This window comes from Panthera leo, chromosome A2 (genome assembly GCF_018350215.1).
Source record: "Panthera leo isolate Ple1 chromosome A2, P.leo_Ple1_pat1.1, whole genome shotgun sequence".
NCBI lineage: Eukaryota > Metazoa > Chordata > Mammalia > Carnivora > Felidae > Panthera > Panthera leo.
The window spans coordinates 161308562-161379648 of NC_056680.1; the positions used below are offsets into that span (position 1 = coordinate 161308562).

At 43.2% G+C, this 71087-nt stretch overlaps 3 protein-coding genes and 1 pseudogene across 5 annotated transcripts; 2 read left to right on the plus strand and 2 right to left on the minus strand.

Moving 5' to 3' along the window:
- Positions 1 to 829: 829 nt before the first annotated feature.
- LOC122212999 (GTPase IMAP family member 1-like) lies at positions 830 to 5851 on the minus strand. 3 transcript variants are annotated; one of them, XM_042927060.1, is made up of 4 exons: positions 5763 to 5851; positions 5338 to 5581; positions 3183 to 3231; positions 830 to 1941 (listed from the first exon to the last, which is right to left on the minus strand). In XM_042927060.1, the coding sequence occupies exons 3-4, from the start codon at positions 3223 to 3225 to the stop codon at positions 1070 to 1072; spliced, it is 915 nt and encodes a 304-aa protein (XP_042782994.1). In that variant the 5' UTR covers positions 3226 to 3231; positions 5338 to 5581; positions 5763 to 5851; the 3' UTR covers positions 830 to 1069. The 3 variants fall into 3 exon arrangements, with proteins under 3 accessions (XP_042782994.1, XP_042782996.1, XP_042782995.1); XM_042927062.1 differs by lacking the exon at positions 5338 to 5581; XM_042927061.1 differs by lacking the exon at positions 5763 to 5851 and having other exon boundaries at positions 5338 to 5694.
- LOC122213242 (GTPase IMAP family member 7-like) lies at positions 5376 to 35679 on the plus strand. The gene is made up of 6 exons (XM_042927366.1): positions 5376 to 5478; positions 9397 to 9513; positions 10490 to 10597; positions 24515 to 25370; positions 32724 to 32897; positions 35526 to 35679. Exons 1-6 carry the CDS (start codon positions 5376 to 5378, stop codon positions 35677 to 35679), a joined length of 1512 nt encoding a protein of 503 aa, XP_042783300.1.
- Positions 35680 to 39688: 4009 nt separating this feature from the next.
- Positions 39689 to 40701, plus strand: LOC122212996 (annotated as a pseudogene).
- Positions 40702 to 60998: 20297 nt separating this feature from the next.
- GIMAP6 (GTPase, IMAP family member 6) lies at positions 60999 to 68324 on the minus strand. Its single transcript, XM_042927041.1, has 3 exons — positions 68048 to 68324; positions 65524 to 65608; positions 60999 to 62913 (listed from the first exon to the last, which is right to left on the minus strand). The coding sequence occupies exons 1-3, from the start codon at positions 68219 to 68221 to the stop codon at positions 62132 to 62134; spliced, it is 1041 nt and encodes a 346-aa protein (XP_042782975.1). The 5' UTR covers positions 68222 to 68324; the 3' UTR covers positions 60999 to 62131.
- Between the last annotated feature and the right edge of the window lie 2763 nt (positions 68325 to 71087).

The window sequence follows — 71087 nt, forward strand, 5'->3', positions numbered from 1 at the left end:
TGGACAAATTCCTAAGCACTACACACTTCCAAAACTCAAACCTGGAAGAAATAAAGAGTTTGATCAGTTATCAAAAATCTCCCAACAAATAAGAGTCCTGTACCACATGGTTTCCCTGGGGAATTCTACCAGACATTTAAAGCAGAGATAATACCTATCCTTCTCAAGCTGTTCCAAAAAATAGAAGGGAAGGAAAACTTCTAGACTCATCCTATGAAGCCAGCATTACTTTGATTCCTAAACAGGACAGATACCCAGCAAAAAAAAGAGAACTACAGGCCAATATCCCTGATGAATATGGATGCAAAACTTCTCAGTAAGATACTAGCAAATCCAATTCAACAGAATATAAAAAGAATTATTTACCATGATCAAGTGGGATTCATTCCTGGGCTACAGGGCTGGTGCAACATATGCAAATCAATCAGTGTGACACATTACATTAATAAAAGAAAAGAAAAGGACCATGTGATCCTGTCAATCAATGCAGAAAAACCATTTCACAGAATTCAGCATCCTTTCTTAAAAAAAAAACCCTGGAGAAAGTTGGGATAGAATAAACATACTTAAACACCATAAAGGCCATTTATGAAAAGCCCACAGCTAATATCATCCTCAATGGGGAAAAACTGAGAGCTTTCCCGTTGTTTTTTTTTAATAGCAACTCAAGCGAACTAAGGCAGTGTCTACGTTTTGATAAATGCTCACACACGCACAAAAATGTTTGTTTCCCTTTGCCATGAATCCACTTTCTATATAAAACACTACCAGTCAATGCGCTATTTTTTCAAGAAGGAAAAATACATCCAAACTACTAAAATGAATTAAGGACATTTGAAAGTTCACCACATTTATTTGAATAGTGTACATATAATCAAAAGTGACATTTGAATGCTAAAAGTGAACTTGAGCCTTTGCAAAGTCGATACAGTGTCCAAGGCGTCCTGAGTCATTAAGACTCCCAGTCTGAAACTCCAGGTTTCCTTTGAAATTGGGTTTAAGTTCCCCTCAGCGCCTTGACCCAGCCCCTTTACCCTCCAGGCTCCCCGCATTTGGAAGGGCAGCTCCTTCAATCTGGGCCTGGAGCCCCCCGCTGGAGAAGCAGCAGGACAAGTAACAGTGCGCCCCCCAGCAGCAGGAGCGCCAGCGGCCACCCACGCTTCGCGGCCTCCAGCCAGCGCCGCCCCCGCCCCCACTGCCGACCCCACCCCCGCCCCAGACCGCGGGCCGCCAGCCGCGCGGCCACCAGGCGGAGCGTGTCCTCGGGACGCGCGTGGCGCCGGGCCCACGCCAGGCCGTACACGTCGTCGGTGAAGGGCGCGCCGTCGTGCTCCAGCGCCAGCCGCTCCACCAGCGCCAGCAGCTCGCCCACCTGCGCATCGCGCTCGGCGCCCGCCGCCCGGTTGTCCAGGGCGCACACGCGGCCGCCGCACTCGGCCACCAGGGCCCGCAGCGCGCGGTTGTCGGTGGCGCGCACGTAGTCGTGCAGCGAGCCCCCCTCCAGGTCCTCCCGGCGCGTGAAGACGAGCACGGCGCGCGCCAGGACGCCGGCGCCGAACAGCTCGCGGACGCCGCGCGCCGCCTCCTCGTCCTGGGCGGTGAAGCGGCCCAGCTGCGTGACCAGCAGCAGCGCGTGCGGCCCGGGCGCCGAGAGCAGGTAGCAGTTGGCCCGCTCGGTGCAGTCCGGGTCCGCGTGCCGGCCTTGGGCGGTGAAGAGGTCGGGGGTGTCGGTGACCTCCACGCGCCACCCGGCCCAGCTCCGGCTCCCCAGGGCGCAGCTTCTGGTCACCGGGGTGGCCGCGAGCCTGGACGGGAAGAGCCTGTGGCCCAGGATGCTGTTGCCCGTGGCGCTCTTGCCCACTCCGGTCCTGCCGGCCAGGATGAGCCTGAGCCTGCGCTCCTGCGCGAGCGGCTGCTGCTGGTCGTCCGGGTCCTGGGAACCTGTGAGGACAGAGTAGGCGTGGGCCGCCGGCCTGAGACCTCGCGTCCCGCTCCACCGGGGCTCCGGGGTGCCTCCTGAGGGAGGAGGGCAAGGATGCCTCCCGCTTCTGCTTGTCCAACAGGCCTTTCCCAGGCGCTCTGGTTAGAGCTTGTGCGACTCCGGGGGCATCTTTAGCCACCTTTCTTCCATCTTTGGCTCCAGTGCGTGCACCTGCCCCCCAGTCCATGCTCCGGCACCGGGTGCACACTGCTCTGGAGGGTCCCCCTCGACGGTCGCAGGCCATGACTTCAGCTGACATTGCCTCTGGTCGTCCGCACTTTGCAGAGCTGCTCCGTGCTCGACGACTTCCCAGGCCTCTGCCAGACTTCTCCCAGGGGCCATCCCAGCGAGGAGATGCGGGAGGGCACAGAAGGCCTGGGAGTGAAGGGCTGTCTGGAGTCCCAGACACCCCGGGTTGGAATCACAGCCCCGCATGTGCCAGCTGTGGAAGCTTGGGCGAGTTTAGACTAAGCGTTCAACGTCTTCTGCATATTGGGAGGGGTGACAGAGAGTTGTGTCTCCCAGGGTTGCTCAGAGCATTAGGTGACAGGATCTCTTTCTTTCTTCCCTTCCTCCACTTCCCCTCCTCCTCCCTCTTCTCTCTAGTAAACCTGCTTCCAGTAAGACACAGTTAACCCTCCATCCTTGTTCACTGACACAGTCTACCTGGTAAACTGTGTTCCCTCCAGTCCATGATCTCAACCCTCCACATCTTCCGTGGGGATCGGAGTAGATGTATTATCCTCATTGTACCCTTTGGACCCAAGGCACAGTCTGGTCAAGGCACTTAATATCCTACAGTAGGTCAGGAGCAGAGGTCCAGCAAAAATGCAAAGCTGGGACTCTAGCTGTTTCACCCCAGCATGGGGACATGTCTGGGATTTGTCTCTGTTCCGTCTTTTTTTTTTTTTTTAATGTTTATTTATTTTTGAGAGAGACAGAGACAGAATGCGAGTGGGTTGGGACAGAGAGAGAGGGAGACGAATCTGAAACAGGCTCCAGGCTCTGAGCTGTCAGCACAGAGCCCAACGTGGGGCTGGAACTCATGAGCTGCGAGATCATGACCTGAGCTGGAGTCAGACGCTCAACCGACTGAGCCACCCAGGTGCCCCTATGTGTCTGTTCAGTCTTGAGTTAGCCCATGGCCTTGTGACCCAGAGCTGACGCCTAGGGGCAAGTACACACTGAGATCAGTTCTTACCATAGGCATTTTCTTCATCTCTCGCCATCTTGCGTCCTCCCATGCCCACCTGAAAGAGTTCCAAACACAACCTGTTAGTTCCTTCATTCCTTCAATCATTCATTTGTTTATCGAATAGGTATAACTACCTAAGGTGGCTCAGGCAAGGTCCAAAGAGCTGGTGACATCCCAATGAAAGGTCATGCTTCCTGCCCTGCGCTGAACATCAATCAGAATTTGGGGAAGAAGCCTGGAAGGACCTGGTTGGTATTGGAACCAAACCGTGAGAACCTTTGGTGAGCCTCATTGGTTGAAAATTGGGAAAGATACCTATCTCCCATGCTGATCTGAAGAACCTGTGTTCTGCTCTCCGAAGACCAAAGAATTCGGCTTGTGTCATTTGTGTAAATATGACCTGTGTGCTGGAGAGATGGGACACTCCCTTCCGGCTCCTGGTGTTCCTGCCCCGAATCTGAGGCCTCTCAAACTAAGCGATGACCCCAAGTCCGGCAGGATTTACTACAGATAGCCACTCAGTGATGCAGTCTGCTTGATCTCACGAGGACCTGGTCACAAGGGCGCAGCTCTGCTCTGTCTGCTTCTCCAGCCCTGTGTCTCACTCACTCCCCTTCTGGGTCAGCTGCTCCGCAGAGGACAGGTTTCAGGGCCTTTCCAGCCCACCTGTGCGCTCACCCCCATGACCACTCCTTCTCTCCCACGTTTCTGTCTGAGTCCTGTCTGTGCTCCGCCATCCATTTCAAATGCTACCTCTTCATGGCAACACCTGGCTAATGCAGGTGACCGTGCTGTGTCCCATGGGCAACACACAAGGACAAGCAAAGGGAAGGGTTGATTGATAACTTGTCTCTGACCAGTTAGATGACAGGTTTGTCTTCTGCGTAGCGCCCCTTTCAGCTCCCCAAAGCCCTTGGTAAAGTTGATCCCACAGGCCTCAGGTGAGTAGTGATCTTGTGTGTAAAAATTAGCAAACTCCCATAACTGACTGCACAGCAGAACTGAAGAAACAGCCAGAAGATTCAGTGCAAAGAACAAGAATTTAGCTAAAGCAAGAAGTCCTTATCGATGAGGGAACTGACCAAGTGTGCTCTAGGAAATCCACTGGACTCCTGGCCCCTATGGGACTTCCCAAAGGTTTGCGATGGTTTGGGATGGGATTTGAAAAATTCTTCCAGAGTTTCTGAGAGCTGACATCTGGGGTTTAGAGCTTGGAGTCATTGACTGATGTAGAACATGGAGACTCCTAGCATGTTAAATGCGATTGGATATCATGTAGTCCCCTGCTTCCTGAACCTGCTGTCTTTGGGAAGTATCTATGGGAGTCTTTAAAATATATATTTGACATTTTGTTTCATAGATGTGTAGTTTAATAAGAAAAAAGGGGGTGACTTTGTGGCTCAGTCTGTTAAGTATCTGACTCTTAATTTGGGTTCAGCTCATGATCTCATGGTTTGTGGGTTTGAGTCCTTCATCAGGCTCTGTGCTGATAGCACAGAGCCTGCTTCGGATTCTCTCTCCTTCTTCTTCATGTGTGCCTCCCCTGCTCACATGTCTGTCTCAAAAACAAACAAACAAACAAATAAATAAATAATAAATAAACGTTAAAAAAACGGTATCTCTCATCCCTCTTCCTGAGGGATTTTTTTTATAAAAAAATTTATTTTACTGTTTACTTATTTTTTTGAGAGATGGTGAGACAGAGCAAGAGCAGGGGAGGGTCAGAGAGAGAGATGGAGACGAAGAATCCAAAGCATGCTCCAGGCATTGAACTGACAGCACAGAATCCATCCCAGGGCTCAAAGCTTAATGGACCAAGCCACCGAGGCACCCTCCTCAACCCCCTGAGTGATTCTAATGCATTGGGTCCCTGCTTTGAGTTTCTGAGCCATTCATCCTGTCTAAGCCCTTCCTTTATAGCCAGTGTGTGGGGATGAAGAGGGCTCCATCGCACAGAACCCTGGGCAGCTTGGGCGGGGGAAGGGATGTGCAAGGACACACAAGCACGTGTACTGCAGAGGTCTGAAGACCATGTTCATAATTGTTGCTGACTCCTGCAAGTCCCTGGGGGTGCACAGGGCTGAGGAGGTGGAAGGTGTGAGTGGGGTTCGGCTCACAGACACGATTTCCACTCTGCGATGTGTTCTGAGGTTAGACTCACTTGTTTGTCCTCAGAAATGTCTCTCTCCTTGGCTGCACATGCCCTCAGAGGGAGTGTCTGCAGCCTTCTCCAGCGTGCTCAGCCCTGGCAGTGCTTCTAGCAAACACCTTTCTGACCCGGCGAGGAGCGGGGCAGGACAAAGTACGTAGTCCCAAGTAAAAGTGTGCGCACTCCACGGCTGGAGAAGATGCTTACCATTTCTTCTTCCCTTGCTTGTTCTGAAACTCAGAGCTCCCTGAAAAGCCTGCAAGGGTGAAGTTATTCTTTCTAGATCCCGCTCCCCTTCCTGGGAGGTAGTAGAATGCAGGCGCCCACTCAGTGAGCTGCAACCAGGCCCTGAACTCCTTAGAGCCCCCCTGACCCCCCCCCACTTCATCCACTCCCCCCTGCCCCAGGTGGCTCCCTTCCTTCCCCTGTGTGCTCACCTTCAAGCCGAAGTGGTGACAGGCTCTGCTGTTGGCTGCAGAAACCCGGGACCTGGTGCTGTGCCTTGGCTTGTGAGTACAGAGGCTGTTCTTGCCAGCACAGCACAGGGAGGAAGTCTCAGAGCCCAGGGAGGGAGGGCCCAGTGGTGCCGATTTAAAGGGACAGGACATGGGCCAGGTGGGCCAGCGAGTGGTGCCTTTGCATTGTTTCCACTGAGCAACCCACCCCCTGCTTGGCACTGTGCTGATCCTTTCTGAAGGTCACTGTGGCAGCACATCTTGTTCCCGGGAGGGGTGTAACCTCAGTGAAGGGCAGTTTAGATTTCTGAGGCCTGTTCTCAGTTTTGGCCTCTGCCCAGTACTCTTATGTCCAGTTGCCTTTTGCTTTTTGGGTGTTTTCCTAGAAAATGGCCTCTTGAGAGTCTCCTTCCCCAGGAATCAGGGAGGAATCCTTGACTGGACATCAGTGTGGACAAGGCCGCCAATGTGGTCCTCTGCCATCTCCTCATTCCTAAAGAAAAAGAGGTCTTTTCAGCTATTAAAGATCAGACAGCAGGAAGAGGATGGAATTCATAGGAGACTTAGTCTAGCCTCAAGTTGGTATCTCTGACCCAAGTGTCTGTTTCTCCTCTCAGGAGGTCATGAGAGAGTAAAATAGCCAGACAATTTGTGGAGAGAAGGCTACAACAGCGTATGGTGCTATGTGCCCTGGACCTGGTTTGTTCTGGAATCAACTCTGCGATCTTGCCTAACTCACTTACAGTTTCTGGAGTCACCTCTCCCCGTGTGTAGTGAGGACTTTCACTTAACCTGAACCTAATGCTCTGGGGCCTGATTTTTAGCCAGTCTTGCCAGTTCATTCTCTCTAGTGAAGATACCTAACCCATGGCCCTCCACCTTATCCCCCCACACCCTATCCAGCTTTATGGAGATATAATTGAAGTGTAACACTGTAATTTTAAGGGTGCAATGTGTTGATTTGATACACTTCCATATTGCAAAATAATTGCCAGCACAGTATTATTAGCTAACGCCTGCATCACATCACATATTTACCATTACTCTTTTTTTGCGTGAGAACATTTAAGATCATCTACTCTCTTAGTAACACTTAAGATATGATACAGTGGTATGACCCATAATCACTGGGCTGTACATTAGATCCCCAGAACGTATTCATCTTATAACTGGAACTTTATACTCTTTGACCAATGTCTCCCCATCCCCCCATCCCCCAGTCCCTGGTCACCACCGTTCTACTCTCCATTTCTATCAGTTTGGCTTTTTAAAATTCCACATAAAAGTGATATCATACAGTATTTTTTTTCTCTGTTCGACCTGTTTCACTTACGATAATGCCCTCAAGTTCGACCCTGTTGTTGCAAATGACAAGATATTCCTCTTTCTTTTCACAGAACAATATATATATACCTACAGATGAACCCTTAGGTTTCTTCGACATCTTGGCTATTGTGAGCAATGCTGCAGGGAGCTTGTGAGTGCAGATCTTTCTTTGAGATCTTGGTTGCATTTCTTTTGGATAAATACCCAGAAGTGGGATTGCTGGATCAAATGTAATTCTACCTATAATTTTTGGAGGACCGCCCATACTGTTTTCCACAGTGGCTGCACCAATTTGCGTCCCATGCACAGAGCACAGGGCTTCCCTTTTCTCCACATCCTCCCTAACGCTTGTAATCTCTTATCTTCTTGATGATAGCCATTCTCACAGGTGTGAGGTGATACCTCATTGTGGTTTTGATTTGCGTTTCCCCTGATGATGGTGATACTGAGCACATCTTCATGCATCTATGTGCCACTTGTATGTCCTTTTTGGGAAAATGGCTGTTTAGTTCCTCTGTCCTTTTTAAATAAATTGCTCAGGTTTTGCTATTAATTTTATGAGTTCTTTATGTATTTTGGGTATTAACCCTTTTTCAAATATATGATTTGCAAATACTTTCTACCATTCATTGGGCTGCCTTTTTGTATTGTTGAAGGTTTCCTTTGCGAGGCAGAAGCGTATTAGTTGGGTGTAATGTCACTTGTTCATTTTATCTGTCGCTGCCTTTGCTTTTGTGGTCAAATCCACAAAATTATTGCCAAGACTGATGTAAAGGAGCATACCCCCTGTTATACTCTAGGATTTCAAGTCTCTTAGATTTATTGGGGCTCATTTTATGGCCTATTGGTCATATTTAGGAGAACGTTCTCTGTGTACCTGAACAGAATGCATAATCTACTTCGTTGGGTAAAGTGCTGTAATGTTAGGTCTAGTTGGTTTATCTGTGGGTCACATCTTCTGTTTCTGTTTTGACCTTCTGATTAGCTGTGGTACGCGTTGGTCAACGTGGACATTGAAGTCTACAGCTTGTTGTTGAATTGTCTATTTCTCCTTGACACCTGTAATTTTTTGCTTCCTGTGTTTTGGGGCTCAATTGTGAAGTTCATGTGTGTTTGTAATTATTACATCTTCAAATTCACTGAATCTTTGTTCTAGCCATTCAAATCTATCGTTGAGCCCCACTAGTAAAATTTTCATTTCACTCATACTTTTCGCTGCAGAATTTCTATATTGGTGTTTAAAAAAGCAATTTTTGTATTCTTATGGACACACAGACAGCAGCAAATCAAGGCCTAGAAAGGCAGAAAGGGAATCAGTATCCAGATTCACTACACCATGTTCCCTAGAATACCCAGTTTTGAACAAGAACTGTAAGATGTACAACGAAACAGAAAGGTGTGACCCATATACTGGAAAAACTCAGGCCACAGGAATTGCCTGGCAGAGGCCCTGGATATTGGATTCAAAGATAGGGCTTCCAAAGAGCAGTTCTAAGCATGTTGAAAGAACTGAAGGAAATCAGTGTGAAAACTCCCACCACTGGTACCATACTGGATGAAAGGCTGAGAGATTTGTCCCTGTGATCAGAGATAAGACAAGGATATCTGCTCTGGTCGCTTCACTGCAACTTTGTGCAGGGGGTTTGCGTGTTTGGCTGGACTTTCCTGGTGAAGTCTGCTTCCCCTGCAGGGTGAAACCTCTGGTGTCTCTCCTCTGGAGGTGCAGCCAGGGCCTGCACAGTCCCGGGAGGTGACAGTTGTCTTAGCCCCACTCTGCGTCTTTCCGTAACCACTCTGCCTGTCCGCACTATACCCGGTGGTTAAACCTACTGACAGCCAGCTGATTCCTCCCAAGGTTCTGCTCTCTTGCTGGAAGGCTGAGGGGACAGGGAGCCACACCTTTGGCCGCGCCTCCCAGAATGCAGTTTCCTTCCAGAGGAGCCAAGTGTGAGTTGGAAGTGAGGAAGCAGCTTATGGTCAAGTGTCACAGACTCACTGTTCTTACTACTATTTAGTAGACTTTTTTTTTTTTAAATAGGTCTGTCTTCGTTTGCTGAATGATCTCAGAACAACATTAAGAGACTTTAATATATTTTTGAAAATATATACGTTGCATCACTTATGGCTGTCCCACCAGTACTAGGTCTGTAGGGTTCCTCCAGGGCATATGGAAGCCTGTCCTAGTTTTGGGTCAAAGTCTGGCCACATTGCCAACTCTCCCCTTCTTCCTTCCTGCTGGCTGCCTGGAGTTTGCCTCGTTTTGCCTTCCCCTTGTGGTGTCTTATTATAGTTAAACGAAACAGCGTCAAAAGGGAGCCAGGCAGCAGTTACCACCGTGCTACCAACAGCCGTCTTTATACGGAGTCCCGCTGTCCTACTAACTGCAGTTATGGTGAACTTGCAGAGGGTGAGAGAGACGCTGGCCTCTCCCTGTATTTCCAAAGAGTCATTTATATTCTTTCACAGCTTGGACATGAGTCATTTCAGTGCAACTTTCACGTTCTATATCTTCCTGATAAATAAATAATAGTCAAAATAATAAGGCTGCTCGGCTGTTTGTTTGCTATTTATGTTTTGAGCGAAAAATTTTTTAAAACTTGGGGGGACCTGGGGGCTCATTTGGTTGAACATCCAACTCATGGTTTCACCTCAGAACAATGATCTCACGGTTCTTGAATCAAGCCTGCGTCAGGCTCTGTGCTGGCATGGAGTGTGCTTGGGATACTCTCTCTCCCTCTTTGTCTCTCCCCTCCTCACTCTCTCGCTCTCTCAAAATTAATAAATAAACTTTAATCAATCAATCAATCAATCATTCAATGAACAAACAAACAGTAGAAAAATTGGTCAAAATTTTGGAAGATAGCAGCATCCGTGTGCACCTGTTCTAATAAAGAGCAGAACTGACTTGTTCAGCCCACGTCAGGGTCAAAAGATCTAGCTGCTGTGCTTGCTTTGAACGGGCCCTGGTTGGAGATTCCCAGGAAGACATCCACCTCATCCTCAGGCCAGCACTAGCCTGGGGAGAGATGGGAAAAGCTACCTGTGCAGAGGCCAGTGAGACCTCCATGGTGGGGTTCCTCCTTGGCCCCGCCTTCCTGCCCCAGTCCCTTTTGAGCACAAGAGCAGCCACAAATGAGAAGACATGAACCTGTGACCTTGCCTCTGTGGCCTGATGAGGAAGACAGACTCGGGAGAAGTGAGGCAGGAAATTGCTGGGGCTGAAGTAAGATGTATGTTTTTCTGTGCATGAGTGAATTTACGAGAAATCACCCTGTTACCCATTTCTTGAAAATGCAAGGGACTGTGGGAAACAATAACAGAAAAAACTGTGCTGTGATATGGTGCCATAAATATAACAGTCTTTCCTTTATCCCTCGTTAAAGATTTACTTACCGTGTTTATCATTTGTAATAAAGCACTCAAGACACTCCACAAAGATGTGAGTGAAGCAGTAAAAGATGTCAAGTTGAAACCAAAAGAAAGAAATGACGGTAACAGCAGAAACCATGCCAACTTTGTTGTAAATCCCAGAGAGGGCAGATCACTGAATGCTGTCAGCTGGTCCTGGCAGCCTGTGAGTTCTTTCCCTGACCCCCATTCTCCCAAGCCGCCTCTTCCACCATTGATACCGAGGAATGGCTAAGAATCCAGGGGCCATCCAAGCAAAGGCTGTGGGGTTTGGAGGTGTGGGACTGGAAAGTCTAGGCAGATGAGTGAGGAAGGATGCTGTGTGTGTGGAGAGTAGCAGAGAACTTGGGTTAAAACATGCCTGTGCCTTTGCTTCTTGTGTTCATGGCTGTTGGTGCTGGCTGGTAAATAAAGGTGATGTCCATAACCATCTGTAAGTGTCCATTACTCTGATGGCCCAGGGACACCAAAGCCCTGGGAAAGAAGGTCCATACTCGTATTCACACCTGGGTCCTCCAGCCGGGAGTCTTGGGACTGGGCCCTCCTCAGGGTCTCCCTTTGGGGGCCACAGGCCCCTGTTCCACCTGGAGATTTATACCTACAGCCAACCAACACCTGAGAAGTTGTGTGGGTAAGTGGGCCCAGGCTCATGAATCATGCCGGGGGGGGAGGGGCGCAGAGTCTTGGGATTCGTCCTCACTGGGAGAGGCCCAGATAGTCTCGCATGATGCTGTTCTGTAGGAGGCATTGACTGAGACAATCTGGGACTTCTTATACATAAAGATACTGGGGCACATGGGGATTGCGGTTTTGTGGGGTCTGTTTGTGTTTGGGTTTTCTCCAAGCCATAGATCTTGATCGAGGCAGAATCAGGCCCACACACTTTTCCTCTGACTGATTTTCATATATTAAGGAGACATTTTTGCTGATTAAGACAAAATAGTCCTTTTGTACGGTGTTGGTATTCTGTAAGAGTGAGGAATTGATTCTTGCTGCTGGGACTGGGGTCTGCTTTTACCTGTGACCCCCCAGCTCGTGGCGCCCTGACAGTCTGCCTGTTTGCCTTAAGAGTTCAGTAGGCCTTAACCGCACTCCCAGGCCTTAAATTCCTGGTGTCTCTTTAAAAGAAACAATTGTTAGTTTTTGTTTTGGTGTTGTATAATTGTTTCCAAAAAGAAAATTCTTTAGAGGACTGAAATCTAAATTCTGAGAAAGCCCCAAGCTCTCTCTCATCAGGGAGACCTGGGGTCTATCTGGGCCAGAAATGTGGCGGGAATGAGGAAGAACGTAGTGTAGAAGATTTGCCCACTCACACTGTGCCACAGAAGGGGAGACCTTTGGGTTTCTCAGAGGATGGGACAAGAAAGCAGGTAGGGGCAAGGTGGAGGGGACATACTGGATGCCTAGCACTGCACGACATGTCGTCCAAACTCCAGTTGAAACAGCTGAGACATGGATTGTGTGGTAGCTCCTGGAGTCCAAAGTCAAGATGCCAGCAGAGGCGTGTGCTCTCTGAAGCCTCAAGGGGAGGACCTGCTTGCTTCTTCCTGGGCTCTAATGGCAGCTGGCCATCTTGGTGCTTCTTGGCTGGCAGATAGGCCACCACTCTCCTTCCTCACGCATTTCATTAGAAGCAGCAAGGAGAAACCAGGCCGCACCTTCCACACTGTTCTTGGAATTCTCCTCAGCTAAATATTCAAGTTCATCACTTACATGGTCTACTCTCCACCCAGCAGCCCACCTCAGTTTAGCCCATCTCCCTGCCGCCTGCCATTTTATAGCAAGTGCCATCGTCCCTCCAATGTCCAGCAGCGTGGTCCCCACCTCTCTCTGGGACCTCACCAGAAAGTGACCTTGATGTTCATCCTACCACCGACATCCTCTAAGGGCAATCTAGGCCTTTTTTTATCATGTACCTCAGAATTCTTCGAGCCCCCATGCATTACTCAATTTCGAAACGACTCCTACATTTTAGGTAATTACCAGAGCAGGACCCTACTTCTTGGCCTTAAAAGATATTAGTTCCCCCAGGAGCTGCTGTAACAAATGACCACAAACTGTTGCTTAAAGAGCAGAAACTTACTGTCTCATTGTTATGGCTACTGTCTCACTGGCACAGGCTACAAGTGCCAAACCAAGACGTTCCCAGGGCCACACTCTCCATGAAGTCTCTGGGGAAGGATTCTTCTTCTTACTGCATCTTAGCTTCTGGTGCTGGCTGTCCTGCTTTGTTCTTTGCCTTCTAGGTGCTTCACTCCAATCTCTGCCTCTTTTGTCACTTGGTGTTCTCTGTGTGTATCTGTGTGTAAACTTCCCTCACTCTGAATGAAACGATTCCAGGCATTGGAGTAGGGCTCAACCTTAACTTCATGACATGACATCACAGAGACCGTGCTCCAAAGAAGGTCACATTCTCAGGTACCAGGGGTTAGCCCATCTTTAGAAGGACACAATTCAACCTACAATATGGGAAGAGAGGGACAGTGTGTGCAGTGTGAGGGTACAGTACCCCTGATCTCTTCCTCTCCAGTCCTCGTTGCAGTTACGAGGTTAAGCCCATTGGGATAGTTTTCTTAGGTCTCTGCTTCTTGGAAATCTTCTACTGCCTAGGGCTTAGAATCCACATTCCTTGGCCTGGTATTCAACAGTCATTATAATCAGTTTCAACTCCTCTTCCAAGAATGAGATTCTTCTAGATATCATTGTTCCCGTTAATATCCGTTTTACACTTTTGTAAGGAACGAAGGTGATAATGATATAGAGGTCAGTGCCTGGGACACAGTAGGCCCTCAGTAAAGGCTGGTAATGATTCCTGCACTCCAAATTGTTAGCTGTTCTCTGCCTGTGTCCAGTGTTATTTCCACCTCCAAGGCTTGGATCATGCTATTTCTCCCTCTCTTTCTTATCTGAGTGCAGTTTTCAAAAAAAGCAAACTCATGACTCCTGGGCAAGTATAAACCTATCAAAGATTTTGCTCAACTCATGGCTTAACTAGAGCACCAGTATGATTCTATAATTGGTTCAAAGTTCCTTTGAGTGGCTTAATCATTTAAGCGTCTGACTCTTGATCTCAGCTCAGGTCTTGACCTTAGGGTCTTCAGTTTGGGCTCCATGCTGGGTGTGAAACCTAGTTAAAAACACACAAAGAAGCAAAGAATAAAACAAAAAACTCAAACAAACAGAAACACAAAGTTCATTTGAAATCAAGGGTTGATATGTTCAAGAGAGTACTAAAATGTAATTTTTGAGTTCTATATTTCACCAGACAGAAAATTCGCTGAGTATCTCCAAGGCAGAGATGTGCAAAAATTCTCTCTGTCCTTAAAGTGTTTTAAAATATCACAGCGGATCATCAAGCACAGCACCACACAGAATAGAACACTCCAGTAATCTCTCTTGCCTATTTCTAAAATTTGGATCATTTTCATAGCGTTCTCTACTTTGTGATCATAAACAGCCTCCAACAAGTATTGTTGATCCTAGAAGATTGTTTTTACTATGCATGGCCTGATTATTTATACAGATGCAGCAAGAATCTTAATTAACTGGAAAAGCCTCCTTGAGTTTGCTCAGGAAATCTAGAGCCTCATCATATTAAGCAACTATCAATTCCAAAGGATAAGCTTCCTTTGGAAATTTTCAAAATGAATTTTGAATCAGACTTTTCAAATCCCCGCCATTCTTCTATCCTAGGAGTGGGAAACCAAGACCCAAACACTTTCTCTCGTAAACTTTGCATGCTGTACCCATAAATCTCAGGGATTTTCCCTCTTCATGAGGTCTCCAAAATTTGCCTGGGTTTCTGGACTACCTGGGAGTGGACTTCCTTACTACAAGAGATTGGGATCCTGGAAGCCAGACATCATATTAGTTTTCTTATGAAGGTTTTGGAGACATTAGCTCCACATGTAACAACAACAATTGCTCCTTAGCAGTGGTCTGGTGGTCTTTGATTAAACAACAATCACTCTCAGATATCACACTGTACATATGGCCTTGCTGCAGAATCAATTTTTCCAATGGTATCTTTGGAAACAAGAGGACAGATTTTTATTAAACCTATGCAAATGTTTCTATCAACATGAAAGTGAATGAAACTCAGTAGAAGCATTTGTTTCTCAATTTTGAGGGTAGGTGAAGATGAGGTAATGTTTAAAAATGGTTGTTGTGGGTTTACAAATACACAGTCTACTAATTCGTTTAAGGAGAAAGAAATAAGGTTTCCTCAAATAGCCATACAAGTAGAACATCAAACAGAATGCCATCAATATTCCAAACAAATAACCACAATTGGACATCTTGAATCCCTTCATTCAGTCCTATGTCATTACTTCTCACTCTGCTGGATCTTGAGTCAGTCGTCTGATTTCGTGAGGTACATATGCTTCCAGCCTGAGAGTCCCAGTAGTCCTGGCTTAGCTCACTGGCACAGTCTGATCATTGAGTCAGTACTGCCATCTTGGAAACCTGCTCTGAAGAGTCTCTTTGAGGCAACAGTAGTTCAGAGCACATCCTACAGTTTTTCCCCTGAAGCTCCAAGACTGTGACCCTGTGGTGAAGACACAAATTCTGAGTGGTCACTTTTGGCAGATCTTCGGAGAAGCCTTAGGAGGAAGCAGAGACCTATTTGAGAACAGGACTTAATGGTTGTGGTTCATAACCAAATATAACATCGTGGAAGACAGTAAAAGGCTCTTTGGGGGGCATGGTCTTTATTTCATGAGGGTTTGGTCAATGTTTCCTTTGAGGGATTCAGCCCCAAGTGCACTGTCACACCTAACACCTATATCTCTTTTGTGACAAGGCAGCCATTAGCCTGCAAGAGGCAGCTCTTCTTGCACATCCGTGGAGCCAGAAGACAATTTCATTGAAGACATGTGAGTGCAGGGGTATAGATAATCCAGATCCCTTATCCTGGTAGACAGGCTGTGGAGGTGCTGAGTCATCCTTTTCATGAGTGCCCTTTGTGGGTGGAGTGAGTGGGGAGAAACCAGGAAACCTTGAGTGATATCCAACAATTCACTTAAAGGATATTGTTACAAAGTAGAAGCGACTAGTTTTTTTGGGGCAACAAAAGAGAAGGCTCCAGAATCCCTAACCCCCAACATGATGGTATTTGGGGATAAGGTAAGTGGGTTTCCATGAGTTCATGAATCTGGGGCCCTCTTGACGGGATTAGTGCCCTTGTAAGAAGAGATAGCAGAGAGTTGCTTCCTCGCTCCATCATGTATGGACACAGTGAGACTGTGTCATCCGCAAATCAGGAAGTGAGCCCTCCCCAGAGAAACAAGTTGGCTGGCACATTGGGATTGGGCTGCCCAGTATCCAGAACTGTGAGAGATTAATTCCTGTTGTTCCTGCTCCCAGGCTGTGGTATTATGGCGGTCCACCCTGACTAAGACAGCATCTATGATGTGTAGATGAGCCTCAGGATGGTAATATGAGACTAGCATTGAGGGTTGTATTATTACTACTAACTACTACCTGTTGATCACTATGATCTGAGAACCACTTCATGTGTACAACTTTGTCTGGTTGCACAGTGACCTTCTGAAGTAAGTACTCCATTTTAATGATAAGGAAAGTGAGTTGCAGAGAGGTTAACTTACCCAAATGTGGCAGGTTGAATGGTGGCCCCAGAAAGATGTCCACACCCTAATCCCCAGAGCCTGTGAATGTTACCTTATTCCATAAGGATTTTGCAGATGTTATTAAGTTAATGATTTTGAGACGAGATAATTCTGAATTATCTGAGTGGGCCCAAGATGTAATCAGAAATGTCCTTCTAAGGAGGAGGTACAAAGGCATTGTGATGAAGGCAGCAGAGATTGGTGTGATGTGGCCACAAGCCCAGGAGTGCAGGCAGATTCTGGAAGATGAAAGAGGCAAGCAATGGATGTCTCCTAGAGCCTCCAGAAAGAACCAGCTTTTCAGAGACTTTGATTTTATGTCCATAAGACTAATTTCATATTCTTGTCTTCCAGTATTGTTGGAGATTAATTTTATATTGTTTTAGGCTACTAAAGTTTTGATAGCTTGTTATGGCAACAATAGAAAACTGATTCACCAGGTTATAGAGATGATATGTAGAAGAACCAGGACAATGTAGGGAACCATTCTTTTTCATCTCCTGTTATTATCTCTGCAATGTTTTAATAAGTTGAGCTTTGAGGCCATCTAGATCTAAGCAGCAGAAAATTCCCTGATTCCCACAAGAAGACTCCTGTAGAATTTAAAGAATGTCTTTTAATGACCCCACAACTTTTGCAAATTCATTATATCCACATTGCTTTGTGTGTGTGAGATTGAAATAATAAAAGGAAAACATAAAAAAAGGAAGTGGAAGGAAGCCCTCAATGATGAGGAGCGTGGCTAAGTGAGCAATACAGATATGGGGCAAGACTACTTTTATCAAATATCTTCTAGAAGGAGATCACTCGTAACTTAGGGCTCAGCATGGGACTGATAAGAGCCACATGCTCCTCTTTAACCAATGATCGCAAGGCTGTTACCATTTGAGACCCACATCTGATTTCCTGTGGCATCCATGAATTCTGTGTCAACTACTCTCCCGTTCCCACTAGGGAACTTACCAGCATACCTGAGGATAATACCTGGAGAAGCAATTAGCTGATCAGGAAAGCATCCAAGGTGGCTCTGGCTGGACACGTTTCACTCAAGGAATATATAGATTGAAATGAAACTAGGCAATGGTAGAGATATTTTGAGTAGGACATAGTGTTCTGGCTCCCCTCTAGACTTCTATGTATGGAGCTTCATCAAGACCAACTTCATGGGTATGTAAAGGACCCTATGCCCAGAAAGGTTTAACGCTCTATTGATGTCATCTTGAAATTCTTAAATTGTGTGTGTGTGTGTGTGTGTGTGTGTGTATGTGTGTTTGTTTGATTCTCTTTGACAAAGGGCCTGGCATTTTTATTTTGTGCCAGACCTTGAAAATTATATAGCTGGTCCTGGTCTGTGTCTTTATTGCAAGTTGGAAAACAGTTACCTGGGGCCCTCCAAGTCATTAACACCAACAAGTGGTCCAATGATATTGACAAATAATATACTCATTAACACAGTAATTTCAAAATGTAGCTACTTCCTTACATTGGTTGCCACCCCATTATACATTACTTCCTGCCACATTTAGTCTTCTTTTTTTTTATTTTAATCCTTTTCTTTTTTATTTTTTAATATATGAAATTTACTGTCAAATTGGTTTCCATACAACACCCAGTGCTCATCCCAAAAGGTGCCCTCCTCAATACCCATCACCCACCCTGCCCTCCTTCCCACCCCCCATCAACCCTCAGTTTGTTCTCAGTTTTTAACAGTCTCTTATGTTTTGGCTCTCTCCAACTTTAACCTCTTTTTTTTTTTTTTCCTTCCCCTCCCCCATGGGTTTCTGTTACGTTTCTCAGGATCCACATAAGAGTGAAACCATATGGTATCTGTCTTTCTCTGTATGGCTTATTTCACTTAGCATCACACTCTCCAGTTCCATCCACGTTGCTACAAAAGGCCATATTTCATTCTTTCTCATTGCCACGTAGTATTCCATTGTGTATATAAACCACAATTTCTTTATCCATTCATCAGTTGATGGACATTTAGGCTCTTTCCATAATTTGGCTATTGTTGAGAGTGCTGCTATAAGCATTGGGGTACAAGTGCCCCTATGCATCAGTACTCCTGTATCCCTCGGATAAATTCCCAGCAGTGCTATTGCTGGGTCATAGGGTAGGTCTATTTTGAATTTTCTGAGGAACCTCCACACTGCTTTCCAGAGCGGCTGCACCAATTTGCATTCCCACCAACAGTGCAAGAGGGTTCCTGTTTCTCCACATCCTCTCCAGCATCTATAGTCTCCTGATTTCTTCATTTTGGCCACTCTGACTGGCGTGAGGTGATATCTGAGTGTGGTTTTGATTTGTATTTCCCTGATAAGGAGCGACATTGAACATCTTTTCATGTGCCTGTTGGCCATCCGGATGTCTTCTTTAGACAAGTGTCTATTCATGTTTTCTGCCCATTTCTTCACTGGGTTATTTGTTTTTCGGGTGTGGAGTTTGATGAGCTCTTTATAGATTTTGGATACTAGCCCTTTGTCCGATATGTCATTTGCAAATATCTTTTCCCATTCCGTTGGTTGCCTTTTAGTTTTGTTGGTTGTTTCCTTTGCTGTGCAGAAGCTTTTTATCTTCATAAGGTCCCAGTAATTCACTTTTGCTTTTAATTCCCTTGCCTTTGGGGATGTGCCGAGTAAGAGATTGCTACGGCTGAGGTCAGAGAGGTCTTTTCCTGCTTTCTCCTGTAAGGTTTTGATGGTTTCCTGTCTCACATTCAGGTCCTTTATCCATTTTGAGTTTATTTTTGTGAATGGTGTGAGAAAGTGGTCTAGTTTCAACCTTCTGCATGTTGCCGTCCAGTTCTCCCAGCACCATTTGTTAAAGAGACTGTCTTTTTTCCATTGGATGTTCTTTCCTGCTTTGTCAAAGATTAGTTGGCCATACGTTTGTGGGTCTAGTTCTAGGGTTTCTATTCTATCCCATTGGTCTATGTGTCTGTTTTTATGCCAATACCATGCTGTCTTGATGATTACAGCTTTGTAGTAGAGGCTAAAGTCTGGGATTGTGATGCCTCCTGCTTTGCTCTTCTTCTTCAAAATTACTTTGGCTATTCGGGGCCTTTTGTGGCTTCATATGAATTTTAGGATTGCTTGTTCTAGTTTCCAGAAGAATGCTGGTGCAATTTTGATTGGGATTGCATTGAATGTGTAGATAGCTTTGGGTAGTATTGACATTTTGACAATATTTATTCTTCCAATTCATGAGCAGGGAATGTCTTTCCATTTCTTTATATCTTCTTCAATTACCTGCATAAGCTTTCTATAGTTTTCAGCATACAGATCTTTTACATCTTTGGTTAGATTTATTCCTAGGTATTTTATGCTTCTTGGTGCAATTGTGAATGGGATCAGTTTCTTTATTTGTCTTTCTGTTGCTTCATTGTTAGTGTATAAGAATGCAACTGATTTCTGTACATTGATTTTGTTTCCTGCAACTTTGCTGAATTCATGTATCAGTTCTAGCAGACCTTTGGTGGAGTCTATCGGATTTTCCATGTATAATATCATGTCATCTGCAAAAAGCGAAAGCTTGACTTCATCTTTGCCAATTTTGATGCCTTTGATTTCCTTTTGTTGTCTGATTGCTGATGCTAGAACTTCCAGCACTATGTTAAACAACAGCTGTGAGAGTGGGCATCCCTGTCGTGTTCCTGATCTCAGGGGAAAAGCTCTCAGTTTTTCCCCGTTGAGGATGATGTTAGCTGTGGGCTTTTCATAAATGGCTTTTATGATCTTTAAGTATGTTCCTTCTATCCCGACTTTCTCAAGGGTTTTTATTAAGAAAGGTGCTGGATTTTGTCAAAGGCCTTTTCTGCATCGATTGACAGGATCATATGGTTCTTCTCTTTTTTTTTGTTAATGTGATGTATCACGTTGATCGATTTGCGAATGTTGAACCAGCCCTGCATCCCAGGAATGAATCCCACTTGATCATGGTGGATAATTCTTTTTATATGCTGTTGAATTCTATTTGCTAGTATCTTATTGAGAATTTTTGCATCCATATTCATGAGGGATATTGGCCTGTAGTTCTCTTTTTTTACTGGGTCTCTGTCTGGTTTAGGAATCAAAGTAATACTGGCTTCATAGAATGAGTCTGGAAGTTTTCCTTCCCTTTCTATTTCTTGGAATAGCTTGAGAAGGATAGGTATTATCTCTGCTTTAAACGTCTGGTAGAACTCCCCTGGGAAGCCATCTGGTCCTGGACTTTTATTTGTTGGGAGATTTTTGATAACCGATTCAATTTCGTCGCTGGTTATGGGTCTGTTCAAGCTTTCTATTTCCTCCTGATTGAGTTTTGGAAGAGTGTGGGTGTTTAGGAATTTGTCCATTTCTTCCAGGTTGTACAATTTGTTGGCATATAATTTTTCATAGTATTCCCTGATAATTGTTTGTATCTCTGAGGGATTGGTTGTAATAATCCATTTTCATTCATGATTTTATCTATTTGGGTCATCTCCCTTTTCTTTTTGAGAAGCCTGGCTAGAGGTTATCAATTTTGTTTATTTTTTCAAAAAACCAACTCTTGGTTTCGTTGATCTGCTCTACAGTTTTTTTAGATTCTATATTGTTTATTTCTGCTCTGATCTTTATTATTTCTCTTCTTCTACTGGGTTTAGGCTGCCTTTGGTGCTCTGCTTCTATTTCCTTTAGGTGTGCTGTTAGATTTTGTATTTGGGATTTTTCTTATTTCTTGAGATAGGCCTGGATTGCAATGTATTTTCCTCTCAGGACTGCCTTCGCTGCATCCCAAAGCGTTTGGATTGTTGTATTTTCATTTTCGTTTGTTTCCATATATTTTTTAATTTCTTCTCTAATTGCCTGGTTGACCCATTCATTCGTTAGTAGGGTGTTCTTTAACCTCCACGCTTTTGGAGGTTTTCCAGACTTTTTCCTGTGGTTGATTTCAAGCTTCATAGCATTGTGGTCTGAAAGTATGCATGGTATAATTTCAATTCTTGTAAACTTATGAAGGGCTGTTTTGTGACCCAGTATATGATCTATCTTGGAGAATGTTCCATGTGCACTCGAGAAGAAAGTATATTCTGTTGCTTTGGGATGCAGAGTTTTAATATATCTGTCAAGTCCATATGATCCAATGTATCATTCAGGGCTCTTGTTTCTTTATTGACTGTGTGTCTAGATGATCTATCCATTTCTGTAAGTGGGGTGTTAAAGTCCCCTGCAATGACCACATTCTTATCAACAAGGTTGCTTATGTTTATGAGTAATTGTTTTATATATCTGGGGGCTCCGGTATTCGGCACATAGACATTTATAATTGTTAGCTCTTCCTGATGGATAGACCCTGTAATTATTATATAATGCCCTTCTTCATCTCTTGTTACAACCTTTAATTTAAAGTCTAGTTTGTCTGATATAAGTATGGCTACTCCAGCTTTCTTTTGGCTTCCAGTAGCATGATAAATAGTTCTCCATCCCCTCACTCTCAATCTAAAGGTGTCCTCAGATCTAAAATGAGTCTCTTGTAGACAGCAAATAGATGGGTCTTGTTTTTTTATCCATTCTGATACCCTATGTCTTTTGGTTGGCGCATTTAGTCCATTTACATTCAGTGTTATTATAGAAAGATACGGGTTTAGAGTCATTGTGATGTCTGTATGTTTTATGCTTGTAGTGATGTCTCTGGTACTTTGTCTCACAGGATCCCCCTTAGGATCTCTTGTAGGGCTGGTTTAGTGGTGACGAATTCCTTCAGTTTTTGTTTGTTTGGGAAGACCTTTATCTCTCTTTCTATTCTAAATGACAGACTTGCTGGATAAAGGATTCTCGGCTGCATATTTTTTCTGTTTAGCACACTGAAGATATCGTGCCAAGCCTTTCTGGCCTGCCAAGTTTCAAAGGAGAGATCAGTCACGAGTCTTATAGGTCTCCCTTTCTATGTGAGGGCACGTTTATCCCTTGCTGCTTTCAGAATTTTCTCTTTATCCTTGTATTTTGCCAGTTTCACTATGATATGTCGTGCAGAAGATCGATTCAAGTTACATCTGAAGGGAGTTCTCTGTGCCTCTTGGATTTCAATGCCTTTTTCCTTCCCCAGTTCAGGGAAGTTCTCAGCTATAATTTCTTCAAGTACCCCTTCAGCACCTTTCCCTCTCTCTTCCTCCTCTGGGATACCAATTATGCGTATATTATTTCTTTTTACTGTATCACTTAGTTCTCTAATTTTTCCCTCATACTCCTGGATTTTTTTATCTCTCTTTCTCTCAGCTTCCTCTTTTTCCATAACTTTATCTTCTAGTTCACCTATTCTCTTCTCTGCCTCTTCAATCCGAGCTGTCGTCGTTTCCATTTTGTTTTGCATTTTGTTTAAAGCGCTTTTCAGCTCCTCGTGACTGTTCCTTAGTCCCTTGATCTCTGTGGCAAGAGATTCTCTGCTGTCCTCTATACTGTTTTCAAGCCCAGCGATTAATTTTATGACTATTATTCTAAATTCACTTTCTGTTATATTATTTAAATCCTTTTTGATCAGTTCATTAGCTGTTGTTATTTCCTGGAGATTCTTCTGAGGGGAATTCTTCCGTTTGGTCATTTTGGATAGTCCCTGGAGTGGTGGGGACCTGCAGGGCGCTTCCCCTGTGCTGTGGTGTATAACTGGAGTTGGTGGGCGGGGCTGCAGTCCGACCTGATGTCTGCCCCCAGCCCACCGCTGGGGCCACAGTCAAACTGGTGTGTGCCTTCTCTTCCCCTCTCCTAGGGGCGGGATTCACTGTGGGGTGGCGTGGCCGTCTGGGCTACTTGCACACTGCCAGGCTTGTGGTGCTGGGGATCTGGCGTATTAGCTGGGGTGGGTAGGCAAGGTGCACGGGGGCAGGAGGGGCAGGCTTAGCTCGCTTCTCCTTAGGTGATCCACTTCAGGAGGGGCCCTGTGGCAGCGGGAGGGAGTCAGATCCACTGCCGGAGGTTTGGCTCCGCAGAAGCACAGAGTTGGGTGTTTGCGCGGAGCGAGCAAGTTCCCTGGCAGGAACTGGTTCTCTTTGGGATTTTGGCTGGGGGATGGGTGAGGGAGATGGCGCTGGCGAGCGCCTTTGTTCCCTGCCAAGCTGAGCTCTGCCGTCTGGGGGCTCAGCAGCTCTCCCTCCCTTTGTCCTCCAGCTTTCCCACTTTCTGAGCAGAGCTGTTAACTTATGACCTCCCAGACGCTAAGTCATGCTTGCTGTCGGAACACAGTCCGTCCGGCCCCTCCGCTTTTGCCAGCCAGACTCGGGGGCTCTGCTTGGCCGGAGAGCCGCCCCTCCGCCCCGGCTCCCTCCCGCCAGTCCGTGGAGCGCGCACCGCCTCGCCGCCCTTCCTACCCTCTTCCGTGGGCCTCTCGTCTGCGCTTGGCTCTGGAGACTCCATTCTGCTAATCCTCTGGCGGTTTTCTGGGTTCTTTAGGCAGGTGTAGGTGGAATCTAAGTGATCAGCAGGACGCGCAGTGAGCCCAGCGTCCTCCTACACCGCCATCTTCCCTCTCTCCCTCCCAATTTGGTCTATTTCTGAATTGTCCGTTTTTGTTTTCTGATCTGTCTCTGATCACACACACTTCATACTGCCTTAATTATTGGGGCTAAAATATTTTACTATGTTAGAGCTGGTCCTCCCTCATTGTTCTTCTCTTTTTTGACTCTACAGGCTAATTTTCTTTCTTCATTTATCCAAATGAACTTAATAGTCAACTATTTTAGCTGCAGAGAAAAAAAGGGTGACAAATTTTTTAAAATTTATATTTCTATATAAACATGTTAAAGAAGTATCTATTAAAACAGTGTGGAATTTGGGGAAATGTCTGTTCTGCATCAAGGTATTTTTCTTCTTAAATCTACTAACGAGGATATGTTGTTACAATCCATTTTCTCATATTGAACTACCCTAGTATTTCTGAAATAAATCACACGTAATTGTGGGGTATTACATTTTAGTGTCTGACAATTTATTTGGGATTTTGGCATTAGTTTTCACAAATGAGACATGTCTGTAGTTTTATTTATTGGTGAATTCTTTGTTAACCTTTGGGATCAATATCACACTTGTGTCATAGAAAGAATTGGAAAGGTTTCCTTCTGTTTTAAGCCATCAGGAATAGTTTAAGAAAGGTTAAGTGAGATCCCCATGAATCCATCTGGACCTGGTACTCTTTTGTAGGGGAACTCTTTACTTTGTTTTTCCATGGTGATTGAATTGTCTCATCTTTCTGTCTTTATGGGACCAACAAGGATAGTAGACTACTGCAGGATTTCAGGGAGGAACACATAGGTCATAAGAGCGAGGTGATGGTTTCCATTTACCTTCTTTGACTCTTTTTCTTCTCCTTCCTTTGCTTTACACCACAGAGACTCCTGGTAGTGACATGGCAGACCCTCAGGACAAACTCTGAGGATTGTACTAGTGGGGAAAACTGGAAGTGGGAAGAGCGCAACGGCCAACACCATCCTGGGGAGTAGAGACTTTGAGTCTAGAGTTGCTCCCCGTGCTGTCATCTCCAGGTGTCAAAAAGCATCCAAGGAATGGAAGGGGAGGAAACTTCTTGTTGTTGACACCTCAGGGCTCTTTGACACCAAGGAGACCCTGAATACCACGTGCAGGGAAATCAGCCAGTGTGTCCTCTACTCTTATCCTGGGCCCCACGCCATCATCTTGGTCCTCCCAGTGGGCCGCTACACATTTGAAGAGCAGAAGACCGTGGCATTGATCAAGTATGTCTTTGGGGAGCCAGCCTTGAGGCACTTGATCATGTTGTTCACTCGCAAAGATAACTTGGAGGAGCAGAGCCTGAGGCACGTCTTAGCAGATGCAGATGTGAAGCTAAGAAACATCATCAGCGAGTGTGGGAACCGTTACTGTGCCTTCAACAACAGAGCCTCAGAGGCCGAGAAGGAAGCTCAAGTGCAGGAGCTGGTGGAGCTGATAGAGGAGATGGTGCAGAGCAACGGAGGGGCTTACTTTACCGATGCCATTTACGAGGACACAGAGAAGAGGCTGAAGCAACGGGAAGAAGACCTGAAGAAGATCTACATCGATCAATTAAATAATGAAATTAAACTAGTAGAAAAGGAATATGCTCATAAATCACAGGAAGAACGGGAGGAAAAAATAAAACGGCTAAAGATGAAGTATGCTGAACAAATAAAAAATATCAGGGTAGAAGCTGAGATGGGATTATTTAGAGATGGTTCAAATGGGATTATAAGGATGCTTTCACAAATATGGCATATGTTTTGGTAGTAAAGACCATTTCATTTTTTCTTCTGAATTTACTATGATTTGCCATAGTGGTAGATTGTAGTTTCCATAGATAGCTGTGACAGTAGCTTCTACTTATTCTTCCTATAACCTGACCCTGTTACTCCTGCCACTGACTTGCAGGGCCTGTGTCCTCTACCTTGAACTGAGCAGATGTGGGACTGTTTCAATTAATAGCAGATGGTTGAAGCAACACCTTGTGACTCTAAGGTTACATATGGGCAATGCTTCCTTGCCCTGTTGGGGTTCTTGCCCTTGGAACTTGACTGTCATGTTGTGAGGAAGCCCAGGCTGTCTCTTGAGAGGCCCCCATGCAGAGGGCCTGAAGTCACTGGCCCACTTCCCAGCTCACCTTTCATTTATGACTCAGACCAACTTGCCCGCCATGCAAGTGAGGCAACACAGAAGCGGGCCCTCCGGCTGCCCCGCCATCTCAGACGAAGTTGCAGAAAGCAAAGATGATCCATTCCCGCTGAGTCCTGCCCAAATTGCAGCTTTATGAGAACAAATAAATGATGGTTTTTGTTTTTAACCACTGAGCTTCAGAATGGTTTGTTATGCAGCGAGAACTAACCAGAATGAAAGGGCTTCCCAGCTCTCAGTCCCCACCGCCCCCCCTTGCCACCTGTCCCTCTTCACACAAAGTTGGCATAATCAGGCAATGGCATATAGAGTTCAAAGACTCAGGAAAATTCAAATCAGAAATCCTGCACATGTTAAGTGTCTGAACCACTGGTCACATGCGTCGTTGCACCGCATGGCCACAAGTAGTATGTTAGGGAGGTATCGGGTTTCTCTGGAAAGATTGTTCTGTGGTTCATGAAGATCTGAAAGTCACAGGATTCTCTTATTGTGTTTCTCTCACATCTTTTTTAGGGACCATCCTAACTTAAAATGTCTCCACTTGTATCTGAAAAATCCCATCTGGGCCACATAGTCTTCATTTGCCTCTGCAGAATCACACTTCACCCAGCTCTTTGCCCCCTGAGGCTGATCTAGTTGCACTACATCGGTGGGATCTCTTGCTCTCTGACTTCTGCCTGGCTGGCCAAAGGGAAGTCCAAGTCAGAGGCCCTGTGGAAGTAGAAAAGCAAGCCTGGGGTGTCCATTCCCCCACCTCTCCCTCTGCAGGGCCATCTCTGACTAACTGCAACCCTACGCCAAAGCTCACAGCTCCTCCCTTGGTGGCCTTTCTACCCAACTCTTCTTCTGCATTCCAGTCTTTCTTCACCCCTTCAGGTGGGACTCAATTTTCTTATCGATACTATCAATGTCACTGTGGTTTCCAAATTCCCTGTGTCCACAGTGTGTAAGAGGCCCCTTCTCTAAACTTTCTCCAAGTACCTAATGAGAGCAGACTTTCTTTTTCCTGTGAGAATCTGATTGAAAAATCTTATGGTACCTAGTTCTCTTTCAGAGCATCTTTATTGTTGTTGATGGTTTTTCATTCCCTCTAGTGCTTGTTTTCTGACACCAGAAAAATCTCTCCTTACCCTTCCATGCTGTGACATTTGCAGTAAGTAGATGAAAGGTTCTGTCTTGCTAAAATAATAGAGAAACTTCAAAGTTAGATGGGTGACTCTCAGTCACTCACAAGGATTGCAGCCATCCCAAATCCAAATTATTAGAATTTTTATTTGTCCTTTGTTTTGTCTGTGAACATGACTGAGAGTATTGTTTTTTGGGTGTTGAGGTTGGTAAGTTTTTTATAGATTTTGGATACTAACCCTTTATTTGATATGTCACTTTTAAATATCTTCTCCCATTGCATTGGTTGCCTTTTTGTTTTGTTGATTGTTTCCTTTGCAGTGCAGAAGGTTTTTATCTTGATGAGGTCCCAAGAGTTCATTTTTTCTTTTATTTCCCTTGCCTTCGGAGACGGGTCGAGCAAGAAATTGCTGGGGCTCAGGTCAAAGAGGTTATGGCCTGTTTTCTCCTCTAGGGTTTTAATGGTTTTCTCTCTAAGATGTAGGTCTTTCATCAATTTGAGTTTAATTTTGTGTATGGTGTAAGAAAGTAGTCTGTTGCTTCATTATTGGTATATAGAAAGGCAACTGATTTCTGTACATTGGTTTTGTATCCTGTGACTATGCTGAATTCATGTATCAGTTCTAGCAGCTTTTTGGTGGAGTCTTTCAGGTTTTCCATGTAAAGTATCATGTCATCTGCGGAAAGTGAAAGTTTGACTTCTTCGCCAATTTGGATGCCTTTTATTTCATATTGTTTTCTGTTTGCTGAGGTTAAGACTTCCAACATGATGTTAAACAACAGCCATGAGAGTGGACATCCTTGCCATGTTCCTGATGTTGGGGGAAAGCTCTTACTTTGTTTCCACGAGGATGGTATTAGCTGTGGGCTTTTAATATATGGCTCTTATGAAGTTAAGGTAGGCTCCTTCTATCCCAACTTTCTTGAGGGCTTTTATTAAGAAAGGATGCTATATTTTGTCAAATGCTTTTTCTGCATCTATTGACAGGATCATATGGTTCTTATCCTTTCTTCTATCACATTAATTGATTTGAGAATATTGAACCAGCCATGCAGCCCAGAAATGAATCGCACTTAAACGTGGTGAATACATCTTTCGAGATGCTGTGGAATTTGATCTGCTAATATTTTGTTGGGAATTTTTGCATTTATGTTAATCAGGGATATTGGTCTGTAATTCTCTTTTTTAGTGGGCTCTCGGTCTAGTTTGGGAATCAAGGTAATGGTGGCTTCACAGAATGAGTCCGGAAGCTTTCTTCCATGTCTATTTTTTGGAACAGCTTGAGAAGGATAAGTATTAACTCTGTTTTAAATGTCTGGTAGAATTCCCCTAGGAAGCCATGTGGCCCAGGACTCTTATCTGTTGTTAGATTTTTGATAACTGATTCAATTTTTTCACTGGTTATGGGTGTGTTCAAATTTTCTTTCTTCCTGTTTGAGTTTTGGTAGCATGTGGGTGTCTAGAAATTTGTCCATTTCCTCCAGGTTGTCCAGTTTGTTGGCATGTAATTTTTCATAGTATTCCCTGAAAATTGTATTTCTGTGATGTTGGTTGTGATCTGTCCACTTTTATTTGTGATTTTTATCTATTTGGGTCCTCTCTCTTTTCTTTTCGAGAAGCCCGACTAGGGGTTTATCAATCTTGTTTGTTTTTTCCAGAAAAGAAAAAAACTAGCTATTAGATTCATTGATCTGTTCTACTGTATTTTTTTTGGCGGGGGGGGGGGGTTCTATATTTTTTATTTCTGCTCTAATCTTTATTATTTCTCTTCTTCTGCTGTTCTGCTGGGTTTGGGGTTTCTTTGCTGTTCTGCTTCTACTTCCTTTAGGTGTGCTATTAGATTTTGTATTTGGGATTTTTCTTATTTCTTGAGATAGGCCTAGATTGCAATGTATTTTCCTCCTAGAACTGCCTTTGATGCATCCCAAAGGATTCAGACTGTCATGTTTTCATTTTCACTTGCTTCCATATACGTTTTAATTTCTTCTTTAATTGCCTGGTTGACCCATTCATTCATTAGTAGGATGTTCTTTAACCTCCATGCATTTGGAGGCTTTCCAAATTTTTTCTTGTGGTTGACTTCAAGTTTCATAGCATTGTTGTCTGAAAATATGCACGGAATTATCTCGGTTCCTTTATTTTTGTTGAAGGCTGTTTTGTGACCTAGGATGTGATCTATTTTGGAGAATGTTCCATGTGCACTCGAAAAGAATTCTGCTGCTTTTGGATGAAAAGTTCTGGATATATCTGTCAAGTCCATCTGGTCCACTGTATCATAAAAAGCCATTATTTCTTCATTGATTTTTTTTGCCCAGACGATCTGTCCATTGTTGTAAGTGGAGAATTAAAGTTTCCTCCAATTACAGTATTTCTATCGATAAGATCACTTATGTTTGTGATGAACTGATTTATGTATTTGGGTGCAATCAAGTTGGGAGCATAAACATTTACAATTGTTAGCTCTTCTTGATGTATAGACTCTGTAATTATGATATATTGCCCTTCTTCAGGTCTTGTTACAGCATTTAGATTAAAATCTAGTTCGTGTGACAGAAGTATGGCTACCCCAGCTTTCTTTTGACTTCCAGTAGTATGATAGATGGTTCTCCATCCCTTCACTTTCAATCTGAATGTGTCCTCAGGTCTAAAATGGACCTCTTGTAGACAGCATATAGATGGATCTTGTTTTTTTTTTTTTTTTTTTTTTTATCCATTCTGATATGTTATGTGTTTGATTGGGGCATTTAGTCCATTTACCTTTAGAGTGATTATTGAAAGATATGGATTTAGTGTCATTGTGTTACCTGTAGGTTTCATGCTTGTGGTGATGTCTCTGGTCCTTTGTAGTCTTTTCAGCATTCCACTCACAGAGTCCCCCTAAGGATCTCTTGCAGAACTTGTTTAGTGTTCATGAATTCCTTCAGGTTTTGTTTGTCTGAGATAACCTTTATCTTTCCTTCTATCCTGAATGACAGCTTTGCTGGTTAAAGGATTCTTGGCTGCATATTTTTCCTATTCAGCACATTGAATATTTCCTGCCACTCCCTTCTTGCCTGCCAAGTTTCAGTGGATAAGTCTACTACCCTTATGTGTCTACTCTTGTAGGTTAAGGCCTGTTTGTCCCTGGATGCTATCAGAATTTTCTCCTTATGTTTGTATTTTGCCAGTTTCACTATGATATTCTGTGGAGAAGATCTATTCTTGTTAAATCTGAAAGGAGTTCTCTTTGTCTCCTGGATTTGGATGTCCATTTCCTTCCCCAGATAAGGGAAGTTCACAGCAATAATTTGTTCAAGTAAACCTTCTTCCCTTTTTCTCTCTCTTTTCTTCTTCTTCTTCTGGAAATCTTATGATATGGATATTATTACGTTTCATTGAATCTCCTCGTTCTCTATTTCTCCCCTCAGGGTCTAGTATGTTCTTATCTCTCTTTTTCCTGGCTTCATCATTTTCCATAATTTTGTCTTCTATTTCACTTAATCTACCCTTTCCCTCCTTCATCCTAGCTGTCACTGCATCTAGTTTATTTTGCACCTCATTTACAGCATTTCTTAATTCGTTGTGACTATTTCTTAGTTCCTTGATCTCTGTGGCAGTAGATTCTCTTCTGTCTTCTATGCTTCTTTCAAGCCCAGTAATATGACCATTATTCTAAATTCTTGCTCAGTTATGTTGCTTATATCTGTTTTGAGCAATTCTCTAGCTGTCATTTCCTCCTGGAATTTCTTTTGAGGAGAATTCTTCCTTTTCATCATTTTGCCTAGTTTTCTGTCCCTTATGTGTTTTAATAGCTTCTTATGGGTCTTGCTCCTGTGAGGACGATTATATTAAAACAGGGGGTCATAATGTTGTCCAGGGCCTGGCCCTTCAAGAGGTATTTCTGGAGTGTGTTTTGTGCTCTTTGCTGTTGAGACTCTGATTACTTTATCTCCGTATTCCTAGTGGTGGTTTGGACCTTCCACCAGGAGTGCTTTGATTTGTTTGTTGAAGTATCCCTGGAAAAAAAATTTTTAATGGGGGTGGTGGTGGTGGAAGAGCCTTATCCCAAACAAAGAGAGAAATGACAGGGGAAGGGAAAAGGAAAAGAAAAAAAAAACTGACCAGAGATCAGGGAAACTTTATGGCTTAGTCTAGAGAGAGAGAGAGAGAGAGAGAGAGAGAGAGAGGAAAATAAAGGAGATACAGAAGAGGCATAAAGAGAATAGATTAAAAATATCTGCTTAAACAAACCAACTACCAGAATAACTAGCGTAGAGAAGGGAAGAAATAAGAGGAAGAAGAAGAAGAAGAAAGATGAAAGAAGAAGAAGAAGAAGAAGAAGAAGAAGCAGAAATATATATGTATATATATACATAAAATAAAAATTGACCAAGAATCAAATCAGAGAATGCAAAACTACTGGACCAATATCTGATGGTGCCTTGTAACCAGTGCCTGTGCTGGTCTGGAGGAGGGACTGTCTGGTTCAGTCAGTGTTGAGTCTTGCTCTGTTAGACACACAGTTACCAGGTGCAGAGGGGCATGCTTTGGTGTGAGCAGGTCCTCCTCCACTGTGGATCCATTGTCCGTTCCCTGAAGCCCCACATTGTCGGTGATGGGGAGTAAAATGGTGACACCCCAGTCTCTCCTCCCCAGACAGGCATCCTAGACCACTCTGTTCAGGTCGTCCTCACAGTGCCAAAGGAGCACGAGTGGGCAGTCTGAAATCATGCATCTCTGGCCCATCACATTGTCCCCATGCGCCCCTGGAGATGTTTCTGTCACTCTGTAGCCTGGATTCCTGGAATTTCAAGCCTTCTCGCCTCAATACTTCTGTGTTTGAGGGACGAGGGAACTTCAGATTCCCTTACTTCTCTGCCATGTTAACTCCTTCTGAAAATTTTTTCAAGTGTTTATTTATTTGCGTGAGAGAGAGAGCATGAGCAGAGTCGGGGCAGAGATAGAGGGAGACACAGAATCTGAAGCAGTCTCCAGGCTCCAAACCGTCAGCACACCGCCCAACATGGGGCTCAAACCCATGGACCTCGAGATCATGACTTGAGCTGAAGTCAGACGCTCAGCTGACTGAGTCACCCAGGCGCCCCACCCCTCAGTGAAATTGAGAGTGTGATTATTACACTAGATGATTTGAGTACATGAATGTGACCAATAGTGATTGGAAAGGTTTTTTGTTTAAGGCAGAACCTGTGTAAGGTTTCCTTCAGGTGGCACGGATGGAGCCATTTTAAAGGGCCGATGGGAGGAAAGAATAAGTGTCTTCTCTCCCTGTCCTTGTGACATCCTTCTTATTTAATCACATAGTTGCACACAGGAGGACTTTGATGGAGAGGAGATTCCAGTAGAGAAGAACCCCAAGATCTTGCTGATCCTAATTCCTGTAACTGAGGTGTGTGTTTCCTATGAGTGTATCACTGGGAATCCAGGTGACAGGCACTTTGCTCATGCAGAGAACTGACAGGAAGTTCCCACATCCCACCATGGAGGGACATTTATGTGAAATCATAGAGAATCTGGAGATTCAGAGAGGTGGAGAAGGGCTTCCAATATCTCAGGTGGGTCAGGGTCCCTCTGGGCCCTGGGCCTTACTTATTCAAGGTCAATCAGACCCAAGACTTGACCAGCTAAAAATCTGTGCCAAGGAGTGTCCACATCCTTGTGTCCGAGGAGAGGACAGGCGGTCAAGAGCACAGCAGCGAATGCACATGATCTTTACATCTGTGTGGGTGACTTTGCCGGCAAGCTTGTGGTGTGGCTGGGGCTAAATTTCTGAGTACACTTGGAGACCACAACTTGGCCTTTTGAGAGTGAATTTCATTTTTGAAAGTCTCAATCTGGTAAATAGGGTGAGTGACCAAAGCATGCTAGTGTTTGGAAGCAAAAAGAAGCTACACTTTAGAGACTTGTCTTCCATTGTCGCCTTTAACTCTGAAGATGACTCTGCTGAGGGAGTTTCAGAGACGTTGCGAGTGATGAGCCCTGAAGATGCATGTTCCAGAGGCAGCGATCATTTGCCAAAGTGCTGTGCACATAGTCCATGAACAACAACCCAGAGTGCATTTGTAATCATTTCTGAATGTGGATGTAAGGTTGCATAATTTCTGGTATGTTTTTAAAACAGTGGTCTTTCTATGTTTATTTTATTTTATTTATTTACTTTTAGCCTCGTCTATGTTTATGGACAAAAATACAAAATGGTATATCTGAGGCAATTGTTTTGAAGTTCTTTCTTCCTGTTAAGAAGTATCCTGATTATCTGAAATTCTTCCTAAGTTGGACTGCATTCTCTGGGGTTTGGGGTCAACAATTACCATGTTGCAGAAGGTGGCATTGATGGTAAGAAAACCTTCTTCTTAAGGACTCAAATGTTCACATGAGGAACAGTTTGCTGTGCATATTGTGCAGAGCACATAAATGGTGCCTAAGGGACAGGGGCAGGTGAGCGGTGCATGAAGAACTTTTTTGGCTGACGGGTACATTCGCTATCTTGCTTGTTATGATGGTTTCACTGGTGTATACATACTTTAATTATGTTGAAAATGTTTGTATTTTCTATTTTAAATTGGACTGTCTTTGTATTAATGAATTTTCAGAGTTCTTGACACATTCTATTCTTTGCCAGATCTTTATCAAGTATATACACAAGTTCTTTCTTTATCTGATATGTGACTCGCAAACATTTTCTCCCAGTTTGGTGATTGCTCTCTCTGCCCCTTCCTGCTCATGCTCTCTATCTGTCCCTCTCTCTCTCTCAAAATAAATGATTAACTTTGAAAAATCATGTAAATCTACTACAACTGATCACGCTAATTGCATCCAATTGTACCAAAATGCTGCAGGCTTCCACTGCAGGGCTGGGTAGGGGGCATGGACCTGCACCTCATCCTTGTGTGCTGTGAGGTGCTCACAACGCTATGTCACCGGAAGACAAAAACAGAAGGAGATGCAGCAGGAAATGTTTGTGGTGAAGACAAGAAAGAAGTGTGGCTGTGCACCGGTAAATTGACAACAACTGTGCTTGTTCTTGTGAGAAGGTTCTGGGAACTGGGCCAACAAACCAACAACCAGAATAACCAACCTAGAGAAGGGAAGAAATAAGAGGAAGAAGAAGAAGAAGAACGATGAAAGATGAAAGAAGAAGAGAAGAAGAAGAAGAAGAAGAAGAAGAAGAAGAAGAAGAAATATATATGTGTGTGTATATATATATATATATATATATATATACATAAAATAAAAATTGACCAAGAATCAAATCAGAGAATGCAAAACTACTGGACCAATACTTGATGGTGCCTTGTAACCAGTGCCTGTGCTGGTCTGGAGGAGGGACTGTCTGGTTCAGTCAGTGTTGAGTCTTGCTCTGTTAGACACACAGTTACCAGGTGCAGAGGGGCATGCTTTGGTGTGAGCAGGTCCACCTCCACTGTGGATCCATTGTCTGTTCCCTGAAGCCCCACCTTGTTGGTGATGGGGAGTAAAATGGTGACACCCCAGTCTCTCCTCCCCAGACCAGGCATCCTAGACCACTCTGTTCAGGTCGTCCTCACAGTGCCAAAGGAGCACGAGTGGGCAGTCTGTTCTGCTTCAGGATCCTGGGTCTCCCAGGCAGTCGGCTGGGATTCAAACCCCAATGTCTTAAAGGATCCTGCTCCACGTGCCCCAGTTCTGGCGTACTGTCACTCCAGGGTATGGTCACAAAGGGCCTCTGGGTGGCGGGGGGTCCTGCAGTGTCCTTTGTCCTTGGAATGGCTATTTGCCTTCTTCCCACAGCACTCAGGGAGGGGATTGTTCTCTCCAACTGTGCCTGGGAGCGGGCTACAGAGCTCGGGCCGGCTCCCTCCTCCCCAGGTACACAAAGAGGCCGGAGAAAGCCCTGCAGTTAAAAATTGGTTCTTTCTCCATTTTTTTCTGTTCCCCAACCCAAGTTTTTTCTCTTGTCCAAATACAACCTTCCACTTCTGCAACGTCTCTTTCGCTTTCTTTTGTCTTTCTGCAGAAGGGGATCCCTCCCCTCCGTTCCTACGCTGCCTTTTTTATCTCTCCCAGTTTGAAATCATGCATCTGTGGCCCATCACATTGTCCCCATGGGCCCCTGAAGATGTTTCTGTCACTCTGTAGCCTGGATTCCTGGAATTTCAAGCCTTCTTGCCTCAATACTTCTGTGTTTGAGGGACGAGGGAACTTCAGATTCCCTTACTTCTCTGCCATGTTAACTCCTTCTGAAATTTTTTCAAGTGTTTATTTATTTGTGTGAGAGAGAGAGCATGAGCAGAGTCGGGGCAGAGAGAGAGGGAGACACAGAATCTGAAGCAGTCTCCAGGCTCCAAACTGTCAGCATACAGCCCAACGTGGGGCTCAAACCCATGGACCTCGAGATCATGACCTGAGCTGAAGTCAGATGCTCAGCTGACTGAGTCACCCAGGCGCCCCACCCCTCAGTGAAATTGAGAGTGTGATTATTACACTAGATGATTTGAGTACATGAATGTGACCAATAGTGATTGGAGAGGTTTTTTGCTTAAGGCAGAACCTGTGTAAGGTTTCCTTCAGGTGGCACGGATGGAGCCATTTTGAAGGGCCGATGGGAGGAAAGAATAAGTGTCTTCTCTCCCTGTCCTTGTGACATCCCTCTTATTTAATCACATAGTTGCACACAGGAGGACTTTGATGGAGAGGAGATTCCAGTAGAGAAGAACCCCAAGATCTTGCCGATCCTAATTCCTGTAACTGAGGTGTGTGTTTCCTATGAGTGTATCACTGGGAATCCAGGTGACAGGCACTTTGCTCATGCAGAGAACTGACAGGAAGTTCCCACATCCCACCAGGGAGGGACATTTATGTGTAAATCACAGAGAATCTAGAGATTCAGAGAGGTGGAGTAGGGCCTCCAATTTCTCAGGTGGGTCAGGGTCCCTCTGGGCCCTGGGCCTTACTTATTCAAGGTCAATCAGACCCAAGACTTGACCAGCTAAAAATCTGTGCCAAGGAGTGTCCACATCCTTGTGTCCGAGGAGAGGACAGGTGGTCAAGAGCACAGCAGCGAATGGACATGATCTTTACATCTGTGTGGGTGATTTTGCTGGCAAGCTTGTGGCGTGGCTGGGGCTAAATTTCTGAGTACACTTAGAGACCACAACTTGGCCTTTTGAGAATGAATTTCATTTTTGAAAGACTGAATCTGTCTTTCAAGATTGGGGTTGAGTGACCAAAGCATGCTAGTGTTTGGAAGCAAAAAGAATCTACACTTTAGAGACTTGTCTTCCATTGTCGCCTTTAACTCTGAAGAGGACTCTGCTGAGGGAGGTTTAGAGACGTTGCGAGTGATGAGCCCTGAAGATGCATGTTCCAGAGGCAGCGATCATTTGCCAAAGTGCTGTGCACATAGTCCATGAACAACAACCCAGAGTGCATTTGTAATCATTTGTGAATGTGGATGTAAGGTTGCATAATTTCTGGTATGTTTTTAAAACAGTGGTCTATCTATGTTTATTTTATTTTATTTATTTATTTTCGGCCTCGTCTATGTTTATGAACAAAAATACAAAATGGAATATCTGAGGCAATTGTTCTGAAGTTCTTTCTTCCTGTTAAGAAGTATCTTGATTATCTGAAATTCTTCCTAAGTTGGACTGCATTCTCTGGGGTTTGGGGTCAACAATTACCATGTTGCAGAAGGTGGCATTGATGGTAAGAAAACCTTCTTCTTAAGGACCTGAAGCTCTGAATCTGGGTCGGGCCACTCAAATGTTCACATGAGGAACAGTTTGCTGTGCATATTGTGCAGAGCACATAAATGGTGCCTAAGGGACAGGGGCAGGTGAGCGGTGCATGAAGAACTTTTTTGGCTGACGGGTACATTCGCTATCTTGCTTGTTATGATGGTTTCACTGGTGTATACATACTTTAATTATGTTGAAAATGTTTGTATTTTCTATTTTAAATTGGACTGTCTTTGTATTAATGAATTTTCAGAGTTCTTGACACATTCTATTCTTTGCCAGATGTGTATCATGTATATACACAAGTTCTTTCTTTATCTGATATGTGACTCACAAAAATTTTCTCCCAGTTTGTAGATTGCTCTCTCTGCCTCTTCCTGCTCACGGTATCTCTCCCTCTTTCTCTCTCTCAAAATAAATGATTAACTTTGAAAAATCATGCAAATCTACCACAACTGATTATCCTCATTGCATCCAATTGTACCAAAATGCTGCAGGCTTCCACTGCAGTGCTGGGTAGGGGGCATGGACCTTGCACCTCAGCCTTGTGTGCTGTGAGGTGCTCACAACCCTTTGTCACCGGAAGACAAAAACAGAAGGAGATGCAGCAGGAAATGATTGTGGTGAAGACAAGAAAGAAGTGTGGCTGTGCACCGGTAAACTGACAACAACCGTGCTTGTTCTTGTGAGAAAGTTCTGGGATCTGGGCCAATGTTGTTTGTAGACTACAGACTTTCTGGGAACTGAGCTGTGAGGTGCATAGGAATCATCCTTTCTTCTCTTTACTATGTCATTTCTAATAAAGTGTTACAGATATTTTTAAATTCATGAGAGGGAGGACATGGGTTGAAAAAAAGTGTCAAATTATAAAACAGAGACAAGAAATGCATAAAGAAGCAGACATTGTCAAAAGGCAAACTGCAAAACCTTTGAGGCTTTGAGCTCCAAAAGATGCAGAAATAGACTCCATCTGTGGATGAGAAAAGATACAAATTCATATCGTAACGGGGCACGGACACAGGTAGGATGACAGCTTGTAGCCAGTTTTAGATGATTGTAAATCATGTTGGGGCGCCCGGTGGCTCAGTGCGTTAGATGTCTTGATTTTAAATTTAAACTCTTGATTTTGGCCCAGGTGATGATCTGATGGGTTGTGAGTTCAAGCCCTGTGTTGGGCTCTGCACCCTACAACCTGGAGACTGTTTGAGATTCTTTCTCTCCCTCTCTCTGCCCCTTCCTGCTCATGCTCTCTTTCTCTCTCTCTGAAAATAAATGAATAAACTTAAAAAAAATCATGTAAATCTACCATGACGGATTATCCTAAATGCATCCAATTGTACTAAAGTGCTGCAATTTTTCAGCTTTATTGAATTTTAATTTACATAAAATAAAATTCATCTCCTTTCAGTAGATTTAATCATCAATTGAAAAATATATCCAATAAGTCTTGATATTTCCCACTAGCCTATATATGTGTATGTTGTCATAACATATATTCATTTTATTTTATCTTTTATCTTTTGATCCCTTCCCAGGTTTCACCAATCCCCTCAACCTGGGAACCATCAACCTGTTCTCTGTAACTATGAGCTTGTCTTGTTTTTTTCTTTTTTACATTCCATATATAAGGGAGATGGTGGAGTACTTGTTTTTCTCTGTCTGACTTATTTCACTGAGCATAATTCCCTTGACATCCATCCATGCTGTTGCAAATGGCAAGATTTGGGTTTTTTTTAATGGATGACTAATATCCAATTGTGTATATATGCCATGATTTCTCGGTCCATTTATCCATCACTGGACACTTAGATTGTTTCCATATCCTGGCTATTGTAGATAATGCTGCAATAAACATGGGAATGCAGATAACTTTTCCAGTTAGTGTTTTTTCCTTGGGATAAATACCCAGAAGTGGCATTACTGAATCATATGATCATTTTTTTAAAAAAGTTTTTAATAAAATTCTTAATACTTATTTACTTTTGAGTCAGAGAGAAACAGAGCTAGAGCAGGGGTTTGGTAGAGAAAGAGAGAGACACAGAATCCCAAGCAGGCTCCAGGCTCTGAGATGTCAGCACAGAACCTGATTTGGTGCTCGAACTTATGAACTGTGAGTTCATGACCTGAGGTGAAGTTGGATGCTCAACTGACGGAGCCACGCAGGAGCCCCTCATTTTTTTAAGAGAGAGATAGAAAGGGAGAGGGACAGAGGGAGAGAGATTAACAGAGAGAGGGAGAGAGAGAGAATCTTAAGCAGACTCCATGCTCAGCGTGTAGCCTATGTGGGATTCAATCCCACGACTCTGGGATCATGACCAGAGCGAATATCAAGAGTCCAACACTCAATCATTTGAGCCACCCGGGTGCTCTTTTTCTTTCATTTTTTTTAGTATCAAGGGATTTTATAATAACTTTGGAGAAATGTCAGTAATTTATGACTATAATTCTGTAATGTCTTATTTTAGAATATAAAAACTTCACTGGATTCTAAGCTAAGCTTTTAAACTTTAAAGTTAAATTATATTGTTCTCAATCATGTCTTAACCCCTGACAGGATGGTTGCACACAGGAAATAGAAAAAGACACTTGGTCTTTCCACACAGATCGCTTTTGTACCCTTTTGTACCCTTTTGTACCCTACAAGGATGAGTTGCTTGTGTAACCTGCCTAGCTGGCTTCTTAATGGGAGAAGAAAAGTTCCATTCTGAATATAAATGGGGGAGGGGAATCTCCTACTGAGATGCCCCAAAGACAGATTTTGTGTTACTTGCTGCATTGCTCTTATGAAGAATAGCTCAGAATTCTCTTTGTAAACTACAATATTTTGTTTACCCTTCTGTAGGCTACTTAGCTACAAAAAGTAATAGTAAGAAGCTCCAGGAAATCCTGGAAAGTACTTGGGCATTTCCCAAGTATTGCAAGAGAACTTCAGGCTTTCTATAGACTTCAAATAGGCTTCTCCAAAAGGGTCTTCTATAGAGTTCCTGGGAGTGCATCAGTCACTTATGGGAGGGGACCATGGGGCAACAGAGGAGGGGTGTGTGTGAGGGGAAATGGGGGGCCCTATAGGGAAGCAGCTGGATTACCTCCTAATGCTGTGGATTTTGTTTCCTGATGTCCCAGGGCTTAGAAACCAAGATGGCAGAGATTCACAGTTGAGACTTATCTTAGTGGGTAAGATTGGAGCAGGGAAAAGTGCCATGGGCAACAGCACCCTTGGAGAGAAAGTGTTTCCTTCTAGCACTGCCACAACATCTGCCACCAAGACCTGTAAGAAAGGGAGCAGCAGGTGGCAGGTAAGAGAAATTTTGTCATGGATACACCAGGCATTTTTGACACCGAGGCACAGGATGCTGACACCTGAAAGAGTTTACTCGCTACATCTTCCTGACCTCCCCAGGACCTCACACCCTGCCCCTGATGGGACAGCTGGTCCCGTACATGCAGGAAGAGCACAAGGCCATGGAAAAGATCCAGTAAATATTTGGACTCAGAGCTAGGAGATACATGATTCTCTTTTTCACCCGGAAAGATGACTTGGATGGCATCAATTTCCATGATTACTTAGAGGAAGCACCCGAAGGCATCCGAGGGCTGGAGGGCTAGTTCCGTGATCACTACTGCGTGTACAAGAATGGTGCGACAGGAGCTGAGCAGGAGGCCCAGAGAAGCCAGCTGCTGGCCCTGGTCTAGCGCGTTGTGGCCTAGAATGAAGGACGATGCTACACTAAGAAGATGTACCAAAAGGCCAAAGAGGAGATTCAGAAACAAATCCAAGAGATGCAAGAATTTTATGGAGCATAGCTAGAGAGACAGAGAGTGCAGGTAAGAGAGGAGTTTGGAGAAAAAATCAGGAAGCTGGAGGATAAACTGGAGCGGCAGAAATGAAAGGAACAAATGGAGAGAATTGGCAGGGAAAGAGGCTTTCTATGCCCTAAAGCAGCAGAACGCCAGATATGAAGGTGAGACTCATTGCAGGAACCTTGAATTGATCATGGAAGCACTGCAGATAGTTTTTCCTGTTTTCTCTCACCTGTTTATGTAAGATTTACCTGAATGAAAAGATCTCCCTATTTCCTGCATATTTCCCGCTGGCCCTGCCCACTGTCTGCCACCCCCCCCCAACCCAGCCCCCGCACCCCTGAACTCATTCGCCAACCTTGGAGCACTCTCGCTTCTGTCTCTCAGACTCTCAGGACTAAGGGGTATAATCAGATTCAGTGTTGGAGATTGGTAGATGTTTGATTGACTTAACAGGGGAGGGACGAATTCTCAATTTGTGGAACTCCAGAGTAGAAGGTATAAAGGTGGCCCCAAACTTTGTCTATTTATCCCGAGAAAAATCTGGTTTCTTTCTAGATTGGTGGATCTTCTCCCTCTGTTGCTTCTACTCACTTATTTTTCCTTTAGGACACAGTGATCACCTTCCCCCTATGATTTGTTAGAAAGATTTGTTCTTCGTGTTGGGTAATCTATCGGTGGAGATGTTTATAGAATTCTTTCCAGATGAATGGACATTTATGTAGTAAGAGTTTTACAGAAGCATTCAAATTGTTCCTTATCAGCTGCCTACTGAAGGACAAAGAGTTTTTTGGAAAATAGACCTCTAAGAACTCAACTAAGTGAAATGCCAGAAAGAGCAGTTGAAAGACGGAGATTCAACACAGAAGAGAACAACTGTTTGCTGTATTCAGATGTATGATAGCAACTCTTTGACTGACCTCAATGCAATATATTTGTGAATAACCAGTTCTCTTCTTTTCATGTGAAACTAACTGTTGCCACTTCACCTCCATCACCTCAGACCTTCATTACTTACACCGCCTCCCAGTTGAATTGTTTGCTTGTTATTAAAATAAAAATCTTCTCTTCTCTCATATTTCTATAAGATTGGAGTCCACTTGGGGCGCCTGGGTGGCGCAGTCGGTTAAGCGTCCGACTTCAGCCAGGTCACGATCTCGCGGTCCGTGAGTTCGAGCCCCGCGTCAGGCTCTGGGCTGATGGCTCGGAGCCTGGAGCCTGTTTCCGATTCTGTGTCTCCCTCTCTCTCTGCCCCTCCCCCGTTCATGCTCTGTCTCTCTCTGTCCCAAAAATAAATAAAAAACGTTGAAAAAAAAATTTAAAAAAAAAAAAATAAAAAAAAAAAAAAAAAAAAAAAGATTGGAGTCCACTTTTTCTTGGAAAATAACTTTCCTATTTTTATTACTTAATTTAAAATTAGTTAATTATTTACTTTGAGAGCAAGAGAGAGAGAGAGCATGAACAGGGGAGAGGCAGAGAGAGAAAGAATCCCAAGCAGACTCCACACATCAGTGCAGAACCCGATGCAGGGCTCAAACCTATGAGCTGTGAGATCATGACCTGAGCCGAAACCAAGAGTCAGATGCTCAATGGACTGAGCCACTCAGGTGACCCCCTTTGTTATTTCTTCTAAGAACACTGAATTTTACTTTGGTAAAAGTTCAAGATGATTTTGGAGCTAGTTTTGGTTTACCCTCTGCACATCTCTCCTCCTTTTGCTTGGAAATTTCCAGCCACATTCTCAACCCCTCTGCCAGTCAAACACTACCTTTTCCTTGGATTGATTAATTATTCACTGATAGATGTTATGTGTAACCAAGGCTTCAGAGACCTTTCTGGTTTTCCTGGAACAAAAATTGTCTTTAATATATGTATAACAATAAGAGGTGTCTCTACCCCTTTTCTACTTTTCTCCTGGGTACTTCTCACATTATCCATTCTAAGGTTTCCCAAAGCACATTTCCATGTTCTATCAATAAGTCCCGGTGTAGACTGAACTTTTAATTAATCTCAAGCATTAGAGAAGCACAACACAAAGAAGCTCACAATCCTTTTAGAAATAGTCACTTAGGAGAAGGGGCCAAGATGGCAGAGTTTTGGAAGTTTTCTGCTTCTGTCATCCCTGAATTTCAGCTAGGTCAGCACCAAAGCATTTTTAACACCTAGAAAATGTATCTGAGGATTAACACAACAATCTTCATAACTTGAGCCACAGAACTTCACAGGTATGCAGCATGGAGAGGTGAACTGGTGGAGAGAGAAGGCTCAGATGTTAGGGAACTATTTTTGCTTGTGGAAAGAGGATTGAGACAGGGGGGAGAGTACAGGAAAAATTCTTCCTGGAAGCAGCTGGAGAGAAAGGGAAAGAGTGGAAACACACATAAGGGACTGAACAAGAAAGAGAGAAAGGAGAAAGAAGAAAGTTCAATGCCACTCTATAAACAGGGGAGCACAGAGTTTGAAGTTATACAGCTCAATGCCTGGTGGTGTTCTGGTGGGAAGGGCAAATCCCCAAGAATAGACAGCAAGGTCCAAGGGTGAGGGGTCTCTGGCCACATGGGGAGAGGTGGTTCCCCAGTTAAGAGGACATTTGGTAGAGGCTATGCAGCTTCTGCACAGGCAAAGACCTCAGCAGACCCTAGAGAACAGCCGTTTGCTGGTGTTGAGCAAGGGTGTTAGGAAGCAGTGAAACCTGATGCCAGATGTGTGGTGTGATTTACCATAATCTCTTACATGCTGCTGCTACAAGATTGAGTGAATTTTTTCTGGGAATGTTGGCACCTGGCCATAGTCTCTGGGCTTCAGCAGCAACATGGTCATGCAAATTTTCCTGGGGGCAAGGGCAGCCAGCACCCAAGCAAGTCTTGGCAAGACACTCCCTGAGGGGGTCAGAGTGTGTCCAAGCCACAGGGCCCTCAGAAATGAGGGGTTTGGAATCACAGCCTCATCTGACATAAAATTCAGAAGGGAGGTACCACCTGGCAGGCTGATGACTTGGTTCTGGATAGTGTAGAGGCAGGGAGTGGACAGAAGCCAGGGACAAAGGAGGGGTGCATGATTGCCAGTCAGTGAGAGCACAGAGTTCTGATTCTAGAGACTGGGTAGGTAGGTGATACCATTTACACCTCTCCCACCCATGTGCATTCATGGATACAGGCGCCACAATGATCTACCCCAGTAATCTAAGCAGTGCCGTCTAGTGTAAACGGAGCCGTCACACCAAGCCCTATCCAACTGTGCCAACCAAACTCTAGAGGAACATGAGTCTCTCCGCCACCTTAGTTTACAGACTATAGATTTCTCCATAGTTTGACTTCTAGTGGAAACTGGATATAATTTCATTCATATTTCATTCTGTTCGCTAGTCCATCCATTCATTCTTTTTTCTTCTCCTTTTCTTATACTTGAATATAGAAAGAGAAAAAATTTATTTTTATTTTCTGAGTTTATAAAAAATATTTTTCTTTAAATTATATCTACTGTATTTTTTTACTTTCTTGTAAAATTTTTTATTCCATTTTACTTTCAGCATTTCACTCTATTCTATTTTATTGTATTCGTTTTTGTAATTATCAAACATTTTCTTTTTATTCTCTTTTCCCCCATTTCTTTCCCTTTTTTCTCTATTCTATCGAGTTTCTTTCAACAACCAGACCAGAACACACCTAGGATCTAGCATCTTTTATTTGATTTTTTTTGTGTTCTTTTAAATTTTTAACTTTTAATCTTTATTTTTTTATTATTTCTTTTTCATCCAAAATGAAGAAATGAAGGAATTCACTCCAAAAGAAAGAACAGGAGGAAATGCTTCAGACAAATAAGCAAAATATTTCACCCAGAATTTAGAGTCTGGATAATATAAATATTACCTGGTATTGAAAAAGCATACAATCCCTTTCCATGGAGATTAAAAAAAAAAAAGTAAAATTTGTCAGCACAAAATTAAAAATGCTAGAACTGAGATGCAATCTCAAATGGATGCCAAGGTGGCAAGGATGGATGAAGCAGAGCAGCGAATTAATGATGCAGAGAACAAACCTATGGAGAATAATGATTCAGGAAAAAAAGAGGGAAACTAAGGCAAAAGAGCATGATATAAGATTTAGAGAACTCAGTGACTCATTAAAAAGGAATCGCATCTGAATAATAGGGGTCCCAGAAAATGAAGAGAGATAAAACAGAGAAGAAGTTTTATGTGAGGAAATCATAGCAGAAAACTTTTCTACCCTGAGGAAAGACACAGACATCAAAATCCAGCAAACACAGAGAACTCCCATTAGATTCAACAAAAAACAACTATCAACAAGTCGCTTCATAGTCTAATTCACAAAATAAACAGACAAGAAAAGAATTATGAAAGCAGTAAGGGAAAAAGTCCTTAACCTACAACGGAAGCCAGATCAGGTTCTCAGCAGATCTATTAGAAATTGGCAGGCCAGAAAGGAGTGGCAGGATATACTCCAAGTGCTGAATTGGAAAAATATGCAGCTGAAAATTCGTTATCCAGCAAGGTTGTCATTCAAATTAGAAGGAGAGATAAAGAGTTTCCCAGACAAAGGAAAACTAAAGAAGTTTGTGACCAATAATAGCCTAGAAAAAAATTTTGAGGACTCTCTCAGGGAAGAAAAGATGAACCAAGATAAAAAAAGACCAAAAGCAATAAAGACTAGAAAGGACCATAGAAATCCACCAGAGACTCAAACTCTACAGGCAACACAATGGTAATAAATTCATATCTTTCAGTACTCACTCTAAATGTCGATGGACTAAGTGCTGCAATCAAAAGACATTGGGTAACAGAATCTGTAAGAAAAGAAGATCCATCTATAGGCTGTTTACAAGAGACCCATTTTAGACTGAAAGACACTTTCAGATTCAAAGTAAAGGGATGGAGAAATCATGCTAATGGTCGCCAAAAGAAAGTCAGAGTAGCCATACTTAGACAATTTAGATTTTAAAATAAAGACTATAACAAGAAATAAGGAGAGGCATTATATTTTAATTAAGGGGTCTATCTACCAAGAAGACCTAACAATTGTAAACGTTTATGACCCAACATGTAAGAACCTAAATATATAAATCAATAAATCACAAACATAAACTCATTGACAATAATACCATAATAGTAGGGGACTTCAACACCCCACTTACAACAATGGACAGATCATTTAAGTAGAAAATTAACAAGGAAACAATGGCTTTGGATGACACATTGGACCAGATACACTTAACAAATATATTCAGAACATTTCATCATAAAGCAGCATTCTTCTCAAGTGCACATGGAACAATCTCCAGAATAAATTACATAGTGGGACACAGCAAGTACAAAAATATCAAGATCATATCACATATGATCACATATTTTCAGACCACAGCACTATGAAACTCAAAATCAACCACAAGGAAAAATTTGGAAAGATAACACATAGTTGGAGAGTAAATAACATCCTACTAAAGAATGAATGGGATAACTGAGAAGTTAAAGAGAAAAATTAAAAAGTACATGGAAGCCAATGAAAATGATAACACTACAGCCCAGATCCTCTGGGATGCAACAAAGGCGATCATAAGGGGAGAATATAGCAATCCAGGCCTTCTTAATGGAGGAAGAAAGGTCTCAGATACACAACCTAAACTTACACCATAAAATACCCAGGAATAAACCTAACCAAAGAGGTAAAAATCTATACACAGAAAGCTTATAAAAGACATTGAAGAAGACACACAAAAAAAGAAAAATATTGCATGCTCATGGATTGGAAGAACAAATATTATTAAAATGTCGATACTACCCAAAGCAATCTACATATCCAATGCAATCTCTATCAAAGTAACACCAGAATTCTTCACAGAGCTTATAATATTATATATAACATTAAACAGAGCTAGAACAAACAATCCTAAAATTTTATGGAACCAGAAAAGACCTCGAGTAGCCAAAAAAATCCTGAAAAAGAAAACCAAAGCTGGAGACATCACTACTGCAGCCTTCAAGATGTATTGCAAAGCACTGATCACCATGACAGTATGGTACTGGCACAGAAACAGACCCTTATATCAGTGGAACAGAATAGAGGACCCAGAAATGGACCCATAAACATATGGCCAACTAATCTTTGACAAAGCAGAAAAGAATATCCAATGGAATAAAGATAGTCTCTTCAGCAAATGGTGTTCGGAAAACTGGACATGCAGAAGAATGAATCTGGACCTCTTTATTTCTTTCTTTCTTTCTTTTTAAAATTTTTTTATGTTTATTTATTTTTGACAGAGAAAGAGAGAGAGAGAGCATGAGCAGGGGAGGGACAGAGAGAGAGGGAGACACAGAATCTGAAACAGGCTCCAGGCTCTGAGCTGTCAGCACAGAGCCCGACGCGGGACTCGAACTCACAGACCGCGAGATCATGACCTGAGCCGAAGTAGGACACTCAACCGACTGAGCCACCCAGTTGCCCCTCATCTGGACCACTTTCTTATACCATACACAAAATAAACTCAAACTGGATGAAAGACCTAAACATAAGACAGGAAGCCATCAAAATCCTAGAGGAGAAAGCAGGAAAAACCTCTTTGGTCCTGGTCACAGGAACTTCCTACTCAACATGTCTCAGCAAAACTAAAAGGCAATTGATGGAATGGGAGAAGATATTTGCAAATGACATCTCAAATAAAGGGTTAGATTCCAAAATCTATAAAGAACTTATCAAACTCAACACCCCAAAAAAACAATCCAGTGAAGAAATGGGCAAAAGACATGACTAGACGCTTTTCAAAAAACACGTCCAGATAGCTAACAGACACATGAAAAAATGCTGAACATCACTCATCATCAGGGAAATACAAATCAAAACCACAATGAGAACCCAAGAAGGAAGAAAATATTGAAAAAAAAAACCCAAATGAATGTAGCGCTCATGTCAATGGACTAACAATAACTACTCTCATATATTCAGTTTGAACCCAAGAATAGAAGAATGAAAACTTGAGTGCATAATGACCACAAATAAAAAAAAAACTGATGAAAAACCTTAACTTTGAAATCCAAAAATCATGATCAACCTTAAGGAGGAAATGCAAAGAGAGAGAACTTAGGCACTTTATAGTAAAACTACTGAAACACCAAAGAAAACAAAAAATTTTTAATCAACCAGAGGAGGGGAAAAGACATTATATATAGGGGACCGATATAAGAATGACAGCTGCTTTCTTATCAGAAAGAATGTGAGCCAGAAAACATTGGAATATGTTTGAAATGCTGAAGAGAAAGAAAAGATCAGCCTAGAATTCTTTATTCAGCAAAACTCTCTCTCAAGCATAAAGATTAAAAAAATACATTTGAAGACAATGAAAACAAGAATTTGTCCCACTAGGGCTTGCATAAACAAAATGTTAAATAAATTCTTCAGGCCAAAACAGAATGATGCTAGAAAAAACTTGGATCAACAGGAAAGAACAAAGTTTCCTGGAAATTTAAAATATGAAGAAAATATGAAAAGACTACTATTTTGATGATTGCTTAGTTTCTTAAAAATGAAATGGACTAAGGATGCCTGGGTGGCTCAGTTGGTTAAGCATCCAACTCTTGGTTTTGGCTCAGGCCATGATCTCACAGTTCGTGAGTTCGAGCCATGAGTTGGCCTCTGTGCTGACAGCTTGGAGCTTGGAGCTTGCTTCAGATTCTGTGTCTCCCTCTCTGCCCCTCCCCCACTCACGTTCTCTCTCTCTCTCTCTCTCTCTCTCTCTCTCTCCAAAAATAAAATAAACATTAAAAAAATGAAATACCCTGAGAACAGCATTGCCCATTTGTCTCCCAGGGCAGAAGGCAGGCAGAGTCCTTGATAAATACTACATATGGTGGTTCATAGAATAGGAGAATGATACATGCAACACATTCCCTTCTCTCGAGTTTTAAGAGTTCATATCTATTCATCAATTCATTAACATTCATTGATTGTTTTACTTCAGGGTAGATTTTATACCATAATACTACAATGAGAGTCTAGGGACGCCTGGGTGGCTCAGTCAATTGAGCGACTGACTTTTGATTTTGGCTCAGGTCATGATCACACCATTGGTGGGCTGGAGACCCACATCGGGCTCTACGCTGACAGCTTGGAGCCTACTTGGGATTCTCTCTCTCCCTTTCTTTCTGCCCCTCCCCTGTTTGTGCTCACTCTCCCTTTCCTCCGTTTCAAAGTAAATAAATAAACAAAACAACAACAAAAGAGTACGCTGAGAATTTAGAGATAAGTAAAACAAAGTCCCTTTGGAGACTGGCTTCACTCAGCATAAAAACTTTGAGAATCATCCATGTGGTGTGTGTCCATAGCTTGTCTTCTTTAATTGCTGACTAGGATTCCATCTTATGGATGCACCACAGTTTATCACTTCTTTTTTATTTAGTCTTATGCCCATAATTGATTGCTCTTATCTCATTGCATTGGCTAAAACGTCTATCACGATGTTGAATAGTAAAGGATGGACATGGCTTGCTTTGTTCCTAAATATATCTTCAGTGATTCCCGGTTAAGTAAGGGAGATACTGGATTACAGTAGTATACAATTTGTATTTGTGTGTGTATAAATATTTTAAACAAGTATTCTCCACTTTTTATAAAAGTTTTTAAAATTTATTTTGAGAAAGAGAGAGAGAGAGGGAGAGCGAGCATGTGTGAGCAGGGGAGTGGCAGAGAGAGGAAGAGAGAATCCCAAGCAGGCTCCACACTGTCCCAAAGAGTCAGATGCGCTGCTCAATCCCAAGAACTGTGAGATCATGACCTGAGCCGAAATTGAGTCAGACGTTTAGACCAACTGACCCACCCAGGTGCCCCTGTCCACTCTTTTCTTGAGTGAATAGCTATTATATTATTTATCATGAATAGCTATTAAATTTTGTCAAAGGCTTTCACAAATCATCTATGGAAATAACCTTATGATTATTTTTCCTTAAGTCTATTGATAAGGTGAATGACATTAATAGATTTTCCAATAACGAATCAATTTTTCATTTATGTTTAAGAATGTGGTGTTGGAGTCTATTTGCTAGTATTTTATTTGTTTTTTTTGTTTTGATACTCATGAGAGATATTGGTTTATAGTTTCATCTTTTTGTATGGTCTTTATCAAGCTTAGGTATCAATGCTATATTTCTTTTGAAAGAGCAGTTAGGGAAATTTCCGTTCATTTCCAATGTTCTGCAACAATTTAAAGAGCACTGGGACATCTGGATGTTGAAGGTTCAGAAGAATTCCCATGCAAAACCATCTGGCCCTGGTGTTAACTTTGTGGTATGGTTCCTGGATGGCTTTCCCTATCTCTTCCATGTAAATTGGTCTATGATTTCACCTTCATCACTCTAGTGGACAGTATTGGTAATCTGTATTTCCCTAGGAAATTATCCATTTCATCTAGGTCTTCATATTTATTTGTACAGAAGTCTTAAATTTTAAAAATTTCTTCTAAGGGATACAGGAGTGCTGATGCATAGGGGCACTTGTACCCCAATATTTATAGCAGCACTCTCAACAATAGCCAAATTATGGAAAGAGCCTAAATGTCCATCAACTGATGAATGGATAAAGAAATTGTGGTTTATATATACAATGGAATACTACCTGGCAATGAGAAAGAATGAAATATGGCCTTTTGTAGCAACGTGTATGGAACTGGAGAGTGTGATGCTAAGTGAAATAAGCCATACAGAGAAAGACAGATACCATATGGTTTCACTCTTATGTGGATCCTGAGAAACTTAACAGAAACCCATGGGGGAGGGGAAGGAAAAAAAAGAGGTTAGAGTGGGAGAGAGTCAAAGCATAAGAGACTCTTCAAAACTGAGAACAAACTGAGGGTTGATGGGGCTGGGAGGGGGGGAGGGTGGGTGATGGGTATTGAGGAGGGCACCTTTTGGGATGAGCACTGGGTGTTGTATGGAAACCAACTTGACAATAAATTTCATATTAAATAAAAAAAATTTCTTCTAATTCAATGGCCATAACCTCTTATCATATTGAAAATTTTATTTGTGGTCCTTTCCCCTTTTCTTCTCAAAAAAAATAATTAGTAGTTTAATTTTTTTTGACAAGCCTGAATTTTAATTTGTTAATTAGGCCTAGTGTGTTTTCCTCCCTACTACATTAATTTTTGTTTTTATCTTTATTATTTCCATACTTTCCTTTGGTTTACTTCCTTTTAGTTTTCACAGGTATTTTTGGAGGTGGGAATTGAATTTATTATTTTTCATTCTTTTATTCTTATTGGAGAAGTCTTGGGTGCAATGAATTTTCTCCCCTCATTTCTTTATTTTCAAAAATGTTTATTTATTTATTCATTTATTTTAAAGTTTACTTATTTATATTGAGAGAGATAGAGACAGTATGAACGGGGGAGGGGCAGAGAGAGAGGGAGAATCCCAAGTAGGCTCCACTGTCAGATCGGAGCTGGTTCCAAAACTGTGACATCATCACCTAAGCTGAAACCAAGAGTACGACACTGAACCAACGGAGCCACCTAGGTGCCCCAATGCTTGTTTATTTTTGAGAGAGATAGAGACAGTGTAAGTGGGGGAGGTACAGAGAGAGGAGGGATCAAAACCGGGCTCTGCGCTGACAGAAGAGAGCCCTATGCGGGCCTTGAACAGTGAGATCATGACCTGAGCCAAAGTCGGACCCTCAACTAACTGAGTCACCCACGCGCCCCTCCCCTCATTTCTTTAAATGAATCCTATAGCTGTTTGCTATTTAGTGTTTTCATGATCATCATCTTTAAGAAATTCTAAAGTGTCAGTTTATAATTTTTTTCCACAAAACTTTTTTCCTAAAAGTTAATTTCCAGATTACCTTTCAAAAGTGATTTCTGGTTTTATTGCACTGTTGTTTGCAATACTTCTACTTTATGGAACTCACTGAGGTTTGGTAATGATCAAGTTTTGTGAATGTTCTATGAGTGCCTGCAAAAAGAGTGTGTTCTCTGCTATTATAGAGAAGAGAGTAAATTCTCAATATATCCATGAGATCTAATTTCTTCATTATGTTGTTTACTCTTCTAGCTCTTATTATTTTTTTTTTCTTTTTTGGCTACTCGGCTTGTTTTTTGTTTGTTTGTTTTTTGTTTTTATTTTTTTAGTACTTATTCATTTTTGAGAGAGAGAGAGACCAAATGTGAGCAGGAGAGGGGCAGAGAGAGAGGGAGACGCAGAATCTGAAACGGACTCCAGGCTCTGAGCTGTCAGCACATAGCCCAATAAAGGGCTCAAACTCACAAGCTGTGAGACCATGACCTGAGCCAAAGTCAGATGCTTAACCAACTGAGCCACCCAGGCTCCCCTACTTGGTTTGTTTTGTACTGAGAATGGTGTATTAAAATCTATTATTAGGGCATTTTAAGTCCTATATGCTCATATTTTCTGTAACTTTTTCGTCAATAAAAATAGTTCCTGTGCTCCGTGGTGTGCACATTTTCTTAAGCATTATATCTCTGATAGACATTTGTGAGAAAGGACACTGAGATAGGGAAATTTTAATTCTATTTTTAATTCCTTTTGATATAATGGTTGCTTTGTAGGAAAAATACTTTGAGCAAGCTTATGGAAATTAGTCCCCTAAGACCTTAAGTCAATTGATTCTTGTGGAGCAGTGTGGAGTACATGGGAACAGCCTACATAGCAAAATTAAACATAGACTACATTTAATATAGAGAGAAAATGTAAAAACCTTAATTTTTCTAGTCTTTCCTCGGTCTTACCCATTACTTCCAGAGAAAAACCATAACGAAATGTTTCATGTTGTTTAAAGAAGTCCAATGTGATCTGTCAAAGAGAACCTTTAGACAGAGTTCAGTCTATTTAAGTGACTTTGAGAGTCATGCCCCCCACCACCCTGCCATCACATTCCTTCAGTGGGAGTGCCTACGTAACATGGGGGTTTGTTGAGAAGGATGGGATCCCATCCTCTACCTGTTGAATGGCGTCCCCTGTTTCTCAGTGTGGCTGATCTGGCAGTGATTCTCATTCAGTCCTGGAATACCAGCTGGAGTATGTTGGGCTGCACGTAAGGGAAACATCACTAAAGTGGCTTAACAAACAAAAGGTTAAAATTTTATACAAAAGTTGGTGATGAAACTCTCCAAAGAACTTGATAACTTGATTTTTGTCTCCTTACCTTCTCCGCCATTTTTTGCAAGTGACTTTTGTCTCAAAGAAGCAAGATGACTGCTTCACCTCTGCCTTACAGATGGAAAGAAGATAGAAACAATAAGGAAGGCAGGGACTCCTGGGTGCTTCAGTCAGTTAAGTGCCCAACTCTTGATTTTGGCTTAGGTCATGATCTCATGGTTCCTGAGATCAAGCCCAGATTTGGGCTCTGGGCTGACTGTGCAAAGCCTGCTTGAGGTTTTCTCTCTCCCTCTTTCTCTCCCCCTCCTCTGCTCTCTCTCTCTCTCTGTCTCAAAATAAACTTAAAAGAAAGAAACAAAAAGGAAAACAGAATGTCACTTGTATTACAAAAGCAAAGCAAGCCCAGAAATCCCCAGGACTTTGGCTTCTATCTCTTGATCATGTGGTTACCACAGCTGCAAGAAACACTGTGTGATTTAGTATTTCACATGATACACCACTTTTATCAACACAGCTGTAGTTTTGTTAGTAAGGAACAAAGGCCAGGTGGATAACACGCAGATGACAAGCAACATGTGCTATGTGTCCCTTGGGTGAATTTTCTCTACACCTTGCTGCACAGCTACGTCATTCTCACCCTCAAGGTGAATTCCCTTGACAATCTCCCAACCAAATTTTCATACAATTCTTAATGCTTCTTCATTTCACACATTCTCTATATTTTCTGAAGCATTAGCATGCATCAGAGCCAGTGGGAAGGCTTGTTAAAGTACAAAGTTTCTGATTCAGTAAGCTCTCAGTGGAGCCTGAGAATCTGCATTCTCAGCAAACTCACAGGTGTTGTGGATGCTGCTTGTCTGGGACTATCCCTTCAGAGTGACTGCCCAGGAGCAAATAATCCTGTGATTGAAAGGGAAAATGTTACCAGCTGGATTCAGAGTACTGAAGACTCCTTTCCAAGATTCTCAAGTGTACATGCAAAGAACTAAATCAAATAAGGCAAAATACCAGAATTCTATCAAAAGTCTATGACTCCCTAGTAAAGAGGAAGTAGAGACCAGAGCAGGAACTGGAGTCCAAAGTTAGAAGACTTTATTCTTCTCCCTGAATGGAACAGAGCTAGTCGTACATCCTGGGACTATCTGACAACCAGATTTACTGTCTGAGAAGGTGACTCAGTTGGGACCTGCCAGAAATAATTTCTTTGGTGTGCATACAGAATGGAATAAGTATCCAAAAGTGTGGGTCACGTCTGGTCCCAGCAAGCTAAAAGGGAGAAAGTACCATCTGCTTCCTGTTTTTGAAAAATAAAATATAATAGGAAAAAGTGGTCTACTGGACGTCAGACTGTCCTAACATTCTCACATTCTGAAACAGATCAATCACTCTGCCTTTCATGAGGAGATCATTTATGAAGGACTCACAGCAGAGTTTCTACTTCCTGGGTGGTGGAGTTGGAGGGATTGGCATTTCCTCCTCTGAGCCAGAGAGAGGAGAGTCAGCTCTTGGTGCAGTAATGTTGTTGCTGCTTGTGGGACCCCTCCCTGTGACTTTCATAAAAATGCTAATGGGGAACCTCTGTGGCTCAATTGGTTAAGCATCTGACTCCTGGGTTCATTTGGCTTAGGTGATGATCAAGGTTTTGTGATCCTGCTTGGAATTCTGTCTCTCCCTCTCTCTCTGCCCCTCTCTCACTCTCTCTCTCAAAATAAGTACGTAAACTTAAAAAAATGGTTAATATATGTTGTTATTGTGGAAACCAGTTAAAGAGCTGAAGAACTACATCAAATGGGGTGAAATGGGACAATGCATATGATTGAGAAAGTAGAGGAAAGCCTAAAGAAGTGAGCTCAGAAAATTCCCAGAAAGAGCGTGAAGGCTTTTGGCCTCTCTAGGCTATGGAAATGTATCTTGAGCCAAGTTTCACTAAATCTCCAAGGAGTAGGGTGAAGAAACATTTACAGATGCCTCATGTATGCCAGGAATTCGGTGCACAACATTGAACAGGGAAGAGTTTTCTGCCACCCACTACTGTGGTAGTAACTGTCAACATCCTAAGACACAAGTGACTAAAATACGAGATAATAAATTAGTACTTTGTCCCAGGCACACCCAGCATTAAATAGGTACTAGTCTTATTTGATTTCTTGGATGAGATAGGGAATGCTTCCATAAGAACAGATATAAGGTGAATCCTTACCTATGAATTATTCAGCTGTGCCAAATCCCCTGTTGTCACCGTGACAACACTCACTGTCCCTCAAGGTCCCTTCTCGGCATCACAGGGAAGGAACCTAGAATGACATTCCATATCATCCCTTCTCCTGTAGGTCCAGGTTAAAGTTCACTAATGCAAGACGCTCCCTCGTGATTTGGAACATGTACGGGATGGAGTACCATTCTCTGGAAACTTTTGCAAACACACAGGTTTTATGCTTCATCACTGATGGCCATGAGAACTGCTGGTTTCAGAGCCCCAGTTAGCTTCTCAAACCCCTGCATTCCCAGCCTTCCCATGCTTGGGCAACTCTCTCATTTCCTAGATTAAAAGTCCTTCCTTCCTTCCTTCCTTCCTTCCTTCCTTCCTTCCTTCCTTCCTTCTTCCCTCCCTCCCAACCTCCCTCCATCTCTTTCTTTCTTTCTTTCTTTCTTTCTTTCTTTCTTTCTTTCTTTCTTTCTTTCAAGCAGGCTTCACGCCCAGTGCAGAACCTAACATGGGGCTTGAACTCACAATCGTAAGATCAAGCTCTGAGCTGAGATCAAGAGTCAGATGCTTAACTGACTGAGCCATCCAGGTGTCCCTACATTTTACTTTTGGTACCTAGATTATGTTTTCCTAATCAAATACTCTGTTTAAGTGGTGGGAGCTGATATGTTTCTGGAAACAATCAAAGCAAAATAAAGTCAGGATCCAGCACTGGGAAAGAGCATGATTCAGTAATTCTGGGGCATACAGTATGAGATTGAAGCTGGAGCCTTACGCAGGGATCTCCATTGTGAAAGATTGGTGCCAAATATCTGTTAAAATTCTCATCGGACAGGCTCAAATGATTTTGAAATCCCCATACCTCTAATTTAATTGTGTGCCTTGAATTTACAACATCTCTTCATAGATTTGGGAATATTTTAAGACATACTAAAAATGTTATTTGGCCAGTGTCTTATATCATACTTCTCGTATGGTTCTAAAGAAAAATACTTGAAAGTTTTCAAATTTTATATCAATTAATCTTTGATATTATTAAAAAGATCTTGTCTTTTTTTCTTTTTAAGCTTTTATTTAAATTCTAGTTATTTAACATATATGGTAAAATTGGCTTCAGGTATCAAATTTAGTGATTCATCACTTACATATAACACCCAGTGCTCATCATAAGTGCCCTCCTTATTACCCATTACCACCTAGCCCATCCCCCACCCACCTCCTTCCATCAACCCTCAGTTTATTCTTTACAGTTTAGAGTCTTTATGGTTTGCTTCCTCGTCTCTTTTTTCCTTCTCATATGTTCATCTGTTTTGTTTCTTAAATCCCACATGTGAGTGAAATCACATGGTATTTGTCTTTCTTTGATTGACTTATTTTGCTTAGCATAATACACTCTAACTCCACCCATGTCGTTGCAAATGGCAAAATGTCATTCATTTTGATCGCTGAGTATTATTCCCTTGTACATATATACACCACATCTTCTTTATCCATTCATCAGTCGGTGGACATTTGGGCTCTTTCCATAGTTGGCTATTGTTGATAGTGCTGCTATAAACATCAGGGTGCATGTGCTCCTTCAAATCTGTATTTTTGTATCCTTGGTTAATACCTGGTAGTGCAATTGCTGGATCATACAGTAGTTCTACTTTTAATGTTTGTTTGTTTAAATTTACATCCAAGTTAGTTAGCATATAGTGCAATAATAATAATAATGAATCCAGTGATTCATTCCCTACATATAACACCCAGCGCTCATCCCAACAAGTGTCCTCCTTAATGCCCGTTACCCATTTAGCCCATCTTCCCACTCATAACCCTCCAGCAACCCTCAGTTTGTTCTCTATATTTAAGAGTCTCTTATATTTGGTCTCCATCCCTGTTTTTACATTATTTTTGCTTCCCTTCCGTTATGTTCATCTGTTTTGTATCTTAAATTCCACATAGGAGTGAAGTCATATGATATTTGTCTTTCTCTGATTGACTAATTTTGTTTAGCATAATACACTCTAGTTCCATCCATGTTGTTTCAAATGGCAAAATTTCATTCTTTTTGATTCCAAGCAATATTCCATTTTATATATACAATGGGGAATAAGTTTAAGAATTCTCTGAGCAGAAAGCCGCCACAGGGCGAAAGCACTCAGCGTAGAATGAAGCATAGAGTAGAAGCTGCTTCCACAGGATGAAAGCGTCCAAGAACAGCTAGAGGTGGAAAGCTGCCACAGCAGGGCAAAAGCCCCAGGATTTATCATTAGGTAAACAAAATGTAAAGCGGAAAGCCTTTACAGGACAAAAGCTCCCAGAGCTAATCAGCGAGAAAAATGTGTTGTTAACCCTGAGGTAGCATGCTCTATCTGACTTAGCCTCTAGAAAGGTTAAGATAAACAGACACGGTGTCTGGTGCCTGCAGTAAACAGCCCTATGCTTGATACTGGGATTTTGTTTTATATTGACCCAAACCCCTAACACTGCATACTTTCGAAACCCCCTTTCTCTCACACACATGAATTAATGATCACTATTTTATTGTCTCTTTCTGCATGTCCATAACGTTTGTAAGCCTTCTGATCCTAATAAATACAGAGCAAGGACCCTTACTCAGGTCTCTTGTCTCATCCTGGACATTAGCCTCTCTCATATTCAATTCTGCATCAGCTCTCTTGCTGGACAAGAGAGAACTCCAGACTCAAAGTCTGTGACAATATACCACATCTTCTTTATCCATTCATCTATTGATGGGCATTTGGGCTCTTTTCATACTTTAGCTATTATCAATAGCACTACTATAAACATTAGGGTGCTTGTGCCCCTTTGAAACAGCACACCTGTATCCTTTGGATAAATACCTAGTAGTGCAATTGCTGGGCCGTAGGGTAGTTTTATTTTTAATTTTTTTAGGAACTTCCATACTGTTTTCCAGAGTGGCTGCACCAGTTTTCATTCCCACCAGTAGTGTCAAAGGGTTCCTTTTGCTCTGCATCTTTGCCAACATCTGTCATTGCCTGCGTTGTTAATTTTCCATGGTGACTGGTGTGAGGTGGTATCTCATTGTGGTTTTGATTTGTATTTCCTGATGATGAATGCTGTTGAGCATTTTTTTTTCATATGTCTGTTAGCCATCTGGATGTCTTCTTTTAAAAAGTGTCTATTCATGTCTTTTGCCCATTTCTTCACTGGATTATTTGATTTTTGGGGTGTTGAGTTTGATAAGTTCTTTATAGATTTTGGATATTAACCCTTTATCTGAGATGTCATTTGCAAATATCTTCTCCCATTCCATTGGTTGCCTTTTAGTTTTGCTGATTGTTTCTTTTGCTGTGCAGACAGTTTATCTTGATGAGGTCCCAATAGTTCATTTATGCTTTTGTTTTCCTTGCTTCTGGAGACATGTTGAGTAAGAAGTTGCTGCCACCAAGGTCAAAGATGTTTTTGCCTTATTTTTAATGTTTAAAGATAAAGATAAGATAAAAATAACATTTTAAGATAAAGAAATAGAAGATATGAACAGACATTTTTCCAAAGAAGAAATACAGATGGATAACAGACACTTGAAAAGATGCTCAGCATCACTCATCATCATATGGGAAATACAAATCAAAACCACCATGAGATACCACCTCATACCTGTGAGAACGACTAAAATTAACAAGTCAGAAAGCAACAGATATTTGTAAGGATGTGGAGAAAGGGGAACTCTCTTGCACCGTTGGTGGGAATGCAAACTGGTGCAGCCACTCTGGAAAACAATTATAGAGGTTCCTCAAAAAGGTCTTCTCTTCCATGGGCAATTGTTTGGTGCCTTAATGGAAGGTCTTTCATATTTTGGTAATTTAAAAATCTTAGGCTTTTCCTAAAATTTTCCAACAAAACTTACCGTAGCCAAAGTAGTAATTTCTTTAACCATCTCTCAAACTAAAGCATTTTTCTTTTTTGTGCAATAATCAAAGCTGCTTTAAAGTGGCCCAAGTTAAAAGCTCAGATCCTGTTAAAAATTATTTAGAATTGTTTTGTTGGGCATTTGATTCTGGCTCAGTTACTAGTTTTGTCCATTTTGTTTTTGATTGTTGAGAGGAAATGTTTCATCAAAATTCCTATGTGTATCCTGAAAACGTCTCTAACCACTTTGTTTCTGGCTTTGTTGTACTACAACAAAGTGCAATTGCTGCTCATCATGAATTTTGTAACATATGTTGGTCTGGTCTCTTTCTCTTTCTCTGTTCTTGTCATGGAGTTCACCTGGTGATCTCCATTCATTCTGTATCAGTATTATGCATTCATTTCAAAGTTAAAAATTTGTCCATATTGATTTTTAAACCAAAAATTAATTTAATTATATTATGAATAAAATAATCAGTATTTAAATTTAATTACCACCTATAATGTAGGTAGGCATTACTGTGATTCGTACTGTCTACATCCAGTATTCAAACACAAGTATTGCCTCAGTGAAAGAAGATTACTCAAACAGAATCAATCTATTGACAGGACTATAGCTCGGTGACAGGTTTATGGCTGACACTAGAAACAATGCATACGTCCCACATTTGCATTGCAAAACAGCAATAATATGTAATACAATATTCAAGAGAAATTTATTTCCACCTAAACAACAAAGCTGTGTTTCATGGTAAAATATTTTACACTGCTTCAGCTTTTAAATTTAAATTAAAGCTAATTATAACTAAATTAAAATTCAAACTTCCTTTTCTCAGGTACACCAGCTACATTTCAAGTGCTCAATAGCCACACATGACTAATGCTTACCATACTGAACACTGAAATTTCTAGAAAATACTCAAATATTTGGAACTCAAACACATACGTCTAAATAACCCATGAGTGAGAAAAAACATCACAAAGAATATAGAAAATATTTTAAACTGATAGTGAAAACGGAATATACACAAATTTGTGAGATGTAGATACACATGTGTAGAGGGAAATTTTATAACTTCCTATCCTTATGTTAGAAAACAAGAATTTTTAATAATTTATAAGATATTGTAGATAATACATTGTAGAGACTCAAGATATTACTATCTCCTGAAGAATATTGACTTTGTCGTAGCAGGCACTTAAATTACCGGTGGATCGGGGCGCCTGGGTGGCTCAGTTGGTTGAGCATCTGGCTTCGGGTCAGGTCATGATCTCACGGTTTGTGAGTTTGAGCCCCGCGTCGGGCTCTGTGCTGACATCTTGGAGCCTGGAGCCTGTTTCAGATTCTGTGTCTCCCTCTCTCTCTGCTCCTCCCCTGCTTGTGCTCTGTCTCTGTCTCTCAAAATAAATAAATAAACATTTTTAAAAAATTACTGGTGGATCACTTTGGCTTTGAGAAGGCTTGGTTTTACACATTCCTAGGAAGGGACTACTTTGAGCTTGGTCTTCTTTTATTTTATTTTATTTTTATTTTTATTTTTTTAATATGAAATTTATTGTCAAATTGGTTTCCATACAACACCCAGTGCTCATCCCAAAAGTTGCCCTCCTCAATGCCCATGAGCTTGGTCTTCTTTTAGAGCAAATCTCTTTGCCCTGATGTGGTTTTTACTCCAGGAACATGACCCTTTCAGTATCGCCATGGAATGCTTGGTGAACTGGAACCTCAGGTTCCATCTTTGCTGCCATCAGTACTGTGACCAATTCTTTCAGGCTTCCAGACAAAAAATCTCTTCTAGACAGTTTGGGGATTACAGTTCCCTGTAGTGTCTGCCTGCATTTGGTCACTCCCCAGTGCCTTCAAGCAACTGTTGTATGATTATTATTATTTTGTATTTTCTACATAGTTTTTCAGTGTTATTACAGGAGTGTTGGGAGCTGGAAACAACCCCTGATACTTTTAACAGATGCTTGGACCCAGCGGGGGAGGAAACAACCTAGTGTGCACTGAGCTCTTCTAGTTGTCCACATCCCCATTTTTCACGCTTTGTTCAGTGTAGAGATGTTTTTAGAAAGGCACAAATTCTGAAGCTGGCGATTTCACAGACTCGGCCAAGACAACACTCTGTCTTCAGCCCACCCCCACCTCCACCCACATCACTTTTTTTCTTACTGGTTCACAGACTGTGGAGTTTCCAGAACATATCCACACACGTCTTCCCCCATTGTCTGAGGCTGAGGGAGCGATAGTGCCCCATCTATCCCTTCTCCTGAAATCTTGTGGGACTTATCACCGCTGATTTTTAATCATAAAGGAGAAAAAACCCACTGTATTTGATGTAATTAAAACCAATTTTTTTAGGATTTTTATTTATTTTATTATTTTATTTTTCTTTTTTCAAGGATTTTTACTGGATAACGTGTTTTGAGTAACTTGCCATTTAGACTCAGTGAATGAGGCTGTCATTTGGTCAATGTATTTTCTGTTATGAAATTAACAAAGCTGACAGTTAAAACAAGATCACTTAAAGAAATTAATCTTCTAATGGAAATGCAAATGATCTTAGCTTTCACCCTGAAGAATGGATGCCTGAGAATAACAAAGGAAATATAAAAATGTAGACTGACATATTATACGCAAAGCCTCTGAAATGAAATCAATATTTTATTCATAAGAAAGGAAGAACGGTAGGAGACAAGAACAGAATTGAAAATCCTGACATAGATCTTACAGAATATGAAAACGTATCATATGATCAACGTGCTTCAGTTCAGTGGGAAATTGATGGCATATCTAATAAATGGTTCTGGCACAAAGACTTAAGTATGCACCCCCAAATAAGTCTTGTTGGGCCCTGAGACACTTTTCTGAATATTCTGGCAAAAGAAACGCTCAAACTTTCTTAGAGGTCCATTAGGTCTGGGTTAGAGAGGTGTCCCGGCCTCCACACTGCAAGATGTAGTCCGCGGGCATCTGGTTGTAGAGACTTAACCATTGGACTAAACCAAACAGACCTGACGCTGTGTCCTCTGATCTCTGACCGCCCTCCAGCACTTCCCACCCCTCCCAGATGAAGGTAACTGGAGACCCTCTGTCACACAGCTTGAAGGAAGGAAAAGAGACTAGGGGCGGGTATGTTGCTCCAGTCTGCTCCAATTCTGCTTCCATCAGTTGGTCAGACTCTCCAGAAGCATCTAGAACCTCAAAGAAGCTGAGGTGCACCCGAGGCATACCTATCTCCTTATGCAGCTAGATGGCCAGAGCCAGACCCCATTCTGCTCTCTTCTCCATGCGCAGCAACAGCCCTCCAGAAAGACGGCCGCGCACTGCAGAGTTCTCCGCTCCACCTGGCATGCTGCTCCCTACAGCGTAGAAGCCATTCAACCGCCCCAGAAGGTGTGATGAAGGCCCCCGGGGGGTTCGAGCTGGGCACTCCGGACCGCACCCGCGGATCAGGAGACTGGGATGGCCAAGGACCCACGGGCACGGAGAGGCCGACAGCTGGCCACGGAGGCTGAGGCCCGGCCGAGGCTCAAATGGGCTCCCTCTTCAGCAGACGTCTGTAAACTTCCTCCGATTCCTTCTGGATCTGGCACAGACCCTCTCGCCAGGGCTCCGCGCCGGGCGCCTCCTCTGAGCCGCTCCCCACGGGCACCTGCTTCTCCTGGCCGTCTCCGCGCAGACCATTCCGCTGGCAGTAGCGGTAGGCGCGGTTGCTGAAGTGCCGGTGGTTGTTCTCCCACAGGATGCAGTTGATCTGCGCCAGGAGCTCCCGCAGCTGCGCCTCCTGCTCCGCGCCGCGCGTCGCGTTGTTGAAGGCGCAGTGGCGCCGTGAGCACTGCCGGTCCAGCCGGGCCAGGGACTCGTTGTCGGTCTCCCGCACGTACTGCTCCAAGGAGCCCCCGTCCAGGTCCTCCTTGCGCGTGAACACCAGCACCGTGTGGGCCAGCACGCCCACCCCGAAGGTCTCCTGGAGGCGCCGCACCGCCTGCCGGTCCTCCTCCGTGTAGCGGCCCAGCTGCGTCACCAGCAGCACCGCGTGCGGCCCGGGGGCGGAAAAGACGACCGCCTCGCACACGGCCTCCAGCGGGGCACACGGGGACAGGATGTCGGGGGTGTCGATCACCTCGAGCTCCAGGCCGGCCCAGTCGCGGCTGGCCCTCTGCAGGGCCCGGGTCACCGGTTGAGCGCTGAGTTTAGACTGGAACTCTTTCCTGCCCAGGATGCTGTTTCCCGTCGCGCTCTTCCCGCTGCCGGCTTTCCCCACTAGGAGGAGCCTCAGTCTCTGGGGGCTCGGTGGGGCCTTCCCCAGACCTGGAAGCGCCGAAACAAAGCAGAGGGAGCTGGGGTTAGAGCCGCGTGGCTGGGAGCTCCCCGGGGCAGGACGTCGGCGGGGGTGGGGGGGGGGGGGGTGGGGGGGGGGGGAGGTGCGGAAGACCCGCCTCTGCACCGGAGACCTGCGGGGGGAGGGGGGCGGGGAGGCTCACGTTCTTTCTAGCCTTTTTAAAACCTTTTTTAACAAGTGTGGTAAAAAGACAATGTAAAAAATTATAGAATATAACAAAATTCATCATTGTACCCAGTTTGAGGTGAGGCGCTCAGTGCATTCACATCATGTGCAATCATCACTGTGCACCTCAAGAATTTTTTTTATCATCCCAGACTGTCCTGATGAAACCACAACTCCCCATTACTCCCTCCGCACTAATTCCTGGTGACCTCTAGTGTTCTTTCTGCGTCTAGGAGTCTGACCATTCTAGGTAGAACATGCTAGTGGAATATTGCAGGATTTGCTTTTTTGTGTCTGGCTTCTTTCATTCAGCATAACGCCCTCAGATTCACCCATGTTGTAGCACGTGTCCGGACTGCCCTCCTTTTTAAGGCTGGATCATACCCCATTGTAGGCTTGTATCATATTTTGTTTATTCATAAACATATATGAACATTTGGGTTGTTTCCACCCTTTACTATTGTGAATAATGCTGCTGTGAACATCAGCGTACAAATGTCTGAGTCCCTGGCTCTCAGTTCTTTTGGGTATCCACCCAGAAGGGGAATTGCTGGATGGTGTGTTAGAATACCACATTTTTATGGTTCGGTTTTGACATTTCTTATCAGGGTCACCTGTTCTCACCCAGATGGGAATTAGCCCACTATGACTATGGAACCCTGGGCTTCCCTAAGTCTCCCTGATTGGAGATCCTTCTCAGTAAGAGCAGGAAGAAAAAGAAACACGTGACCTCTCGCGTCTGACCACATCACCTTCTTCAGCTTTTGCGACAGAGAATGTTGGGAGTGTGGGACGATCTCAACCCACCCCCAGGCTCCAAGTGCAGAAACACCCTGTAGCCACATTCCTATTCAGCAGCCTTGAAGTCTGGGTTGGACATTCTCGCCCAGCAGAATGCCAGAACCATGAGCTGAGAGAGACTTGGAGATGCCAGTTTAATATCGAGAAACCTAGTGTCAAGGTTCTTGGATTCTTGGGGCTGAGCACCAGGAAGGGAATTAATTCCCTTCTGAACTGTCAGATCTGAGACCCAGAGCACACAGAGAAATGCCAGCTAATAAATGGTTTCCAAGTCTGTTCCCCCATTGAAGATAGTGATGTGTCTCAACAGCAGAGCCCTGAGCCTCCTGAGGGGAGGATGGGCACTGACTTCCTCAGAATCTCTTCAGCAATGACATGTTTTTTCTGCTGCCTGCCACCCAGGCCAGGCTGACCCAGCAGCCAATTCCGACTGAATGGCTTTGACTCCCTCCAGCTTCCCCCAGCTGACTTGAAAGGAATTTGAGTGAATGGATGAGGGTTTCAAGGAAGCATGGAACATTCACCTCTGCCCTCCCAGCCAATGAAAAGCTGGGCAAAGATAGCAAACCCTGTCTCTGCACACGACTGGGACCAGAGCACACCACTGGAATTTAAATATACCACTTGAGCGCTGGAGAGGATTTTTCAAGTAATATTTAACCTTGATTGCTGCAAGAATAGGTAAATCGGCCCCTGGGTGGTTCAGTCAGCTGGGTGTCCGACTTCGGCTCAGGTCATGATCTCACACTGTGAGTTCGAGCCTGCTTCAGATTCTATGTCTCCCTCTCTCTGACCCTCCCCCATTCATGCTCTGTCTCTGTCATCAAAAAAATTAAAAAAAAAAAAGAATAGGTAAATCGGGTATCAACACTTCTACGGGTAATTTGCTTTGGTGGTTTATTAATAAGGCTCTTTCCCAGTGGCTCAGGCCATTGAAGTTCATGTAGTAAAAAACTGTTTGTGTTAAAATACATAATGAATCACAAATAATTTCTTCTGGGCAGGAAATTGGATGGATTTCCAGCATTCCCAGATTCTGTCTGCCCAAGGTAGATGGCAAAGTTGAGCCCTTGAAAGTTAAAAGCCTGGCCCTGATGCAGTAGCTTTTGGAGAGAACCCCCTCCAGAAGGCCAAGCCCGGTTCTGAGGCAGCAGCCAAGTACATCCTGTCTGCTCACATGCTGCTTTGCAACCCGTATGACCCTGAGAGCTCTCCCATCTGATCCGGCCAAGCACCTGCATGGGGTCTGTTGGCTGCAGAGCCTCAGTCTCCAGTGAGCTGTTTGGTCACACCGACTATCAGCACATCCTACCTGAGGAAGAAAGCCCAGAATGCACAGACCCCTTTCTTTGGGCCTGGCACAGAGATTTAGTAAAGGGGGCGGCTGGCACTGTGTCTCCCTTCATTTCCCCCACTGTGCCCATCATGGCCTTCTCCGTCTTATTTGGCTGCAGTAAAGGAAGACCCCCCCAACCCAAAGCCCCCTTGATGGCAGCCCAGGTGGGCAAATCTCTACAGGGATGGACCCCGCTGCCTGTCCCAGTGCACCACCTGTCATTAAACATCCCCATCCACACCTCTCTCAAGCTCATTTCTGCTAGAAAGTAGTTTACCTCCTATAACGTCTTGTTTAGGATCCTGACACAGTGCTCCTGCAGGATTCTCCTGGACAATCTCTTCATATTCTTCCTTCTTTATCTAGAGAAAACCATAATATGTCTTATTGGTTTTTCAACAGTTTTAAGAGGCACCTGACTTTTGCCTTTCTCTTGCCAGAAACTTAGGTTTGAGGGGAGCAGCCTGAATGAGAAGAGAGAGGAGGGCGTCTGAGGGGTCTCTCCTTCCTTTGCAGACCCTGTTTTCTCTCCTCTCCCCCCACCCCTACTGTGGTCTCTATTGGCAGTGTAAGAGACTTCATGGAGAAATGTGAACTGTGAACTGGCCTGACAGCCGAGGTGGCAGGTAGTATTTGGAGAGACAGGGTCCTAGAGCCGTTCTGTGAGGAGAGAAAAGAACAGAGAGCAGAGGCAGGTCTGATACTGGGTCCTGAGAGCAGTGGGAAGACTGGTGTGGCCACAGTGTATCTGGAGGGCATGGGCAGGAAGTCGTGGCGAGGGACTGGCTGGGGGGATGGGGGCAGGGATCTTGGGCCAAAAAAGGGTAGTCCAGGCCTGATCTTTGGGGAAGGCTTGGCAGTTAGTAAGTTAGAATTACAGAGGGCTTACAGGTTGGTGGCCAGGTTCTGCTGTGAGGACAGGAACGGGACCATCAGGGTGCGGGGCAGAGTCCTGCTGGGAGCCAGGAGACCGCAGTGCTCATCTCCAACGGCCATCAGTTGGTCACAGTGGATGGTCACACTGCCTGGGCCTTATTGTCCCCATAAGTGTGAATGCTAGGCCTGAACTAAATGTCCCTGAGGTCTCCTCCCCTGTGGGAACGGCCATGCCACTCTATCCAGGAACTTCTGGCATCCTTCTGAGGAGAGCATGTAACCTCGCTCAGTGCATCCTGCCTCATGGACTAACACAGTTCCCTATGTCAGGGGCCCGTCAGCCTATAGCTGCTTGATATTCTCTGTGGAGTCAGGGAGGAAACTGCATGGCTCCAGGACTGTTTTTCCAGAACATGTAGGACTCTCAGAGACACAGTCAGATGAATGTCGCCAGACAAAGGCTGTGGGGTGTGGGGAGACCCAGCTACAGGGGGCCCTGAGAGGCATGGTTTTCCCATTGCCACAACATCCTCAGAAGGCCATTGTACTCTGTTAACCTGGCAAATGACTTCAGTCCTGCCCTTATCCTGGGAGCTGCCCAGCGGGAGGTCAGTGTGGCCTGTGCTGTATGGTTGTTGGCTTTACTTAGCAATGTCACCTCTGAAGGGCCAGGCTCAAAACAGTCACAGTCCAGTAAGTCATGTGACTTCAGGAAAAGAGAGTGACCAGGTCAGGGGAACAGCTGTCCCCAGCTATCCCTAGCAGGGACACAGCATTTGCCTATCCAAAGGGCTTCTGGAACAAGGAGATTAGTGCTCCTATCTCTGTACCTGGAGACCCCTCAACCTCTTTGTCCTTGGCTTCCTTACATCCTTGGTGGAAACTGAGGCAGTACTTCACCAGTGAAATCTCGTGACTCCTTTAGAAAGAAGGGGAGGCTCAGTGGAAGGTAAGAGCAGGGCGGGTAGGTGAGCTGGGTGAGGAGCACAGGCAGAAAATTTGTACTGTGTGCCCCAGCCTTGCACCAACAAGTAAGCCCGCGCCCCAGGCCTCGCTGCTTTGCCCCTGCCTGTCCAGCACCTCACACGTCTGCCTCACCGCACTTGGTAGGTTTTGTCTCCAGCACAGAGCATAAGCAGCTATGTCCCCCCACTTAATGCTTCTCAGGAGGAGAGTCAACTCGCCAAAGCATCTTGCTCAGAGCTAAACAGTGAATTCGAGCAGGGAACAGAGTTCTTCTGACTCTTATTCATGGATGGGTTCGTACCACTGTAAACGCACACTGCACGCACTACACACGTGCACTCACAAACACAACACACACCCACACACTCGCAAACACACACCCACACTCACAAACATTCACACAGACTCACAAACACAACAAACACACACACACTCAAATACAACCACACATAGTCACAAACAGCACACACCCACACTCACAAACACAACACACGCCCACACACTTGCAAACATACACACACTCACAAACTTGCAAACACACACTCATAAACACAGCATACACCTATACACAAACATACACACACACACAAACGTGTCACACATAACACTGCACACATACAATCAGAAAACTCCACACACATATTCACAAATACATAAACACATAAACACACACACAAAACACACAAACATAAAACACCCACATACACACAGAAACAAATACACAACATACACAGTCACACAAACACACACAAACAAATACACAACATACACAGTCACACAAACACACGATACACATCAACATAAACATACACATCAGCACATCACACACACTCCACCCATACACATACACTCCCAAACACAGCACATACACAAACACAAACATACAACACACACAGAAACATACATACACAACACACACACACGCACACAAACACACACTCTCACTCACTCAGACTTACCACTCTGTCAGCCGTAGAGGAAGAGGAATGGTCATGTTTTCTGTCTCCTGGGTCCGTGCTGTCTTGTGAATTCTTTGTTTCTCCTTTTAGGGACGACACATTGCAGGCTTCTGGGGACTTTGACTGGAAGAGGTAGAGGAAACTGTCCATGACATATGAATATATAGAATACATTGCTTATAGTTTTCAGTAAAATGGGATCAGAAAGCTCAGCTCAAGCTTTGCTTGAGCTTTGCTCAAGAAAGAGCAAAGTCTGCTGTGTGGGGAACAGGAAGTGGGTGAGAACACCCAGGGCCAAGCCCTTCTCAGTCGGAACACGTGCTGTTTGCACTTTGTGGCTTTGGTAATAGAAACAGGAAAAACAAGAACATCAGTATTGTTATTATTTTTGTCCTGAACCAGGATAACTCAGAGGCTTAGAAAGAAGCAGCAGACTCTTCAGAAAATTTTGTGCCAGGGGCCTGATTTTTTACTGATCTCCTCCCTTGTTTGCAAGTTGCCTGTCTCCTGCACATACCAATGCCTTCGCCATTGCAGTGGATGCCCATTGTCTCTTCCTCCCTCCTTAACTCCAACTTCCTTTAATGTATTTTCTCTTAGGTCGAGACCTGCAGACTGGAACTGCTGGGTCCTGGGTGGCACATCCTCAGAGATTGGAGCTACTCCACTGGCTCCAGTCAGCTGACTGTGGGCCATGGGACTTGTCAGCTCCAAAACAATTGAGCCAATCCCTTGTAATAAATCTCTTTACGTATGTGTGTATACAACACACACACACACACACACACACACACACGTCTGACAATCCCCAATTCTGTGCCATATCTGAGTCTGGTCATCCCTGTGTCTCCAGACTGGACTTCTTCTTTCCTGTTAGCACACCTTGTGTGGATGTGGAAAGCTGGATGGGATCTATCTTATATTAGGAATTAACATAGCTAGAGCTGCGGGTGAGGTTTTGTATTCATCTGTCTACGAGTTGGGCTGTGCTCATATTTGCTGAAGCTATAGAGCTGGCTTCCTCTAACGTTCCTGTCTGTTCTCACTGTTGTTGGTGGGTTTCCCTAGGAAGCCCTTCTTAAATAGAGTTTCTATCTTGCTGTTTTTTCAGCTTTTTAAAAATTTATTTTTATGTTTATTCATTTTTGAAAGAGAGAGACAGAGCACAAGCAGGGGTGGGGCAGAGAGAGAAGGGGACACAGAATCCGAAGCAGGCTCCAGGCTCTGAGCTGTCAGCACAGAGCCCGACGTGGCGCTCGAACTCACGAACTGCAAGATCATGACCTGAGCTGAAGTCGGACACTTAACCAACTGAGCCACCCAGGTGCCCCTGTTCTATCAGCTTTAATTCACTGTTTTTATACTGAAGCCCTGTTGATGGGGTGGTAGGAGTGGGTGTGGGAGGCATGATCTTAAAATTAAATCCCACTCTCTCAGTGGGTCTGCGACCCTGGGTTGTGATCATCACAATTTTTTAGCTTTTCCTGCTGTGTCCCCACTTTGGGTGATCCAGATGATATGGCCACTTCCCACCTTTTTCTCCTCATTTCACTGTCACCTCTCTCTTCTCTCATCTGCTCTGGCCTTGATGGACTTACTTTAGTCACTTGAATGCTTCATCCATCTTTTTTCTCAGGAACTGCTGTGAAATTCTTCCTTCTTGGGGAAGATATGCTAGTAATAAAAAGATTTTGATAAACATTTTGGAGGCTGAATGGAAATTTGGAAGTTTAAAATATTCACTGTTAGGGTGCCTGGGTGGTTCAGTCAGTTGAGTGTCTGATTCTTGATTTTGACTCAGGTCATAATCTCCTAGTTCATAGGATCGAGCCCTGCATCAGGCTCTGTGCTGACAGCGTGGAGCCTGCTTGAGATTCTGTCTCTCCCTCTTCCTCTTCCCCTCCCCTGCTTGCTCTCTCTTTCTAAAATAGAAATAAAATAAAATACAATGTTTACTATTCATACTATTTTAAATATTTATCTAGAGGAAATATACATTAAAACCATAAAAGACAAACAAATGGCATGTATAAAAAATATAAGGTGGCTATAAAATCATTATTAATAAATGCTATGATTATTACCTGGGAAAATCAAGAGAATAAACCATATAACATGCTCCTAGAAGAGAATAAACCTATAACCATGCTCCTATAAACAATAAAAGACCTTAATAAGTTGATGGATGCAAAATTAAATAAAAACCATAAAAACTGACTCACATAAGCCAATTATGTTAACTTAACAATAGCCAATTATATATAACTTGTGAATTAAAAAATAACAACAAAAAGTAAAATGCCTAAGAATAAACTTGAAAATTGTGTGAATGTTCCATATAAAGGAAACTTCTGACACTGTGGAGCAAATAGAACTCTCACATGATGTTTAGTGAAAATGCTCATTGGTAGAACTCTTCTGGAAAAGTCTGTAGTATCTAGGAAACCTGAATATTACACATATCTAATATCGAGCTGTTCTACCCCAAGGTACATACCCAACATAAATATGTGCTTCTGTTCTGCAAAAGGTAATGTCTGTGATATTTATAGTGGTGGAACTTAGAATAACAAAAAAATGGAAACAATGTAAATGCCCATCAACTTAAGTATTCTCATGACAAAAAAAGAAAGAAAAGAAAAATGGTAACCAAGTGAGGTGGTGGATATGATAATTAGCTAGATTATGGTGACTATTTCACAATGTATGCCTATATCAAATCAACAACTTGTATACCTTAAATATATGTAATTTTTATTTGTCAATTATATCTGAATAAAACTAGAAAATAAAATAAAGTAAAATAGCTGAAAAAACGGTTTTAAAATGAAAAAGCAGGGGCGCCTGGGTGGTTCAGTCAGTTAAGTGTCTGACTTTTGATGTCAGCTCAGATCTTGATCTCAGAGTAGTGAGTCCAAGCTCCATGCTGGGTGGGTGTGGAACCCACTTTACAAACAAACAAACAAAGAAATAAAAATTGAAAAAGCATAAGTAACATAGCCTACATTAATTGGGTTAATTATACAGGTTATATATTCAT

Excerpts from the sequence above, each read along its gene's own strand:
- LOC122212999 (XM_042927062.1), bottom strand. The coding sequence starts at position 3,225 with ATGGGAGGACGCAAGATGGCGAGAGATGAAGAAAATGCCTATG. Across the intron at positions 1,942-3,182 it reads AGATGAAGAAAATGCCTATG|GTTCCCAGGACCCGGACGAC; the intron begins GTAAGAACTGAT and ends CTGTCCTCACAG.
- LOC122213242 (XM_042927366.1), top strand. The coding sequence starts at position 5,376 with ATGCCCTCAGAGGGAGTGTCTGCAGCCTTCTCCAGCGTGCTCAGCCCT. Across the intron at positions 5,479-9,396 it reads GAGGAGCGGGGCAGGACAAA|TTAAACGAAACAGCGTCAAA; the intron begins GTACGTAGTCCC and ends GTCTTATTATAG. Across the intron at positions 9,514-10,489 it reads TTATGGTGAACTTGCAGAGG|ATTTACTTACCGTGTTTATC; the intron begins GTGAGAGAGACG and ends CCCTCGTTAAAG.
- GIMAP6 (XM_042927041.1), bottom strand. The coding sequence starts at position 68,221 with ATGTATTCTATATATTCATATGTCATGGACAGTTTCCTCTACCTCTTC. Across the intron at positions 65,609-68,047 it reads CCTCTACGGCTGACAGAGTG|ATAAAGAAGGAAGAATATGA; the intron begins GTAAGTCTGAGT and ends GGTTTTCTCTAG. Across the intron at positions 62,914-65,523 it reads TAAACAAGACGTTATAGGAG|GTCTGGGGAAGGCCCCACCG; the intron begins GTAAACTACTTT and ends CGGCGCTTCCAG.